At 44.8% G+C, this 71,189-nt stretch overlaps 3 protein-coding genes across 11 annotated transcripts in view; 2 read left to right on the top strand and 1 right to left on the bottom strand.

Moving 5' to 3' along the window:
- The window catches only part of cyp27b1 (cytochrome P450, family 27, subfamily B, polypeptide 1), a 13,463-nt gene extending 6,509 nt beyond the window's left edge, over positions 1-6,954 (top strand). The window contains exons 6-9 of the mRNA XM_078431259.1: positions 433-599; positions 1,960-2,041; positions 5,446-5,643; positions 6,491-6,954. Of these exons, the coding sequence (XP_078287385.1) occupies positions 433-599; positions 1,960-2,041; positions 5,446-5,643; positions 6,491-6,604 (561 nt within the window). The 3' untranslated portion in view covers positions 6,605-6,954. The remainder of the gene's footprint in view (positions 1-432; positions 600-1,959; positions 2,042-5,445; positions 5,644-6,490) is intronic.
- Positions 6,955-14,276: 7,322 nt separating this feature from the next.
- Positions 14,277-24,582, top strand: tsfm (Ts translation elongation factor, mitochondrial). Of its 2 annotated transcripts, none has more exons than XM_078431303.1 (6): positions 14,277-14,414; positions 16,418-16,573; positions 17,672-17,800; positions 18,458-18,580; positions 22,111-22,195; positions 23,937-24,582. In XM_078431303.1, exons 1-6 carry the CDS (start codon positions 14,295-14,297, stop codon positions 24,353-24,355), a joined length of 1,032 nt encoding a protein of 343 aa, XP_078287429.1. In that variant the 5' UTR covers positions 14,277-14,294; the 3' UTR covers positions 24,356-24,582. The 2 variants fall into 2 exon arrangements, with proteins under 2 accessions (XP_078287429.1, XP_078287428.1); XM_078431302.1 differs by having other exon boundaries at positions 16,415-16,573.
- A 2,043-nt stretch (positions 24,583-26,625) lies between these two features.
- Positions 26,626-68,893, bottom strand: avil (advillin). Of its 8 annotated transcripts, none has more exons than XM_078431473.1 (25): positions 68,874-68,893; positions 60,065-60,234; positions 59,751-59,904; positions 58,016-58,202; positions 55,794-55,911; positions 52,080-52,272; positions 50,832-50,930; positions 50,195-50,269; positions 48,724-48,920; positions 47,270-47,378; positions 45,764-45,874; positions 43,516-43,721; positions 43,230-43,308; positions 42,788-42,886; positions 41,323-41,476; positions 40,601-40,701; positions 39,638-39,775; positions 37,709-37,867; positions 35,650-35,829; positions 35,322-35,467; positions 34,331-34,475; positions 31,468-31,656; positions 30,806-30,874; positions 29,758-29,874; positions 26,626-28,222 (listed from the first exon to the last, which is right to left on the bottom strand). In XM_078431473.1, exons 6-25 carry the CDS (start codon positions 52,236-52,238, stop codon positions 28,109-28,111), a joined length of 2,646 nt encoding a protein of 881 aa, XP_078287599.1. In that variant the 5' UTR covers positions 52,239-52,272; positions 55,794-55,911; positions 58,016-58,202; positions 59,751-59,904; positions 60,065-60,234; positions 68,874-68,893; the 3' UTR covers positions 26,626-28,108. The 8 variants fall into 8 exon arrangements, with proteins under 8 accessions (XP_078287599.1, XP_078287597.1, XP_078287594.1 ...); XM_078431471.1 differs by lacking the exon at positions 68,874-68,893 and adding an exon at positions 68,576-68,818 and having other exon boundaries at positions 59,751-59,876; positions 60,061-60,234; XM_078431468.1 differs by lacking the exon at positions 68,874-68,893 and adding an exon at positions 68,576-68,818.
- Positions 68,894-71,189: the final 2,296 nt, after the last annotated feature.

The following is a 71,189-nucleotide window of genomic DNA, read 5'->3' as shown; positions in this document are numbered from 1 at the left end:
TAAATTTTGTCTTCTCTATATTAACTTTATTAACTTTATTTATATGCTGTAACTGTAATTCTTTTTTCTGCACAATCCGCAGGCATTGCCACTTTCATTTCACTGCACATCGTGTATGTGTATGTGACAAATAAACTTGACTTGGCACTCCCTGAAAGTGCGACATACCTCTCTTGGACAGCACACTGCTCCTTTCCCCTTTGACAGTGCAGGGGGAACGTGCAAACTCTTCACAGAGAGCACCAGAGGTTGGAATTGAACCGGGATTGCTGGAACTGGGGGGCAGCAGTGCTATCAGCTGCACCGCTGTGACCCCCCCCTCCAGTTGAAATACTGATAACTAACCTGGGAGCTCAGTGTTATACCAGCTGGCCGACCTTATCTTCAGTGCGAGCCCTGATTTGATCTGTGTTCCCTCTCCCACTTGGATAGATTTCCAGCACACTGTCATGGAGCCTTTACGAGTTGGCCCGGCACCCGGATATCCAAGCAGCCCTGCACCGGGAAATAAGAGAGACAGTCGGCGACAAACCCATCCCTTCAGCTGCTGACGTGGCAAAGATTCCGCTTCTGAAAGCTGTTATGAAGGAAATACTGAGGTGAGGGGGTGAGACTGGGTGTTGCTACCTGGCAGCTGTAGGTGCCTTCTCAACACAGTTGATTTCCTCGCCCGTCACCTCCCAGTCCGTCACCTCCATCCCCACTATCTCCTTGACCGTCACCTTCTTGGCATTTCCTCCTCTGATCTCCCCATGCTCTCAGAGCAGCTCTGAGATTGCAGGAGAGGTGAGCTGGCGGCTCAGTGTTGGGGGATGTGTTGCACCTAGAGTTGCCAACTATCTCACTTCCAAATACGGGACAAGGTGACAACTGATCTCCCGGTGGCCGAGCACTTTAACTCCCCCTCCCATTCCCAGTCTGACCTTTCTGTCATGGGCCTCCTCCAGTGCCATAGTGAGGCCCACCGGAAATTGGAGGAACAGCACCTCATATTTCGCCTGGGCAGCTTGCAGCCCAGCAGTATGAACATCAACTTCTCCAACTTTCGATAGTTCCTCTGTCCCTCTCTTCCCCTCCTCCTTCCCAGATCTCCCACTGTCTTCCTGTCTCCGCCTATATCCTTCCTTTGTCCCGCCCCCCTGACATCCGTCTGAAGAAGGGTCTCGACCCGAAACGTCACCCATTCCTTCTCTCCTGAGATGCTGCCTGACCTGCTGAGTTACTCCAGCATTTTGTGAATAAATACCGTCGATTTGTACCAGCATCTGCAGTTATTTTCTTATATTTCACCACCCCGTGTCCCACGTGACCTCGCTCAACCACAAATGGCGGCTGCCCGGGCCGGGAGGCGGGTTGCCCACGAGCTGCTGTCGGCCGGGACAGTGTAGGCTAACGGAGTGTGTTCGCCTAACGGAGGTTGAGTAGCAACCCGCCTCCCGGGCCTGCGGGCCTAATACGGGACAAGGGCGGTCCCGGACGGGCCAAACCAATTTAGCCCAAAATACGGGATGTCTCGGCTAATACGGGACAGTTGGCAACCCTAGCTGCACCTCTCATTTCGGCAAGGTGGTGCAGCGGTAGAGTTGCTGCCTTACAGTGAATGCAGCGCCGGAGACTCAGGTTCGATCCTGACTATGGGCGCCGTCTGTACGGAGTTTGTACGTTCTCCCCGTGACCTGCGTGGGTTTTCTCCGAGATCTTCGGTTTCCTCCCACACTCCAAAGACGTACAGGTGTGTAGGTTAATTGACTGGGTAAATGTAACAATTGTCCCTAGTGGGTGTAGGATAGTGTTAATGTGCGGGGATCGCTGGGCGGCGCGGACTCGGTGGGCCGAAGGGCCTGTTTCCGCGCTGTATCTCTAAATCTAAATCTAAAATCTAAATCTTTCCCCCCAACCTTTGGTGTCCTGACTGAGAGCTGAAACACACGTGTAATGTACCATTTCTGCACTTTCTAGGCTTTACCCTGTAATACCAGGTAATGCCCGTGTGATTCCAAATAAGGATATCCAAATTGGAGAATACATCATTCCGCAAAATGTAAGTGCCGAGATTCTTCCAAGAATTTTTTCATTAAAAAAAACCCCCCTGCAGTGGCTTTGGAGTGTTTTACTATATGCACTTCTGACTAGTTGATTCAGATCGTACGTTGTAAGAAAACACCAAATTGTCAGAAGCAGAAAATGTGCAGGTAATCTCAACAGTAAACCAGAACAACACCTTGTATTCTGTGAGGGGAACATCCCTCCAGTGTTCACTCACGGGGTAAGAAGGCCTGCTGTCAAGGTACACCCTTGCATCCTGTGACAGGCCCCTGCCCTTAGATTTGTGTCAGTGACAGTCAGATTGGAGTTCGCCTGAAGGCCTGGCTTTGGAAGCCACTTCTAGGAGAGTGGCAGCAGTGACCCATGAGTATTTCTCTTCCCTCAGTTGGGTAATTAAGGCCCGAGTCTGGAAGGGTGAGTCTCTGTGGAGTTGAAGAGCTGTCAGTTGCTACTCGAAAATGAGCAGTAAGTTGGCCCATTACTACCCTGCTGGAACCGGAGAAGGAAACACTGGTGTGAGGGGGAAGATTAGAGAAGGCTGCTCTTCACCTGTGCACATGTTGCTTCTGTGAGCTTCCGAGCCTGCAGTAAACACCCTTTGGGAACAAGGGCGGCATGGTGGCAGAGTTGCTGCCTTACAGCAAATGCAGCGGAGACCCGGGTTCCATCCCGACTACGGGCGCCGTCTGTACGGAGTTTGTACGTTCTCCCCGTGACCTGCGTGGATTTTCTCCGAGATCTTCGGTTTCCTCCCACACTCCAAAGACATACAGGTTTGTAGGTTACTTGGCTTGGTAAATGTAAAAATTAGACAATAGACAATAGACAACAGACAACAGGTGCAGGAGGAGGCCATTCGGCCCTTCGAGCCTGTACGCACCGCCATTCAATGTGATCATGGCTGATCATTCTCAATCAGTACCCCGTTCCTGCCTTCTCCCCATACCCCCTGACTCCGCTATCCTTAAGAGCTCTATCTAGCTCTCTCTTGAATGCATTCAGAGAATTGGCCTCCACTGCCTTCTGAGGCAGAGAATTCCACAGATTCATAACTCTCTGAATGAAAAAGTTTTTCCTCATCTCAGTTCTAAATGGCCGACCCCTTATTCTTAAACTGTGGCCCCTTGTTCTGGACTCCCCCAACATTGGGAACATGTTTCCTGCCTCTAACGTGTCCAACACCTTAATAATCTTATACGTTTCGATAAGATCTCCTCTCATCCTTTTAAATTCCAGTGTATACAAGCCTAGTCGCTCCAGTCTTTCAACATATGACAGTCCCGCCATTCCGGGAATTAACCTAGTAAACCTACGTTGCATGCCCTCAATAGCAAGAATATCCTTCCTCAAATTTGGAGACCAAAACTGCACACAGTACTCCAGGTGCGGTCTCACTAGGGCCCTGTACAACTGCAGAAGGACCTCTTTGCTCCTATACTCAACTCCTCTTGTTATGAAGGCCAACATTCCATTGGCTTTCTTCACTGCCTGCTGTACCTGCATGCTTCCTTTCAGTGACTGATGCACTAGGACACCCAGATCTCGTTGTACGTCCCCTTTTCCTAACTTGACACCATTCAGATAATAAAATTGTCCCTAGTGTGTGTAGGATAGTGTTAATGTGCGGGGATCGCTGGTTGGCGCGGACTTGGTGGGCCGAAAGGGCCTGTTTCCGCGCTGTATCCCTAAACTAAAGTAAACTAAAAGGGTATCTGCCTCCACCACCACCCCTGGCAGTGTGACAAGTGTGACATAATGAACGCTTGTGCATTAATTGATTTGCTGTACACACAAATGCACTCCCTCACACAGACTCCGCTGAGTACACTCCCCCTTGTACCTGCACCTGTAACTGCGTGCGCTCTTCTACACAGGTTCATACTGCTGTCGGATTGCACCCTCGCATGCACCGCACAGAAACAGGCCATTTGGTCCCTCTGCTGTGCTCCAGTGTCTCTGCTTCACACAAACCTCCTCCCACCTCCCTCAGCCCCCCCCCCCCCCCAGCCCCCACACTTTCATTCCCTGCTCCCTCTGTCCAGTTTGGCTCTGCATCGATCTCTAATGTTTGTCTTGAGCTGTCCCACAGAGCAAGCTTCGCATTCCCACCAAACAAGGAAAAGAGGTTTCTCACAAATTCTCCAATTGGATTTATTTATGACCTGTTTACATTGATGGCTCTGATCCTGTTCTGCCCCACATCTGGCAACATCTTTGCATTCATTCTATGAGAGCTCTTCATAGACTTAAATGTAGCTTTTACCATTTCAAATCCCTTTCAGCGTTCTATTATGCATGCAGTTGTACAGGGCCCTAGTGAGACCGCACCTGGAGTACTGTGTGCAGTTTTGGTCTCCAAATTTGAGGAAGGATATTCTTCCTATTGAGGGCGTGCAGCGTAGATTTACTAGGTTAATTCCCGGAATGGCGGGACTGTCATTTGTTGAAAGACTGCAGCGACTAGGCTTGTATACACTGGAATTTAGAAGGATGAGAGGGGATCTTATCGAAACGTATAAGATTATTAAGGGGTTGGACACGTTAGAGGCAGGAAACATGTTCCCAATGTTGGGGGAGTCCAGAACGAGGGGCCACAGTTTAAGAATAAGGGGTAGGCCATTTAGAACTGAGATGAGGAAAAACTTTTTCAGTCAGAGAGTTGTGAATCTGTGGAATTCTCTGCCTCAGAAGGCAGTGGAGGCCAATTCTCTGAATGCATTCAAGAGGGAGCTAGATAGAGCTCTTAAGGATAGCGGAGTCAGGGGGTATGGGGAGAAGGCAGGAACGGGGTACTGATTGTGATTGATCAGCCATGATCACATTGAATGGCGGTGCTGGCTCGAAGGGCCGAATGGCCTACACCTGCACCTATTGTCTATTGAGAAAGCTATATAAAATAGTTGATGAGAAAAGTGATTCTTACATTGAGCAGCAACTTGTCACTCAGACACTCAAAGTTTTCTCCGAGCACCCTTGTTTGGTTGGTTAACCTTGAAGTTATGTCCACTATGTGTAGGGTTGCCAACTGTCCCGTATTAGCCGGGACATCCCGTATTTTGGGTTATATTGGTTTGTCCTGTACGGGACCGCCTTGTCCCGTATTGGGGCCGGGAGGCAGGTTGCGTAGCTGGAACAGTGTAGGCTAACGGAGTGTGTTCGCCTAATGGGGGTAGCTACGCAACCCGCCTCTCGGCCCGGGCGGCCACCATTTGTGGAGCGGGAGCACGTGGCCGCTGGCTGGGTGAGGTCACGTGGAGCGCGGGGCAGTGACGTCATCTTGTCCCGTATTTGGGAGTGAGATAGTTGGCAACCCTAACTATGTGTGAGGTGGGATTCTCCGACTCGGGTCATAGTTCTGATGGTCCTGCTAGTTCTGACGCTCTCCGTCCTTCTGCCCAGACTCTGATCACTCTGTGTCACTACGCAACCTCACGAGACAAAGAGGTCTTCCCCGACCCCGACTCTTTCCAGCCGAAGCGTTGGCTGCACAAGGACGACAATTTCCATCCTTACGCCTCCATCCCCTTTGGCTTCGGGAAGCGAAGCTGCATCGGAAGAAGAATCGCAGAGTTGGAGGTCCACCTGGCGCTGGCAAGGGTGAGTTGGATTTGAACTCTGTGGTGGATGTAAGCTCTGCTCGGCATGAGGGAGGGCAGCGTGATGGTTGAGAAGCAGAAGGTGCGAGTTTAAATCCCACTTTGGAAACTGGGAATTTAAATTCAGTTTCTGAAATAAAACGTCAGTATCAGTGCCAGTGACCATGAGTCCACCAGACTTATTTTGAAACGTAAAAGCAATCATGAGACAGATTTGCTGTACTTGGCTTGTCTGGCATTTATGTGGCTCCAGACCTGTAGTCTGTTACATGGGGATAGGAGGAGGCTATTCAACCACTCCCCCTGGCTTGTTACACCACCCGGTCAGACTGCATCTGATCTCTGCCTCTGAGCCCATTTCCCCCCTGTAATTATACAAAGAAAACCCATCCATCTCAGTCGTGAAGAGGGAGGATTGTCCCAAATCTGTGCGAGGAAAAAGCTCCGGCTCCAATTTTAAGCTTGTGGCCCTTGTTTTGGACTCTTTCCCCAACCAGCGGAATAGTCATTGTAAATGTGTGATGGTGTCTTCATGATCGATGACACTTTATTGCCATATGTACCTGGGTACAGTGAAATGCTCTGGTTTGCATACAACCCAGTAAGATCTTACAGCAGGCCTCACCTCGGCAGCACACATTTCTGGCGCCGACAGAGTTACAAAAGTTCACCAAAGAGTTCTATCTTCTGCCTGCCGCGGCTCCCTGCCATGTCCCCTCCAGCTGGTACTTGCGGATGAACCCTAGAAATGCCGGTACGGCTATGACAAATGCAAGGTCTTGTCGGCTGTGCAGAATCCCCCCTGGATGAACAAACACCGAGCCTGACCGAGCCGTTTTCCTTTTCAGATCCTGACCCACTTTGAGGTGAGACAGGAGATCGAAGGCAGTGTCGTAAAAGCCATGACTAGAACTGTGCTGGTGCCAGAGCAGCAGATCAATCTTCAGTTCATTGACAGATGAACGGTACAGTGAACAAGCTCCAGCACCACGATGAGAGAACCCAAACCCTCTCATCAAGCCAGCTTTAACTCTGCCTGACAAGACTTTATTCTGAGACTTTACCAAGTGCTGTCTGGAAGTCCTTAAAGCAGCAACAGACATTCCCATGGCTGATCACCACTTCAAAAAAAAGCTTTATCAGCTTTATCCAAATCTGAACAGCGTGGTGTTCAGTCAATCACTCCAGGCATGATTGTGGGCCCCAGTAACTTCCCCAACAGTGTATTGGTCTGCAGTTGTCTGCTTTCCCCCTCTCACCTTCCTGAGACAGAGTGGATGCACAATTGTCCAACCTGAAGAAAGGGTTCCCAAATCAAGAGAGTTTGGGAAAATCATAGGTCATTTCCCCATAGGGTGGAAGTGTTGAGGACTAGAGGGTGTAACTTTAAGGTCAGAGGGGCAAAGTTTTTAGGAGATGTGGGGGGGGGGGGGGGGGTGCCTTTTACAGAGGGTGCCTGGAATGTGCTGCCTGGAGTGGTGGTGGAGGAAGATACGATTGCGGTGTTTAAGTGGCTTTTAGATGGGCACATGGATGTGCAGCGAATGGAGGGATATGGATCACATACAGGCAGTGGAGATTTGTTTATCTTGGCATCATGTTTGGTAAATGGGTTAATTAAGATAATGCAGGCATTTTTGTCTGCAAATGCTCCTAAACTCCAGGAACCCGAAATGAAATGGCAGAAGTGGGGATCTCAGAAAAGCAAAGATGGACAAATTACCAGGAGCTAAAGACAAGGTGGTGAATAAATCCACTGAATGTATTGGTACCGACAGTTTTCTTTTTTTTAAAAGCACTTTGTTACACAGTTCAAGCAGTGGTGAAAATTCACCTCAATTAAGAAAGAGAAAGAGATTTGCTTTTCCAAAGCACCTCCATTTCCCTTTCAGGGTGCCCCAATGTGTTTTGCAGTGAGTGCTGTGGCTGGAGTCACTGTTGTGATACAGTTATGTGGTCAGTGCTGAATTCCTGTCAATTTTGTATCTCCTCTTTATTGACGGCCTTCATTTATTTTCTACATTTTTGAGTTCAGCTCTGAGCAACTCATCAAGATTTTATCTATTGGTCTTTGTGGGTAATGATCATTATTTTGAAATTCTGCTCTTTTTTGTTATTTGTATTGGTAGCAGATTAAAATAAATGGTGCCAAATCATTATCTTCTTGCAGTGTGGCTGTACACTAATAACAAAAATGTTTTCTCTGGAGTGGGTGTGATGGGGGATACAGGCAACACTCAGGGCAAGACGGAGGGAATGTTGCATCTTTGGAGGTGTCATCTTTCAGAGAGGTTGTTCACCAATGTCAAAGCTGCCCTCTCAGCTGAATGTGGTGATGCAGGCCAACAACATGACGAGGATTGGGAGCACTCACCACGTCCGCAACTTATCCTTCAATCGGCATCTCGGCACCAGTGGGCAGAAACTGGAGCGTGGATTCAGAAACACGTTCAACTTGAATCCTGGCTGCTGGGAAATTTGAATTCAATAATCTGGGATCAGTCTAAATAGTCGTTTCAGGAACAGGCACCATACGATCCGATATGATGGAACTTTATTTATCCCAGGAGGGAAATTAATCTGCCAACAGTCAGTCATAAGAACACAAAATACATGAAATTAAAGTGACGAGTGGAAAGGATTGGGGATGTGCAGATTGGGGGGGGGGGGGAAGTCAGTCTCAGTCTAGCCCACGACAGAAGGGGGAGGAGTTGTACAGTTTGATAACCACAGGGAAGAAGGATTTCCTGTGGCGTTCTGTCCTGCATCTTGGTGGGACCAGTCTGTTGCTGAAGGTGCTCCTCAGGTTGACCGGTGTGTCACGGAGCTGTAGAGCTACAGGATTGTTGTAAAAGCTCATCTGGGTCACAAATACTCCCCAGGGGATGAAATCAGCACTACCCCATCCTGTCGCATGGCATTCCCTCAGTACTGCCCCTCCCACAGTTTTGGGGGTTTTTTAAATCAAAAATATTCATTCAAATATTAAAATAATATATACAATACAATAAAACCAAAACAGAACCCACCACCAGAATACTATACAAACAAATATACCAATTGAAACTATTATACAATTATATTGCAATCCCCATCCAGGATACATCCAATCCCCCGCGGTGCCCAGCGGTCCCGGAAAGCCCCTCCCACAGTGCTGCTCTCCCTCAGTACTGCCCCTCCCACACTGCGGCACTCCCTCTTCAGCTCCCCTCTCACAGTGCTGTACTCCCTCAGTACTGCCCCTCCCACAGTGTGGCGCTCCCTCAGTACTGCCCCTCCACACTGCAGCGCTCCCTCACTACCACCCCTCTCACAGTGCTGTACTCCCTCAGTACTGCCCCTCCCACAGTGTGGCGCTCCCTCAGTACTGCCCCTCCACACTGCAGCGCTCCCTCACTACCACCCCTCTCACAGTGCTGTACTCCCTCAGTACTGCCCCTCCCACAGTGTGGCGATCCCTCAGCACCTCTCCTCCTTAGTGTGGCACTCCCTATTCACCTCCCCTCCCACAGTGCGGCGCTCCATCAGTACTGCCCCTCCCACAGTGAGGATCTTTTGATCCTGTGCTAACAGTATTGGCCATGTTTCTTCATCCAGAGAGTGGTGAATCTGTGGAATTCTCTGCCACAGAAGGTAGTTGAGGCCAGTTCATTGGCTATATTTAAGAGGGAGTTAGATGTGGCCCTTGTGGCTAAAGGGATCAGGGGGTATGGAGAGAAGGCAGGTACGGGATCCTGAGTTGGAGGATCAGCCATGATCATATTGAATGGCGGTGCGTACAGGCTCGAAGGGCCGAATGGCCTACTCCTGCACCTATTTTCTATGTCTATGTTTTATTGCTCACTGAACTTTTATGGTTCTACTGACTCAGAATATTGTGTCATCAGCACATGCTGCCTGGGCAAAGGACAGGTGGGTTAGAGTGTCCGGACACCTCATGTTCACGTGCTGATCTAACGGAGAGCAGTGTCCTGCTGCGACCTGCCATTTGGCCAGAGGTGCTCTAGTTGTTGCTGTTTGTTTCCCAGCTTCCACGTGGACACTTTTTTTCATGTTGTGTTTTTTTTCTTGTTTTCTCTGGTGGTGAACAGAACTAACTCTGGAGCCAAGGTGTGGAGCCAGCCAACTGGGCTGGAGTCAAAGGTCTCCTTCCAACTGAACAAACACCTCTTCAACGGCAGCGTACCTGCCAGAACCAGCCGCACAGGGAATGCTGATGGTGGCACCAAACCATCGCAATGTTTGTTCCGAGGCGGTCCGAGCTAGTTTTCCTAATCCCTCCCCTCTCCTGCTGTACCATGGTTACCCATCCCCTTCCTAAATCTCTGTCCATCTGTTAGGAGCCTGTGTGCCATGCACTATTTTAACAGAGATCAGATACAAACTTTACAAGCTACAGAGACTGGGGAGTAGTAGTGGAGGAAAATAAGGAGGTGCTTGTGGCTTTTGTCCTGGTGACCAACTAACCTAACTTTCAGGTGTTTAAGACTTGTTCTGGGTGCCTTCGAGGAGAGGCTGATGAATGCTTTCTAACTGCAAAACGACACAAAATGCTTGAGTAGCTCAACACAATTCTCCAGAGATGCTGCCTGCCCCACTGAGTTACTCAACCACTTTGTGTCGTTTAGTACATTAATCAGTATCTGCAGTGCTTTGTTTGTGTTTTTAACTACAGTCTGGATGAGGATAAAAAATCATGCTGGAATTGTGAGATTCAATAGGCAATAGACAATAGGTGCAGGTGTAGGCCATTCGGCCCTTCGAGCCAGCACCGCCATTCAATGTGATCATGGCTGATCATCCACAATCAGTACCCCATTCCTGCCCTCTCCCCATACCCCCTGACTCCGCTATCATTAAGAGCTCTATCTATCTCTCTCTTGAAAGCATCCAGAATTGGCCTCCACTGCCTTCTGAGGCAGAGAATTCCACAGATTTACAACTCTGAGTAAAGATATTTTTCCTCATCTCCGTTCTAAATGGCCTTCCTCTTATTCTTAAACTGTGGCCCCTGGTTCTAGACTCCCCCAACATTGAGAACATGTTTTGTGCCTCTAGCGTGTCCAATCCCTTAATGTTGTTGTGTTGTTGTTGTTGTTCGCCTTCGGGTTCGAAGATGACCATGACTTCACTTTCAGTTGGAAGATTGGTGACTGGGTCCGGAAGTGACTGGTGAGGCCAATCCGGGCCCGGAAGGCACGCCCACACGTAGGGCACAAGTGGATGGGTGCTGCAGTGGAAGTGGAGGTAGCCCGGGCCTTGTGCGCGGTGCGCTTCCTCTGGGCCTCTGCAGTGCGTCTGTTCTCTGCTGCACGGGCTCCTGTGGTGAGCTTGCTACGCCAGGTTGGACAGTCCAGAGCAAGAGACTCCCAAGTGCTGAGGTTGATGTCCAAGTCTTCGAGGGACACTTTGAGGCAGTCCTTAAACCGTTAAAGGGGGTTTAAGGAATCCCTTAATAATCTTATATGTTTCAATAAGATCCCCTCTCATCCTTCTAAATTCCAGTGTATACAAGCCCAGTTGCTCCAGTCTTTCAACATACGTCAGTCCCACCATTCCAGGAATTAACCTCGTGAACCTACGCTGCACTCCCTCACTAGTACGAATGTCCTTCCTCAAATGAGACTATATGGAGACCCAGCATTTTTGTTTTTTAGTCCTGGGATGAACTTGGTTCAAGAGCCATTCAGTAGGCTATCTGGTGCAGGTTTAACGGACTGAATGGCCTCCTTCTACATCGTATAGATATATATATTGAAATCCAGCCTCTTTGTGTTAGGGCAAATTGAATAGTTTTGTTTGAGCAGTGAGGTAGCACTTGGAGAGGGAGTTGGAGGCCGGCTACCTGCCACAGCTGTGTGAACAAGCAGCCAGCTGAATCAATATGTTTGAATGACCTGGAAATTTATTCAGCTTACTCACACAGTCGTGCATCAGTGAAGTCCAATGTAGCTTCCCCCCAAACCAGCACTGGCAGTGCAGCAGAATATTTTTTTAAACCTGTCAACAGTAACTTAAAAAAACGTTTTCCTGTGCTCGGGTGCAAACACGCATTGAGGGACCTATCCATTTGTCTTAGATGCCCTCCAATGTGTCGACCAACCAGATAATCTTAAATGCGTAGGAAGGAACTGCAGATGCTGGCTTACACCAAATATAGACACAAAATGTTGGAGTAACTCAACGGGGACAAGCAGGTTCCCTGGAGAAAAGGAATGGGTGAAGTTTCGGGTCGAGAGCCTTCTGACAATTTTATCATGTAGGCAATTTGAGTCAGGCTGTCTGACCATAGGGGCAATCAGAGCTGAGCTTGAAGCTTGTCAATGACCAGGAGCAGGGTGTAGGAGCCTTTTACGCTTCCCATTTGCCCTGGATCCCCCAGGACAGGGTGAAAGGCCAGCTTTGTTCCATATCCTTGTTTTCCAGAAAAAAACCCATTTATAATCCTGGAGGAAATTTTGTTTGAAGGATTTTTCCTGAACATAAATTGTGCCTTAAATGTATATTTCAAGCAAAAAGTCCCTTTGAATTAACTGTGGCTGCTTCTTTGAACATCTCATGTGTTCTTGGGGCTACCACAATGCTGCATGATTACCTTGCACAGTGTTTCTCTGGATTCAGCTGCTGAGCCATGAGGATGTGTTGCACAGACCATTGAATGAGGGAAATGTCCTCTTGTCATCTACTCACTGGCCCCATAGCAGAAGCGTCCACGTCGCGGGGCTGAAAACTGGAAGTGTCCTGAGCTAATTCTGCTACCATCATCATCTGTCGTGCAAGTGATGGCTCCCACTGATTGTCGCCGGAAGCTTGTGGCCTTTTCAGGACGGACGATGACAGTGATGTAAATTTGAAACATGGATGATGGACACGAAAGAAGAAGAATCTTTGCAGTTGTACAGGGCCCTAGTGAGACCGCACCTGGAGTACTGTGTGCAGTTGTACAGGGCCCTAGTGAGACCGCACCTGGAGTACTGTGTGCAGTTGTACAGGGCCCTAGTGAGACCGCACCTGGAGTACTGTGTGCAGTTGTACAGGGCCCTAGTGAGACTGCACCTGGAGTACTGTGTGCAGTTCTGGTCTCCAAATTTGAGGAAGGATATTCTTGCTATTGAGGGCGTGCAGCGTAGGTTTACTAGGTTAATTCCAGGAATGGCGGGACTGTCATATGTTGAAAGACTGGAGCGACTAGGCTTGTATACACTGGAATTTAGAAGGATGAGAGGAGATCTTATCGAAACGTATAAGATTATTAAGGTGTTGGACACGTTAGAGGCAGGAAACATGTTCCCAATGTTGGGGGAGCCCAGAACGAGGGGCCACAGTTTAAGAATAAGGGGTAGGCCAATTAGAACTGAGATGAGGAAAAACGTTTTCAGTCAGAGAGTTGTGAATCTGTGGAATTCTCTGCCTCAGAAGGCAGTGGGGGCCAATTCTCTGGCTAGATAGAGCTCTTAAGGATAGCGGAGTCAGGGGGTATGGGGAGAAGGCAGGAACGGGGTACTGATTGAGAATGATCAGCCATGATCACATTGAATGGTGGTGCTGGCTCAAAGGGCCGAATGGCCTCCTCCTGCAACTATTGTCTACTGTCTAATCTACTCACTCAACCCATTGCAGAATCTTGTTTGTCTCAATTAGGTAATCTTATATTAAACTTTACAAAGTTTAGGGCAATGTAGCGCAATTAGGCTTGTCTCCAAAGGTTAGAGGAATGAGGAAATAACAGTGATAGCGAGATATGAAGGGATTTGAAACCAAGGAACGATAAATAATTATGGATAAGGAAATAAAATGAATGGTTTGTTAAACTGTGAGATGTTGATGGAGGGGAGAATGCTGGCTCGGACACCAAAAGCATTTGAATAGTCTTGTTCGGTTGTTTTGTATCCAGTTGCACAGAGAGATGGGTTTCTTAGAATCTCCATAGAAAGATGCAGGTGAGATTATGAGGTCAAATTCCACAACATGTTGAATAACTGACAAGAGTGGTGTTTGCCCAGCTTAGCTAAAAAGGAGATTAAAACAAAATATATATGTACACACACATATATATAAAATACACACACACACACATATATATATATATATATACTATGTATACTCACAGAAACATAAAAATGAAATAAATACATTATATATATATATATATATACATGCACACATATATGTATATATATAATATATAGTGTAAGAAAATAACTGTAGATGCTGGTACAAATCGAAGGTATTTACTCAAGTATTTTGTATATAATATATATGTACACACATATACACACACATACATATATACATATATATATATATATATGTGTATGTATATATGTATATATGTATGTGTGTGTATATGTGTGTACATATATATTATATACAAAATACTTGAGTAAATACCTTCGATTTGTACCAGCATCTACAGTTATTTTCTTACACTATATATTATATTACACTATACATGTATATATATGTGATCGACACAAAAAGCTAGAGTAACTCAGCGGGACATATGTGTATGTGTGTACATATGTGTACGTATGTATCAGAGGGAAATGCTTTTTCTGCTTCGATAGTAATGTCGATTTCAACCAGCAGTGGGAGCCACCCGAAATTCAAGCAACATTCAAAATGCGCCCTCGCTTGAGTTCTTTGGACTAAATGTTGCCGAGGTTTGTCCTTGTTGGCTCCCCTTCGTGGTTCGCTTCCGCCGGCTGCTCTTACCCCGGCATCATGCTCGGCCCGTGTGCTCTGCGGACCGCTCGAACCCGCATCTCCAGGGTAAAAAACACCAAACTTTCTACTCGCTATCATTTTAACGATGAGCGGTTGTAATAAAATCCCGGTGGAAAAAAATCCTTTCGAAGGCCGAAGTAAAACTAATGTGCCGAGGGGATGATGGGCAAGTGGTCAGGGGTTGGGCACTCGCCTTTAAAGCAAGCCCAGCACTAAATAAAGATGTGTGATGCAGTTAATTGAAATAAAACAGAAATTGACAGAAGAGACAGAAAGATTTTGGGCAAACGGAATTAAAGAGGAAGATACAATATATTGACGCGTGGTTGTAATCTGTGTGGAAATAGATTGTTTGAAAGAGGATAAAAGGAACCGCAGATGCCAGGTTACAAACAAAGAAAGAAATGTAAAATCAATCTGAAGAAGATACATGGATAGGACAGGTTTGGAGGGATATGGACCAAACGCGGGCAGGTGGGACTAGTGTAGATGGGGCATGTTGGTCGGTGTGGGCGGGTGGGACTAGTGTAGATGGGGCATGTTGGTCGGTGTGGGCAGGTGGGACTAGTGTAGATGGGGCATGTTGGTCGGTGTGGGCAGGTGGGACTAGTGTAGATGGGGCATGTTGGTCGGTGTGGGCAGGTGGGACTAGTGTAGATGGGGCATGTTGGTCGGTGTGGGCAGGTGGGACTAGTGTAGATGGGGCATGTTGGTCGGTGTGGGACTAGTGTAGATGGGGCATGTTGGTCGGTGTGGGACTAGTGTAGATGGGGCATGTTGGTCGGTGTGGGCAGGTGGGACTAGTGTAGATGGGGCATGTTGGTCGGTGTGGGCAGGTGGGACTAGTGTAGATGGGGCATGTTGGTCGGTGTGGGCTGGTGGGACTAGTGTAGATGGGGCATGTTGGTCGGTGTGGGCAGGTGGGACTAGTGTAGATGGGGCATGTTGGCCGGTGTGGGACTAGTGTAGATGGGACATGTTGGTCGGTGTGGGCAGGTGGGACTAGTGTAGATGGGGCATGTTGGTCGGTGTGGGCAGGTGGGACTAGTGTAGATGGGGCATGTTGGTCGGTTTGGGCAGGTGGGACTAGTGTAGATGGGGCATGTTGGCCGGTGTGGGCAGGTGGGACTAGTGTAGATGGGGCATGTTGGTCGGTGTGGGCAGGTGGGACTAGTGTAGATGGGGCGTGTTGGTCGGTGTGGGCAGGTGGGACTAGTGTAGATGGGGCGTGTTGGTCGGTGTGGGCAGGTGGGACTAGTGTAGATGGGGCGTGTTGGTCGGTGTGGGCAGGTGGGACTAGTGTAGATGGGGCGTGTTGGTCGGTGTGGGCAGGTGGGACTAGTGTAGATGGGGCGTGTTGGTCGGTGTGGGCAGGTGGGACTAGTGTAGATGGGGCGTGTTGGTCTGTGTGGGCAGGTGGGACTAGTGTAGATGGGGCGTGTGGGCAGGTGGGACTAGTGTAAATGGGGCGTGTTGGTCGGTGTGGGCAGGTGGGACTAGTTTAGATGGGGCGTGTTGGTCGGTGTGGGCAGGTGGGACTAGTGTAGATGGGGCGTGTTGGTCGGTGTAGGCAGGTGGGACTAGTGTAGATGGGGCATGTTGGCCGGTGAGACTAGTGTAGATGGGGTATGTTGGTCGGTGTGGGCAAGTGGGACTAGTGTAGATGGGGCATGTTGGCCAGTGTGGGCAAGTTGGGCTGAAGGGCCTGTTTCCATGCTGTATCACTGGGTCCTGACCGGAAACATCACGATCCGTGTTCTCCTGAGATGCTGCCTGACCCACTGAGTAATAGAGTCATACAGAGTGGAAACAGGCCCCTTTGCACAGACATCATAATAGCCACCTCCTGTGCCACATATGTCATGATCCTCTTTCTACGATAGTGAGTGGTAACAATCCTGAGAGTGAGTGTTGGTCAGGATCGTGATCTTTGACGGAATGTTAGTAACACTGAGGTAGCATGCACCGTGGGAATGAAGTTAGGCTGCAAATGCGTGGATTAAAAATTGCCTTGGTCATGTTAGAGATTTTGGTCTTATCTTCAGCAGATCTTCTCTACCCAACCCGTCCAGTTTCTCCACTGTTCTGGGACTAGATTGATAGCAACTAATAAAGAGCTTCTCATAAAGCTCCGGAAAAAGACGGGATACTCATTTACAAATTGTAAGAAGGCCTTGGAAAATTTCAACAGTGACCTCCAGCAGGTAGGTAGGTGAAGGCTGAATGGCCTACTCCCCGCCGACATTTCTTACACTGTAAGACCCCATTGTTTCAATGATGCTCATTGAGGGATAAGTACTGGCTCGAATAGCAAGGAGCACTACCCCTTTTTCTCCCTTGCTTGAGAGAATGGACAGGGATTTAATTCAATGTTTCATCAAACTAAATGGACCTGAAATCCTTCTCTTCTGAAACAGTGAAAAGTCAACGACAAAAGGTGGGTGTGAAGTCACACATTGGCTAGTCCAGGTAAGGTTGGCAGATTTCAACCCCTGAAGAACCGATTGGAATTTACAACAACCCTAGTGAATTTATGGTTACTGAACCCAGCTTTTAAAAATTTTACATTTCAGATTTTCTTTAACTACTTGCATTTAAATTCCCCAGCAAACGTGGTAGTTAATATTGCTTGTTAGTCTGAATGCATACTTAGTAACTTAACCGTTCTACTGCTGCACTCCTGATAAATGCTAAAAGACAGTCACTTTCCACAGGCCAGCCTTTGAACCAAGAATTCATGATCTCGTGTATAGAATTGCCAATGAAAAGCAGGAGATGGAATGGTCCGTCTCCTGTAAACAAATCCTCAGTGCTCAGAAAATTCTATCATTGAGTTGTATCTATCCTGTGCCTTTCATGGCACTCGGGCCTTACAAAGAGCAAACTAAATACTTCTGAAGTGTATATTCACTCTTGCCATGTAGGAATAAAGCACAATGTACACCTCTTCCATCATTTGATAGATTAGTTGATCAAATAATCTGGCTTGGTTTCTCAGAGAGGCTAAGGCTATTTTCAACTTTTGGCTTTCAAAAAAGTTATTTTTCCTGGAATGTCAGCTGCTTCAGAATACTTGTTCTCTAGTTATGTGATTTTTAAAAATAGACAAGAAACTTGGTAACAGCAGAATCCATTCCTCAAATCCAGACAGCTTGTAAGCCAGGAAGTGGAGACGGAAGGTGGGTGGCTGGGTGGTGGGAGTCCATTGAGTTAGTGAGGGGCAACTCAACACCATTGTCTTTCCATGGATAAAGTGATGTACTACTGGATAACTGCTTGTCAATGATGGCCTCTTTTCAAAGGCTGAAGCCTGGCTCCATGAGCAAGCCCACAAGGAAGGATGGAGCAAAGCTTCTAAACTACAAGGCCGGAAGACAACGGAGGGTCTGATTGGATTGCTCCAGGATGGGAACTCCGCTGTCCTGGTGGAGGTAAAGACTTACAAAGTTTGGACATTACTCTGTGTAGTAAATAGTGACAAATGTATTAAATCAGAGAGTGCTACAGCACTGAAGGATCCTGCCAGTATGTCCCTTTAAAATAACTCTCCAGTCAGTCTGACCCCTCCTGCTGTCTCCCCACAATCTGCTCATTTTCAGATGTTCATGCAATTCCTTTTGAAGTTCCATTAAATCTCCCTGAATGTGAGTAATTCTGTGTGCCATTACATTAGGTGTGGGAACCTATTAACAGACTATGATGTCTGTTAAAATGGTGGTAGGGAAATTTCATTTGAACTAATTAAAATGGAAGGCAGTAAGATTGGTAACCAGAGCAGACAGACATCAATAAAATTGAAGAACCAGAGGGCAGATGACAGTTTAAAAAAAAAAATTATGATGTTGAACACGTTGCCGTGGTATTGCAGATTCCAATAATAAGTTTTTCAAAGGGAATCTGAAACGTACTTTAAAAGAAATAAAAAAAACTGATAGGCTTTAGGAAAGAGCAGGGAAGTGGCACTCATGGGATTACTGTTGAGAACGGACACTGGTGTGACGGGTTGATTGAACTCCTGTACTGTACAATTTTACTCCCTTGTGGGAATCAATTGGATTGTTTTTTTAAAAATGTCTCTTCCCTTGCAGGTGAATTGTGAGACTGACTTTGTTGCCAGGAATGTAAAGTTCCAGCAGTTAGTGCAGCAGACAGCCACTGTCACACTGGAACACTGTCGCTCCAAGCTGGTGACCACCACTGATTATGCCAAGGTTTGTCAAGTGTTTCTATCTCTCTCTCTCTTTCTTTTCTAATCGTGTCTATGCCAGCAGATACCCCTCAGTGTTTTTTAGGTCTTCAATTGAACAGACTGAGCAGTCCGTACCTGCACGACAGCTTTTGGTCTGATATTGATATCCACATTGAAAGGGTACATTATACTTAAGCCCATAGGTGTACATTAGATCATAAGATATAAGAGCAGAATTAGGCCATTCGGCCCATTGAGTCTAGTCTGCGTTCGATCATAAACATAGCACAAAAAGTAAGGAAATTTGTGTTTGGTAGATTATTTCTTTGTTGTAACAATGCTTCTTGGCAATAAATCTTATACCGTTGGAAAGCCTGTTTATTTCCCTTTTAAATGGTGCCACATTTGTAAGGAACATGCATTTGTGGGATGAGCAGCAGAGCTGAGTATATGGGTTGCCCCCATGAAAAATTTGCCAAATCTTCTCTGCCAATGCCAAACAGCTTATTCTGCTGTTGCTATTGACTCTTGTTTTGAGCTTCTGGTACCCCCAGATGCTGACAATCGGGTGCCTGATTGGCACCTGATTGGCAGCATCTGTGAGCATGGGCCCTGCTACAGTGGTCAGTAGGTGTCTGCTCCAAGAATCGGCATGCCACGTTTGACTGATCTAGATAGGGCCCGTGCGATAGGGCAACTTCAAGCTGGTGTTCCGCAAAACCAAGTTGCGGCATTATTTGGAGTGGGCCTTAGTACCATCTCCAAAGTGAAGGCCAAGTTCCATATAACGGGGGATGTCAGAGACAGGCCGCGAAGTGGGCGTCCCAAGAAGACGACACCTGAAGAAGACCGTTTCCTCACCCTGTCAGCACTTAGGAACCGTAGGCTGTCTTCTACAGATTTGCAGTCAAGGTTTGCAGGACGATATGGCCGACGGCTCTCTGCCCAGACAATTCGGAACAGACTGCGTGCAGCCGATCTCCGGTCTCATAGGGCTGCCAGGAGGCCTGCCATGACTGCCCTTCACTGTCAGACCCGTTTGCGCTGGTGTCGGCAACACGTGCACTGGAACCTGAACATGTGGAGGAACGTTATGTTCAGCGATGAGGCCAGATTCTGCCTACGGCAGTTGGATCATAGGGTCAAAGTGTGGAGAAGACGCGGAGAACGCTATGCTGATTGCTGCACCGATAGAGTAACATCTTTTGGTGGAGGCAGTGTGATGGTGTGGGGCGGCATCTCCCTCACTGGAAAAACGAGGCTTGTCATCATTGGAGGCAATCTGAATGCAGAGAGATATCGAGATGAGATTCATCAACCAGTGGCAATCCCATATCTCCACAGTCTGGGACCAAACTCTATCCTCCAAGATGACAATGCTCGCCCCCACAGAGCAGGGTTTCTCAGAGACTACCTCCAGAATTTGGGAGTGGAGAGGATGGAATGGCCTGCCAGCAGTCCTGACCTCAACCCCATTGAACACTTGTGGGATCAGCTTGGGCGTGCTGTTCGTGCCAGAGTGACCAACACAACCACGTTGGCTGACTTGCGACAAATGCTGGTTGAAGAATGGGATGCCATCCCACAACAGTGTGTGACCAGGCTGGTGACCAGCATGAGGAGGAGGTGCCAGGCTGTTGTGGCTGTGTATGGTTCTTCCACACGCTACTGAGGCTCCTGATTATTAAATGAATAAATTGTTAAATTGCCAATATGTCTTGTTTCTTCAGACTTCAATCATCCAATCCACCAAACAACACCGAACAAGAGTCAATGGCAGAATAACTCTTGGCATTGGCAGAGAAGATTTGGCAGATTTTTCATGGGCGCAACCCACATACTCAGCTCTGCTGCTCATCCCACAAATGCATGTTCCTTACAAATGTGGCACCATTTAAAACGGAAATAAACAGGCTTTCCAACGGTATAAGATTTATTGCCAAGAAGCATTGTTACAACAAAGAAATAATCTACCAAACACAAATTTCCTTACTTTTTGTGCTATGTTTGGAAACATAGAAAATAGGTGCAGGAGTAGGCCATTCGGCCCTTCGACCCTTCAATATGATCATGGCTGATCATCCAACTCAGTATCCTGTATCTGCCTTCTCTCCATACCCTCTGATCCCTTTAGCCACAAGGGCCACATCTAACTCCCTCTTAAATATAGCCAATGAACTGGCCTCAACTACCTTCTGTGGCAGAGAATTCCACAGATTCACCACTCTCTGTGTGGAAAAAAAAACTTTCTCATCTCGGTCCTAAAAGACTTCCCCCTTATCCTTAAACTGTGATCCCTTGTTCTGGACTTCCCCAACATCGGGAACAATCTTCCTGCATCTAGCCTGTCCAACCCCTTAAGAATTTTGTAAGTTTCTATAAATCATGGCTGATTTATTTTTCCCTCTCGACCCCATTCTCCTGCCGTGTCCCCGTAACCTTTGACACCCTTACTAATCAAGAACCTATCAATCTCTGCTTTAAAAATACCCAGTGACTTGGCCTCCACCACCATCTGTGACAATGAATTCACAGATTCACCACCCTCTGACCAAAGAAATTCCTCCTCATCTCCATTCTAAAGATACATCCTTTTATTCTGAGGCTGTGCCCTCTGGTCCGAGACTCTTCCACAGAGGGTGAACATCCTCTTCACATCCACTCTATCTAGGCATTTCATCTGGAGGTAGGTTTCAGAGATCCCTCCTCACCCAGCAAGGACAGGCCTCGAGCCAGGAGATTTAAACTTGAAGGTTTAAGGACCTCCAAAGTGGGATAAAAATGCAGTTTAACCAGCTAAACCCGCGCAACACAACTGCTCAGAGCATTGGGAAACCTCTCCCTGCTGATCCTACCACTGGCTCACATCACACGTGAAATACTAATTCTTTGGTACTCTTGGCAGATGCTGACCAGAGCCAGCATTTTCTGGGAATTTTGTTTCAAATTTCCAGCATCTGCAGTATTTTTTTTTGATGCTGGAGGAAACTCCTACCTTGCCACTCAAGATACAATGCCCTCAGAATTCCTGCAAAGATCGACCCGAAACGTCACCCATTCCTTCTCTCCCGAGATGCTGCCTGACCTGCTGAGTTACTCCAGCATTTTGTGAATAAATACCTTCGATTTGTACCAGCATCTGCAGTTATCTTCTTATAATGCCCCTTGTGAGTTCCCCAAAATGCAATCTGTGGAGAATGGCTACTCTATTGGGGACTGACCACTTTTCCTATCTGTACCTTCATCATCCTTGTATTGAGGCAACTTTAGATTGTTCAGCGTTTCTCTCTACGGAAAATGCCAACGTGCCGGTATCACAAAGCAAAGGCACGAGATTTTGCTCCTAAGATACACCAGTGGAGACCTAGCACTGCCACCTGGAGAGAGCAGGCAGGGAAATGGTGTCACAAGTCATCCTGGGCTGCTCTCAATAAACTCCCTTAATTCTGACCCAGAGACTCCAGCTGAAACTGTTTGCCCAAAGCATGGGTGCTTCCAATTAATATGTGACAACTACAAATATGTATGTATTGAAAATGTTCTTTACTGCAGAGTTCCCTTATGGCTGAAGAAATAAACCAACTGAAGACTCCTGTGGACAGCCGCACTCTTGCTGACCAGCTCGCCCTGGCTATCGGTAAGGTTGGAAGTGCAGACTTCGACCAATTAGTTCTTTTGTCGTTCTCCTTGGGTGACTCAGGCATGGTATTCTTGGTCAATGTAGTTTAGTTTAGAGATACAGCATGGAAACAGGCCCTTTGGCACAGGGAGTCCACGATGACCATCGATCACCCATTCATACTCATTTGATGTTATCCCACTTTCACGTCCACTCCCTCTGCTCTCGGGGCAATTTACAGAGGCCAATTAACCTACAACCCTGCACATCTTTGGGATGTGGGAGGCGGCCCACACGGTTACAGGGAGACGTGCAAACTCCGCATGGACAGCACGTGAGGTCAGGTTCTCCAGTAAATATTTTCGATGTGAATTCTGTGGTCCCGGTGGTTCGGTGCAAATTCTAGATGGAAGGAGAGACTGAGAGCGAGAGAAAGAATTGCATTTCACATCCTTGGCACATTGCATCAAAAGCACAACATTGGTTGTGATATCAGAAACATCACATGGGGAGGCAAAGATTTTGCAGAAGAATATGTGTTGGAATGGGACCAGAGTCTTGGTTTTAGCGTACTCAGGGTGCAGGGTAGAGAGAAAAGTTTGTAGGAGTGATGTTTGTAACATTCACTGAAGACGGAGACATATGTGGTAGTGATGCTGGGGAAGGGGTAAAGGATTGGCCAGATGGTTGGGCTTCTTCCACCTGGTGTTAACATCAGGTGCAAGATGTGTTGAAGTTAGGGTCGCCACCTGTCCCGTATTAGCCGGGACATCCCGTATTTTGGGCTAAATTAGTTTGTCCCGTACGGGACCGCCCTTGTCCCGTATTAGTAAGGTTGCCAACTTCCTCACTCCCAAATAAGGGACAAAGGGTGATGTCACCACCACGAGCGGCTGCCATTGGTGGAGCGGGAGCACGTGGCCGCTGGCTGGGTGAGGTCACGTGGGGCGCGGGGCGGTGACGTCACCCTTTGTCCCTTATTTGGCAGTGAGGAAGTTGGCAACCCTAGTTGAATTACGCATTCCTCCACACTGACCTGTATCTCATATACTTCACCCCTTCATCACTTCCCAACCTCCTCCCATTATCATGTGGTAAAGCTGACCATTCTATTAAAAAACACACTAAATGCTGGAGTAACTCAGTAGGTTAGGCAGCATCTCTGGAGGACATTTCAGGTTAGGACAATTCTTCAGACCCTCTGCTGAATTACTCAAGCACATTGGTTTTTTTCTTCTATAAACCAGCATCTGCTGTTCTTTGTTTCTCCATTGGTTTGTGGTATCGAAACATATAAGATTATTAAGGGGTTGGACACGTTAGAGGCAGGAAACATGTTCCCAATGTTGGTGGAGTCCAGAACAAGGGGCCACAGTTTAAGAATAAGGGGTAGGCCGTTTAGAACTGAGATGAGGAAAAGCTTTTTCAGTCAGAGTTGTGAATCTGTGGAATTCTCTGCCTCAGAAGGCAGTGGAGGCCAATTCTCTGAATGCATTCAAGAGAGAGCTAGATAGAGCTCTTAAGGATAGCGGAGTCAGGGGGTATGGGGAGAAAGCAGGAACGGGGTACTGATTGAGAATGATCAGCCATGATCACATTGAATGGCGGTGCTGGCTCAAAGGGCCTCTTCCTGCACGTATTGTCTATTGTCCTCTTCCTAACCCAGAGATCTGTTTACTTGGCTTTATTTATGAAGATTCATTATGCTTTATACAATGTTTTGACGGGTCCTTTTTTGTAAATCAAATCTGGTTTCAAGGTAACCTTGGTGAGAACATGGCAATCAGAAGAGCAGCCTGGGTGGCTGCACCATCTGACTGGTACATTGGCACATACGTGCATGGACAGCTGCCAGCAGATAGCCCATCCCTCACAAAGATGGTGTTTGGAAAATATGGCGCGTTAGTGATCTACAGGGCCCTGGAGCAGAATTGCAAAGTTAACGTCTCTGAGGTCGGCCGCAGGTTGGGACAGCATATAGTGGGAATGACGCCTCTGACTGTGGGCTCCATCGACGACCCGCCCGGTGATGATTCAGAGACCAAAATGTTGGCTCAGCCTTTCCTGCTGGACCCTGGCACCACAGTGGGGCAGTTCCTGCACACAAATGGAGTGTCGGTATTGGACTTTGTACGGTACGAATGTGGCGAAGTAACCGAGGTGGCAGAGAGTGTATAGGTGGAATATTGCAGATCTGGAAATCAATAACTTCTTCATTGTCTATTTCTCCATGTTCAAATAAAATAACAAGCTCCAGCCCATTTAGTAAGGATTTCTCCATCTTTCTTGATTCTTGCTGTTTCAAATGTTTGTCATATGTACTGAAAACTGAACAATACAATTCTTACTTGTGGCAGCATGCCAGGTCTGTAAATACAGTACTCAGATAACTTAATAAACATAACAAACAGTTCAATAAATTAAAATAAACTAATATTTGTACAAAAAAAGCCCAAAGTCCTTCATGCTACCAAGACAGTTTGTAGATGATTTCCTTGAGTTAGGTTTTTCAGGCTGGGGTAGTTCTAGGGCGGCACAGTGGCGCAACGGTAGAGTTGCTGCCTTACAACGAATGCAGCGCCAGAGACTCGGGTTCGATCCTGACTACGGGCGCCGTCTGTATGGAGTTTGTACGTTCTCCCCGTGACCTGCGTGGGTTTTCTCCAAGATCTTCGGTTTCCTCCCACACTCCAAAGACCTACAGGTATGTAGGTTAATTGGCTGGGCAAATGTAAAAAAAATTGTCCCTAGTGCGTGTAGGATAGTGTTAATGTGCGGGGATCACTGGGCGGCGCGGACCCGGTGGGCCGAAGGGCCTGTTTCCGCGCTGTATCTCTAAATCTAATGCAAGGTACTGTTCTTCATTGTGAGTCTGGCTAGGCTTTTGAGTTGTCTGTGGGGCGGATCCACATCACTCACGTCAAATACAACATCCACATCTGTGAACTATCAAGAAGTGGTCACTGGTGAGTTTTCAGCATCAGGAAGTGTTCCCTGACTTCAGCTGAGGGGCAAGGTAATCATGAGTGCCCTCGCCAGCAGCCAGATTGAAATCAACTAGCTCAGCCAGAATCAGTGTTTAAAAGGAACGCAAAAAGTATTTATTCAACAGTTGTTTTTAAACAACACATCCCACGATACCTACCAGTCCAATGGTACTGTACTTCCTATTGTAGTGTAAGAAACACAACAGTTAAATTGTGCATTGCAAGCACTTACACTCACCAATGAGTGAATGACCACATTGTTTTAATGGTGGTTGAGAGATTTGAATATTGGTTCCAGGACCCAGGAGCAACCTCCTCACACTGCACTGTGGTGAAACAGCACCACAGGATCCTTAACATCCACCTGGAAAGGCAGATTGGACCTCCATTTTGAATGTGATGTTCAATACGCATCTACAAAAGTACAGTGCCTAGCTGGCTTGTTCTATTCTCTCCTTGAGTGGGGGTTGAACTTACAACCCGAGTCAGGTGAGAGTACTACCACTGAGTCACGCTGGAAGCTGCAATCTTCTTGGATTGTATTATTGACTTCCACACGAGCTCATGAACTGATCAAACAAAATATAGCTAACTACTATTGTCTGTTTCATTTGAACAGTGCACAAATATTAACATTCACACTGTCAATGCAGTAGCAGGATATGCAGCTGTCTCAAGTGCATGGCATTAACAGCTTGTTACCTCATGGGACAACAAAGGTGAGCTCAGCTTCCCAGGCAAATAATAAGCTAAATAGAGTCTGTCAACAGGTGCACGCTTCAGACCTGCCGTGGTTGGTGTGTGTTAACTGTTCAAGCTAGCCGCAAAAAGAGAGAATTAGTGTGGGTTCTTGCCTGGGAAATGAAGGCCATGGGAGGCAAATCCTCAACTCTGACCCCATCATGTTTGGAACTGGCACTAGGTGCAAAAACAATGAAGGGTCTCAACCCGAAACATCACCCGTTCCTTCTCTCCAGAGATGCCAGTCCCGCTGAGTTACTCCAGCATTTTGTGTCTATCTTATACTTATTTTCCAATTAAGATTCCCTGCTCTAATGAACAAGTCCGTTTTCTCTTATTCCCCTTTCCAGTCATAGCAACAGCTGCCCCATGGTTACACACCATTTCTTTGTTAATTATCAATATCTGACCATTGACAATTCAGCGGGTCATTCAGGCACAGGACAGCCACACCGTTAACCAAGTTGGTGACTAACCCGTCAGAGATACTGAGGGCATTGTATTCCTGCCATGCAGCTACCCTCCCTCCCACTTTAGTGAACGATACATGTAATAGGAATGTTACCACTTGCCCAAGAAATAAAAATGTGACGTGTTCCATTAAGTAGCATAATATTAACATGTAGAACCTGTGACCAAAGTCTCGCAGGTAGACATCTGTACAATAAAAAGCTACATGTTTACATTACAGTGAAGTAAGCACAGACAAATTGATGGCTTTGAAACGATTTTATTTACCACTGTTACCGAGTGAAGACTCAATGGAAGCAGTTTCTGAAATCCCATGCCCAATGGGTTGCGGCAGAAGCTGTGCACGGCCGGACTAATTTCTAATAGCAAGAAATGAGATGCTTAGCTTTTCATTCTACTGCAGATTCAAATTCAGTCAGTTGGTGCAGCTTTTGCTAATTTAAATTTGACTAACTCACCCATTGCACTCAATGCAGAACCAAACAAAACATTCAGCACAAAAACAAGAGGCTAAATTATGTAGGATAAAGGAAAGAGTATAAATTAGGAGAGATTCAACTGTTGCAGCACATGGTTTTAGTTAGATTTCAGCTGGAATAATAATGGGAGGCGTTCATGATGAACATTGGATGCGAACTAATTGCAAGCTGGCTGCAGATTAGTTGAGAGTTGGTGGTCTGTCTGTGAGCTGGCTGGCTGTCTACATGCAAACCGCTTGCGGACAATTTGCGAGCTGCCTGCCTGATGCGAGCTGGTGCAAATTAGTTGCGAGTTGGTGTACTGCATGCAAACCGCTTGCGGACAATTTGCGAGCTGCCTGCCTGCATGCGAGCAAGCCGCGGACTAGTTGCGAGGTGGCTGCGGACTATTTGCGAACTGCCTGCCTGCATGCGAGCTAGCCGCGGACTAGTTGCGAGGTGGCTGCGGACTATTTGCGAACTGCCTGCCTGCATGCGAGCTAGCCGCGGACTAGTTGCAAGGTGGCTGCGGACTATTTGCGAGCTGGCTGCCTGCATGCAAGCTGGTTGCAACAAAGTACAATTGATTTATCAATAAGACAATTTTGGATCCAAGTGCACATTTTATATGTATATTTGTTTATAATATTTGAAAAGTGGTACTGTAAAACATTATTTTAGATGCGTGGAACTACATGTATAAATTAGGGCTTTGAACTGAAATGTTAGTCTTAAATTAGGAATTTCAAGAATGACACATGTATTTATTTGACATCAGTGATATTTTGTTGTAATCCCCTGCTCCTGAAAATGGATGGGTGCTGTTGTTATTTGACAGAGGGTTTAAACTGACAAGTTGCAATAATAACTCATCCCTCAATTTATTATCTTAAAGATTTCTTAAAGAGAATCAGGGCAGTTAAAAGACCTCTTCATTCCTTGAAGTGAATTTCTGCAGAAGGCTGTGGAGATTTGGAAGAAAGGAGTCACAGACATAGCGCTCAGTGGATCTGCTGTGATAGTCTATGGTTCTCCTTTATTGCCATTTAGTCTTTGTGATGCATAAAATAATCTGGGCAAGTAGACGATCACTTTTAAATATTTGTAAGTGGAGGTAAAGTTTTTAGTGAATGGTTTATAGAATAGATGGTGTTTGTCTGTTTTGCTTTTCTGGGTGGTTTGGAGATATTTCCCAAGCTAAAGCGTCAGGCTGCAGTTTGCAGATGCCCTACTGGCAGAAGTGGCAAAGCAACTGTCATCCAGTTCGCCATCTTTTAGAACATTCCTTTTGACTTCTTCAAGTTGATCTGTTTCCAGCTGGGCATCGCGGCAAACATCTCTCTTGACAGGCTAAAAACCAGTTTGAAATCTTGGTCTGTCAGGGAGTTCTGTGAAGGAAGTTTATGGGTTCAGTTTGAATTCTGTCCAGCCGTCAGTAACTTTCTCACCCTGTTGCACTGGGCACCACATTGAAAGTTCTCTGATCTTTTAGGGGTTCTTTAATAACACAGGTTTGACAATAGACAATAGGTGCAGGAGGAGGCCATTCGGCCCTTCGAGCCAGTACCGCCATTCAATGTGATCATGGCTGATCATTCTCAATCAGTACCCCGTTCCTGCCTTCTCCCCATACCCCCTGACCCTGCTATCCTTAAGAGCTCTATCTTGCTCTCTCTTGAATGCATTCAGAGAATTGGCCTCCACTGCCTTCTGAGGCAGAGAATTCCACAGATTCACAACTCTCTGATTGAAAAAGTTTTTCCTCATCTCAGTTCTAAATGGCCTACCCCTTATTCTTAAACTGTGGCCCCTGGTTCTGGACTCCCCCAACATTGGGAGCATGTTTCCTGCCTCTAACGTGTCCAACCCCTTAATAATCTTATACGTTTCGATAAGATCTCCTCTCGTCCTTCAAAATTCCAGTGTATACAAGCCTAGTCGCTCCAGTCTTTCAACATATGACAGTCCCGCCATTCTGGGAATTAACCTAGTAAACCTACGCTGCACGCCCTCAATAGCAAGAATATCCTTCCTCAAATTTGGAGACCAAAACTGCACACAGTACTCCAGGTGCGGTCTCACTAGGGCCCTGTACAACTGCAGAAGGACCTCTTTGCTCCTATACTCAACTCCTCTTGTTATGAAGGCCAACATTCCATTGGCTTTCTTCACTGTGCTGTGTCATTGACAGGTTCCTCCCCACAAGGAACGACATTTTCTTTCCATCAACCTCGTGGCCTTTGCCTCTCTCATCCCCACAACGACCCACTCGGAACCCGAGTGCAGGTTCCTGCAGGATGTTCCTTACCCGACCCTTCCATTGGAGATGGACACTTAGTTGTTTAGTTCAGTTCTATGTCGAGTTGGCTGATGCAAGAGGGCGGCAAATGGCCTGGATTCCTACCTCTGACCCTCAACAAATAGTAGTTTAAACCCACCCCCGGTGAAAATAAGAATGTGTAGTTGCTGGGTGTGTGGACCTGATCCATCATTTGTGTAACGTGTAGATGATCAGCTGTACGAAATGCATAGCACAAGAGGTTTACAGCACCAGTGCCCAAGGCCGCCGGCACACGCAGCGAATACCACTTTGCTATTATTATCCTCAACAGAAGTGGTTCCCAAAAGAACATCACGTGGTATAGAGCAAGTATCCCACCACTTAATGTTGGGTTCAATGCGATTACCTGTGTTAAGAGTTGTTGGCCCAGTGAGAGAACGTTTTTCTATCCTCGCTTCAAGATCACCCATCCCCTCCAGCTTTCTCTCAAGCCCCTTGGTCTCCATGGCTTAGTTAAGAAATGCACTTTGTGCCCAACACACTGGAGGCAACTAACAAAAGCAGATCCCAACTTCTGTCATGCCATGTGCTTTCAGTCTCTTACACTCCCAAGTGTCCATCTCTGTTATCAGCAGGACTAACCTCTTTGCTGGTTGGGTCGACTCCTTCAGGCAATTCATGTCTTTGTTTGTTAATCAGTGCCTCTGGTGGGTAGTGCTTGTGGGTAGCTGCACAGTCTAAATCCACCTCAGCTAAATCCTGCAATAAATAAGATTTATTAATGGATTTGTAACTTTTTGATCCTGTAAAATTGTTCTGGTGATGAATCAAATTTACATTCCCTCTTCATCCCCATATTTCTTGATGCATCCATGTTATTGATCTTGGCCTCGCAGAATTACAAAGCTTTGCAACCCTCTGCATATTAATAGATTGAAGAGCAACTGGGTGGAAAATGAAGGGAGAGATTTGGTGCAAAGCCAGGAGAATGAATAAGATTGATCCATAAAGTATTTGCCTCTAATTATCTTTTTTGATGCTAAAAGTTTATATGCAACTTTGGTTTGGCCTGTGGCATTTTATAGTATACAAATCATGAAAGAGAATAGTCATATGGGGGAATAAAACCACAGCAGATTACATTACATTTTATAGTCTGTTACTTGCAGACTTTGGCATGTCTACAACTTGCCGAGGGTAGAACAACACGGAGGATGAAAAGACTGAGAAGTGAAACCACCAAGCAGATGATTGAAACTTGTTTTAGAAGCCAAGTGATGGCAAAACTAAGGGAAATTAAGTTGGTGGGGTACAGGGAATGGATGATTTACACAGCAAGAATATTGCAGATTTAGGTAAGGTAGGATAGTGGTTATATCACTGAGCAAGTAACCCAGAGCCAGTACTAATGAACTCAAGATAAGAGTTCACGGGGAGTTTGAATTCAGTTAATTAGATTTTTTTAAAATGGAATAAAAATGTAATCAGTCACATTGACTATAAAACAATGTCCTTCAGGGAAGGAGATCTCCCTTTATCCAGTCTAGCCCATTTCTGACTGCAAACCCACAGCATTGTGGATGACTCGGCAAGGAACAACTGGGAATGGGCAATAAATGGCAACTGCTACATCCCATGAATGGATTAAAAAAATCCAAGACTTTGAGATGGTGAACCGACGGATACTTACAGTTGTGATCTGGACAATTGCTGCAGTGTCTCCAAGCTCTTTTTTCAATTGTTCATAGGTTTTACCACCCTGGAAAAGACATCAGAACACAGGTATTATGAGCTGGACTAGCTCGACTCCGAATTAGAGGGATAAGCCTACTTGGTTGAAATGAGCACTTCTAGTTCATATTTCTTTCCTATCCATTTAAAATTGAACAACAACTGGGCAATTATATAGCGTTATGTACTAAATCAGTAACAACAGTTTAGGGAGGCCTTGTTTTAAAGTTAGGCTTGGTGTCACCTCTAGATATTGCTAACTGTTATAGAGTAATACAGCACCGAAACAGGCCAGTCTGCTTTTGCATTCCAGCACAATATTACTCCCAGGTCAATTCTCAAGCATCCACGTACTAATACAATCCAATTCATACTTGTATCTCAACTTGAGGCGACTAACAGAGTATAAAAAAATTAATCAGGATATTTCGGAAAACTTTTACAACCTCCGGTGTCATTAATGCTTTCTCTACAAATGAGTGCTAAAGTCTCTGGTATATTGTATGCATCTAGCTTAGAATCCTGCTCTGCTATTCTAAGCCCTGGTGGCGATGCACAGAAAGTTGTTCTCCTGTCACTGAAAGTCTACGACAGAACAGTCATGGTCCTGAAGTTCCTTACACTCCATTTGCTGATGTCCCATCCCACAAACCAGCCAGTGAACGTTGGTGGTTCAAAGCCCTGCTTGATGATGAATATAGGGGTGTCCATGTCCCGGCCGCTCGGGTGCGTCTTCAGGTACTCCTGTGCGGTTGTCAACGATTGCTCCCTTTCCGTTTCATTTGCACTTTTGCCGATCCACAGGAAAATCTGCAGAACAGTGAGGGGCAGGAATCCAAGCACGATTTTAAAAAAAAGTCAGACTTAGAGTAATAGAGTCATAGTGATACAGTGTGGAAACAGGCCCTTCAGCCCAACTTGTCCACACAGGCCAACAATGTCCCAGCTACACGAGTCCCACTTGCCTGCATGTGGTCCATCTCCTTCCAAACCTGTCCTATCCATGTACCTGTCTGTTTCTTAAACGATGGGATAGTCCCAGCCTCAACTACCTCCTCTGGCAGCTTGTACCATACACCCACCACCATCTGTGTTATCCCTCAAGTCAAGTCAAGTCAAGTTTATTTGTCACATACACATAAATGTGCAGTGAAATGAAAGATTACCCACAGTCCAACAATAAGAGCAATAAAAATAAGCAATAACACACAATCAAACAAAAAGAAACATCCATCACAGTGAATCTCCTCCAGTCACCCCCTCACTGTGATGGAAGGCCAGAATGTCATTTCTCTTCCCCTGCCGTCTTCTCCCGCGGTCAGGCTGTTGTAGTTGCCACGTTCCAGGCCGCGCCGAACGGTGAAAGGTCCGCAGCGGGCCGACCCAAGCCCCGCGATCCGGGGCGGGCAAAGACGCCGCCGCTGCCGCTGCACGTCGGGGCGGTCGTGGCTCCCGACATTGAAGCCCCCGCCGAGCAGAGAAAATCCCGCGGCCTATTTCAGGCCGTGCCGGACGGTGAAAGGTCCGCTGCGGGCCAACCCAAGCCCCGCGATTCGGGGCGGGCAAAGACGCTGCCACTGCCAGAGCTCCCGATGTCGGCCCCCACCCAGGGGGCTGCGAGCTTCCAACGTCCACGCGGCCAGAGCCTCCACAGGCGAGTCCCAGTTGGAGGCCGCCAGCTCCAGGTGCATGCCCGGTGGTAGGCCGCAGCGGGAACGGAGACACCACCCAGAACAAAAAGTCGCGTCTCCGTTCAGAAGAGACAATTTTACATTTACAGTTCCCGCCGCCCCCCCCCCCCCCCCCCAAGTACACAACCCCAAAAAACGACATCATATTTACACTAGAATCAAGACAAAAAAACAACAAAAAACACAAAGACAGACAGACTGCAGGTACGCCGCAGCTGCTAGGGCAGCGCAGGCGCAGATGATTCCTATCAAATCTTTTTTCCTTCAACTTGACCCTATGTCCTCTGGACCTCAATTCCCCAACTCTGGGCAAAAGACTGTGCATTTACCCGATCTATTCCTCTCATGATTTTGTACACCTCTTTCAGATCTCCCCTCATCCTCCTGCGCTCCATGGAATAAAGACCCAGCCTACTCAACCTCTCCCTCCAGCTCACACCCTCTAATCCTGGCAACATCCTTGTAAATCTTTTCTGAACCATTTCAAGCTTGACAATATCTTACCCAGAACTGAACACAATATTCTAAATGCAGTCTCACCATGTCTTATACAACTGCAACATGACCTCCCAACTTCTATACTCAATACTCTGACTGATGAAGGCCAAAGTACCAGAAGCCTTTTTGACCACCCTATCTACCTGCGACTCGACCTTCAAGGAACCATGCACCTGTACTCCTAGATCCCTCTGCTCTACAACACTCCCCAGAGACCTACCATTTACTGTGTCGGTCTTGCCCTTGTTCGACGTCCCAAAATGCAACACCTCACACTTCTCTGTATTAAATTCCATCAACCATTCCTCCACCCACCTGGCCAATCGATCCAGATCCTGCTGCAATCGTTCACAACCATCTTCACTGTCTGCAAAACCACTAAGTTTTGTATCATCAGTAAACTTGCCAATCTTGCCCTGTATGTTCTCATCCAAATCATTGATGTAGATGACAAACAGTAACAGGCCCAGCACCAAACCCCGAGGCACACCACCAGTCACAGGCCTCCAGTCTGAGAAGCAACCTTCCACCATCTACTTCCTTCCATGGAGCCAATTTGCTATCCATCCAGCTATCTCTCCTTGGATCCCATGCGATCTAACCTTCCAGAGCAGCCTACCATGTGGAACCTTGTCAGACGCCTTACTGAAGTCCATGTACACAACATCTACAGCTCTGCCCTCATGAACCTTTTTGGTCATATCTTTTTAAAAAATCCCACGTACAAAACCATGCTGACTGTCCCTAATCAGCCCTTGCCCATCCAAATGCCTGTATATCCTATCCCTCAGAATACTTTCCAGTAACTTACCAATTACAGTTGTTAAGCTCAGACTTAAGCTTTCAAATTCCCACAGGGTCTTTCAGCTCCCAGTTCTTTAGCTCCAAGTAAACCCCTCCTCCCCCAGACCAAGCAAAGATGGCAGATTTCCTGCACCTGAAGGACATTGTGAAACAAGTGGCTTTTTTGACAACATTACTGTCGGTTTTAAAGAGATGAGCTCCAATCTCAGATTGATCATATTTTAAAAATTTTAATTTTCCCATCTACTGTGGTCTGAGTTTACCTTGTGTCAATGGTCCCAGACTCTTGTCTACTTATCCATTAATTCATTCCCTCCCGAGGCTGAAGAGAGACACACTCAGGATAAAGACCTTTGCTTCAGTGGGATAGATTGGCCCTTCATCCTAGTCAATCACAGACTGGCTGGGCACAGAAAGGGGAGAGAAAGCCAGTAATCTCACTATCAGGTCACCGCTTGACAACTGCATTTCCACTGGTCAGTTCCATTTACCTGATCCCATGTATCCAAGAGCATGACATCATCTTCACTCAGGTCTTCCTGAGTGAAATTTGTGATCTCTTCTGCGATGAATCTCCCCGTTTTGTTGGAACATTCAAACAGGCGGGATTGATAATCCACATTTTCCTCTTGTAGTCTGCACAGGAATAAAAGTATTGTTCACAATGGACAGAGACAATTTACAGAACAAGAGCACAGTCCCATTTCCTGTCATGAAGGGTCAGCATACCCTCAACTCGCTTGGAGGGTGAGGAGGAGGAGGAGGAGGAGGAGGGGGGGGGGGGGAAAGGGTCTCCTGGGCCTGGCTGCTGTTGATTCCTGGAATCGTATTAACCAGGTGTTCCAAAGCACTGGTGAATCAAATTAAAAAGAGCTTCTGTCATTAACATCATGAAGCAGTGGAAATGAGAACGATTGGAAATAGTTGCCCTCCAAAGCTTGGAGACAACACTGTTGCCACTGCTCTCCCGAGCCAAAGCCCTGGCTCCACCTTCTCCAAAAGGAGTTCAGTAACCAAGAGGCAGGGATTTTAAATAACTGGGCAAGTGGTTAGAAGGCCAATGAAAATCGCTTGCTTTCAGAGGCTGGAGGGGGGCTAGAATTCACTGCCTGAAAGGGTGGCAAGGCAGAAACCCCTCCCCACACAAGCAGGACTTGGATGTGGGCTTGAAGGATTCTGGCCTGCAGGACAAGACCCAGACTGAGTGGCTGTTATCAATTGGCATGGACACACAAGACTGAATGGCTTCATTCGAGTCAAAGCCCCAATTGCTCCCAGTGGCCTGCAGGGGGTCATGAGAGAGTAATAGTCAGAGACAGGGTAGGACTTCTCAATGATGCCCATTCCCTGGATGGGTCGCCCACTTCCACTTCCTGTCTGAGTGCTGAAAGGACACATAACCAAAGTAGAAACCCAAGGAACTTTAGCTCAGCTTTGAGAGAGGACACTATGAAAACAATGGTTGGAAGATTCTCCTTTTACCGTTTGTCATTTGCATAAGGTGCCTTTCCACCAAGTGCTTCCCAAAATTCCAATGGTTCTTGGCCCTCAGCAACAGTGGCCTCGTTTCCATTGGAAATAACGGCAGCTAATTCCTTTGCCATTTCACGTTCGTCCCCACTGGAGCCCTACAAATACAAAGAGAAAAATCAGAACTAAAACCTTAAACTTCCAGCAGTATTATTTCCTGCTTGGAGCAGCTCTCACTATAGATTAAGGATTGAACCAATACATTACACCATGCCAAAAGGGGTTGCCCTTATCCCAAGTTTGGTTGATATTGTGTCACTTGTAGTTTTAAGTATTTTACCTTCCCAAACCACAGGTAGCAAATTGTTTTGGTAGTTAGAAGAAAAACATCATTTGAGTTGAGGGATGAAGCGTAGGGCAGGACCTCCAATGCTTTGCTGCTAGACTTATCGAAGCTGTGGATCTGAAAGAGTCTGATGGGCGGCTCTTCTTGTTGGCCGCTCTTCCTCGAAGTGCCCCCCTAATAAATGTTCAAAAGACACACTTTGTAAACGAGCACGGTAGTTATCTTATTTAAAATAGCAGTTCCTCCATTCATAAATTGGTTGACAAATATTTGATGATATAACAACGCAGTTCAACAGCAAAGATTGAGGAAAAAGTGTGGGATCCATTTGAAAAAAATAATGAGATTGAACTCATGCTGTGTGTCGGCTAAAAAAAAAATCACACTGAGACCAACTCTCAAACCGAATAATGACCACACAGAAGGCAAACGGGCTATTGTATTTGTGCCAACTTATTGCTCGGGCAAAACAAATGTAATCCTATCTTACATGCACATGCAGGACTATGGGAAGTGGGCATTCTAACCCCACAAAAGGATCCCATCTCCTTCCTTTAATGTCAACAACATGCCATCCAAATATCACATCAAATGTTAGTTTAAAGTGAAAAGTTTAAAAATCAATCGCTTGCATTAGTTCGTGTACAGACCTCCCAACATTTGATTTTACAAATTCAGAATTTATGTCCAGAATTCAGAATTTTACATCAAAATTCATAATATGGCGCGTAATGCAACTTTTCACCAAAAAAAGTATGCACGCCAAATGCACGTACGCGTTGCGTTACATTCATGTGTGAAAAAGGACTATTATTTCCAACAGTCTGTAGTTCTTGGGCGGCACGGTAGCGCAGCAGTAGAGTTGCTGCTCTACAGCGAATGCAGCGCCGGAGACTCAGGTTCGATCCTGACTACGGGTGCTGCACTGTAAGGAGTTTGTACGTTCTCCCCGTGACCTGCGTGGGTTTTCTCCGAGATCTTCGGTTTCCTCCCACACTCCAAAGACGTACAGGTATGTAGGTTAATTGGCTGGGTAAATGTTAAAAAAAATTAAAATTGTCCCTAGTGGGTGTAGGATAGTGTTAATGTACGGGGATCGCTGGGCGGCACAGACTTGGTGGGCCGAAAAGGCCTGTTTCCGGCTGTATATATATGATATGATATGATGATACATGTACAATGTCAGGCCTATCATGAGTATATTCTGGTATTTATAGAAAGGTTATTGAACAGAAATACTTTTTACAACAAAGAAAATTTTGTTTTGTTTTCTCTATTTTGCTTTTTCCTTACACAAAATGTACGACTAAGTTATGAAGTTATGAAGAATGCACATACCTAATTTCATTGAAGACATACTTGCTCCATTAGTCTTCAACAGCAAATCACAACAGTCCATGTCTCCCCCCCCACCCCCTCCCCCCACTCCCACTCTACACCCACTTCCGCCTACCCCTCCTCTCCCCTTTCCCCCACACCCGCCCTTCTCTCCCCACCTTTTCCCCCCACCTCCACTCCTCCCCCTCCTATCCTCCCCCACCCCCACTCCCTTCCCCTCTTGGCTGAGGTTTTGTTTTTCACACAGGAACAAAATGACGGCTCACCTCTATAGCCCAAGGTCGGTGATATAGACAGACTTGCATTTATATTCTGCATGACTTCTCTCAGATGCAGCCTTTACGAACAGGGAATTATTCTGAAATGAAGACTATTTTTCACTGGCAATCTACAAACCAAAAAGGCCTATCAAGCAGCTAGAAGAATGGCTGTTTTTAGTGGTGTTGGTTGAGAGAAGAACCATGGAAGGGGTCTCAGCCCATTGTGCTGTGGGACCTTTAACAACTAAACAGAGCACCATATAAATTATTCAAGACCTTGGTTAAATATCTAACAACGTGGCATTGCCTTGATTCAGGTCACTTGTGACGACCTAAATAAAGAGAACCAATTTAATGCAATTTAGGATCAAATCTGGAAAAACATTATATTCAGTTCTGTGCCACTGTTAACCCTGATTTTAATCCCATATGTCCATATTAAACCAGAGACTTACTGCAAAGATGATCAGTTTGCCCTTGAAGATGGTCATGAAGTGCCGTGGCTCCTTCCCCATGGTGACCCGAACCTGCACTGGTTTATTACCGAACCTCTGGTCAATCTGGACCGCCTGATATGCTGAGGCAGTCAATTCATCTGTTGTAGCATGACGACCCTAGGAATGCAGTCACTAACTTGGTTAAAGATACTCATAACTCGAGATTTTGCTCACCAGTGCCTGGAAATTGGACCACCCCAATCAACGGTAAGCCAAATGGGTGCTGCATGAAGCAATGGTGCACAACTGAATGGCCCCCAAACAATTGGAAAACTGAAGAAAACTACCATTTAAAAACCACAATCTCTGGGGGTGGTTTTCACCCAAAATCTTGCAGAACCTTACATGTGCAGTTCCCAACAGCAGCTAGCCGTACAGCTCACTGCTACTGTGTCAACGCCACACAGACTGCTGCGATGTCAGTCAGCTCTTAAATGTACGACAAGAGCAGAAAGCGTGACAGTGGAAGAGAGGGAAATTGGCCTGAGGAAGAGGGGGCTTCAGGGGGAAAACGAAATACACCCCAAGGCCAAGCCATTGCTACTAAAGGGTTCAAAGCGCCAGTAATCACAGCATTTTACTACACATTATAGAATGTGTAGTATATTATAGAACCACTGGTGATTATTGTATGTGCTGCCTGTGGATAAAAGTGGAGCACAGACAAATCTCAGCAGAGGCTGTGGGCAAAACATCGCTGCCCCAGTGGGAACTCCAATTAGTTTCTCTTTGTCAACTTACTACGGGGAATTGCTCTTTATTTTACTGAGAAAGCAAAGAAGGTTGTCAAAGGATACAGCCGAACGTACATCAGTTGGTAATTGGGACAGAGAAATGGTAGACAGAGTTTATTCTGCACAAATGTGAGGGAGTGCATTAGAGAGGTTGAATGCAAGAAGTACAAAGTAAGTAAAATCTTTGATGGACAGAGCTATCTTGGGGCACAAGACCATAGCTCCCCAAAATTGGCAGCAGAAGTGGATAGGGTGATAAAGTAGGTGTATGGAATACTTGCCTTCATTGGTCTTAGCATTTACTATAAAAGTCACGAAGACTTGTTGCAGTCATATAAAACTGTAGTTAGCCAGTGTTTGGAATGTTTTGTGCAGTTCTGGTCACTACACTATAGGAAGAATGTGGAGGATTTGGATGAAGTAAAGGTTCACCACGTTATTGTCAGAATGGGAGTGCATTATTGAAAGTTGGATTCCTTTCTCTGGAGCACAAGAGGCAGAGGGGCGACCTGATAGAATTATGAGAGGCATAGATTGGGTAGATAGTAAAGCCTAGCCCCATCCCACCCCAGATAGAAACATTAAATAGAGGGGACAAATGTAAAAGGTAAGATGGGGAAGTTTAAAAGGAGAAAAGTGAGGCAAGATTATTTTAAAGAAAAGTGTAAGTGGCTAGAACATGATGTTTTAGTAATGCTTAGATAATGATGACCACAAAACTACGAGATTATTTAAAAAAACATCTGGTTTGCTAATGTCTGCTGATCTTGCTTCGTATGGTTGTCTCAATGCCTTGTGAAATGGCCCAGCAAGCACTCAGTTATACCAGTACCATACTGGTTGATCAGCCATGATCACATTGAATGGCGGTGCTGGCTCGAAGGGCCGAATGGCCTTCTCCTGCACCTATTTTCTATTATAATTAACAGAAACACATCCTAGCTATTATTTCTATTTCATTCCTCAGGAATTAGGCAAATCATGGATGCTTCAAGATAAGAGTGCAAATGCCTGGCATCTTGAAAATGTGTGGGTTGCAAAAATGAAATGAGTCAGCAAACTAGACACGAAGCACAACTTAAAAGTCTCAACTGGAAGTCTCCTGTATGTTGGTTTATGATGTGTTCTTGTGCAATGTTTCAAATAACCATACCTGCCAAATGTAGAGGATAAAATGCTCCTTCCTATTCACTAGATAAGTGTACAAGATCAGATAGCAGTCGCCGCCGTAGAAAAATCCGTATGTTTTTGGGTCCACGGGAACCAGGTTAAGATTCTCTATTCTCCAAACCTACAATCAAAAGAGCAAGTCAGAATTCATTAGCTTCGTGGCCAGAGGAAGCAGAAGGTGTCTGTTTAGAAGAATGAGAGGTGACCACATTGAAACAAAATTCTTACAGGGTTTAACGGGGTGGGATATGGAGGATAAACACAAAGTGCTGGAGTAACAGTAGGTCAGGCAACATCTCTGGAGAAAAAGGATGGGTGACGTTTCGGGTCAGGACCCCTCTTCAGACATGGATTATGGAAGAGATATTTCTGCTGGTGGGGTAGTTTAAAAATCAGGGTCACGACCTCAAAATAAAAGGCAGGTTACTTCGGACTGAAATAAGGAGAAATTTCCTCTCTTGGGTGATGGCGAATCTGTGAATCTTTGGAAGTTATTCCAAGGAGGATTGTGGAAGCTCAATCAATGTTTCTACTTAGAACTCAGATCAATAGATATTAGATGACTGAATGAAGGGATATGTGAAAAGGTAGGAATATTGAAGATTACCTTGTTGAAAAGTAGAACTGGTTTGAGGGGCTAGAGGCATGTACCTATTCTGAAGAAGGGTCTCGACCCGAAACGTCACCCATTCCTTCTCTCCTGAGATGCTGCCTGACCTGCTGAGTTACTCCAACATTTTGTGAATAAATACCTTCGATTGTACCAGCATCTGCAGTTATTTTCTTGTATGTACCTATTCTAATATCTTACATCCATTGGTTTTTACATCATACATCTATCTTTTCACTGTTTCCATTCATTCATCTGCCAAACAATGTCTTCATTGGTTCCACCATCTATATCCTTCATGACTCTCAATGCAAATCTTTAGTGATAATACTGTACCTCAGTTTTCCCTGTACCATCATCAACCATCCTCCCTTGAGCTGCCATCCCTGGAATGGCATGCATTCGGGTAGCATCAAATTTCTGTTGGCTAATCTTGGCTGGAAAGGGAACAGATGGAGCGAAAGATTAGCAATATTATGAACTCTGAAAGAGTAACACAGGCCTAGGTCCCGGCCATTCAGCCCATTTTACCACGGCTAATCTACATCTTAACTCTGTCCATTCCTCTTAGTTCTATATCTACATCGGACTTTTTCCAGGGCCATATATCTTTTCTGGATCATGGTACTCCACATGGTCAAACCAGGCCTCTTATGGATGTAGTAAACTATTTTTCTATTAGAATCTAGATTTCTAGTTCAATTGTGCACCATTCTATGGGAAGGGCCGGATTGTCAATGCAAGGTACTTCTGAGAACCTTGCATCACTCACACAAAGGTGGCAGTCCCATATTTCCTGAGAAGTCCCTGTCATGCTCATTGTGACCCATTCCAAGTCATACCCCTGCTGAAATTTGCTGTTACACTTAAAGACCAAGAAACTATGATTTGTACATGACAGCTACATTTTAGTGACTTGTGTGAACAGACCTCAATCTCTCTGGATCTCCACTTGGATTATAAAAGAACATCTCTATCATTTGAAAAGATGTCACAGCTAATCCATTCAGCACACATTCCCTCCCAACATCTGAATAGTTCATACTGGACATACTCACCAACATTACCGACTGTGTATGTCTTCCCTAAACCCACTGTCTGGCCCTTCACAGTCCATTTCTTGAAGAGCTGTTTGAACATGGCCGACTCTGCTCCGTCATTGACGATCTCGATGTTAGTCGTGTTTGGGTAGCCCTTCAACTTTATAAACTCCTGTGCGAGATAAAAGAACCCATCAATTGAGAGATAGAGAGATTTTTTTTAAATTGTTTGGGAATAAAAACTGAAGTTGCTGTATAAAATGATGAAGGACTATTACCTTCAGCTGAAAAGATCCAAAACCAGCACTATACATTTAAACTAATAGGTAAAAGGATTAAGGATAAAACGAAGGAACATTTTTTCCACTCAGTATTGGTGTGGTTTCTTATTTTCTCATCTCAGTCTGAGGGGGAAAATGGAGGCCGAAACCTTCATTGCATTTAAAAAATGTCTGGATGTACTGCAGCTTTATGGACCCAGAGCAGGTAAGTGGATTTAGACTGGGTTGCACTGACTAGCATGGACACGACAGGCCAAATGGCCTCTTTTGTCATTGTCGTCGTCCCCCCCCCCCCCCCCCCCCAATTCTATTCAGTCTGGTTCTATTCGTAAATTCCATCCAGGGAAAGACAAACTTCAAGTAGCTCGGGCGATGGAACCAGAAGTTGGGACATTATGTTACAGTTGTACAAGGCATTGGTGAAGCTACACTTGGAGTACTGTGTTCAGTTTTCAAATCATACTGCTCTAGGAAGGGATACCATTAAGCTGGAAAGAGTGCAGAGAAGATTCACAAGGATGTTGCCAGGACTCTTTTTCAGTCAGAGTTGTGAATCTGTGGAATTCTCTGCCTCAGAAGGCAGTGGAGGCCAATTCTCTGAATGCATTCAAGAGAGAGCTAGATAGAGCTCTTAAGGATAGCGGAGTCAGGGGGTATGGGGAGAAGGCAGGAACGGGGTTACTGATTGAGAGTGATCAGCCATGATCACATTGAATGGCGGTGCTGGCTCGAAGGGCCGAATGGCCTCCTCCTGCACCTATTGTCTATTGACTCGAAATACCAAGTTTATAGCGAGAGGCTGAGAGATAGAGAAAATAGTTGAGAATTCCCACAACACTAAGCCACATCATCTGTGTATCTTTAAGAAACGAGTGTTGAAAAAATAAATTATCTTCCCCCCCCATCAAAATTCTGCAAGAGCAATTTTTATTCCATATCTATGACTATCTCAAAACTTTGGGTCGCGATCTGCAAATTCTGCTGGGGTAAAATTCTCTTCCCCAAACAGCTGCAACACACGCTGCACAAACCCAGTTTACCTCAGGCTAACACTGGACTGCACATTCACCTGCACAAGCCATACTGAAAAAGTGAGAAGTCAGTCACCAAATTATCTGGACGTTTGCAAATTTAAAATGAGAGTACAATGGGAGCTGGAAGGATCACCATCTAAACACTGTAGGCAATTCTATTGTACTTACCAGGGCTCCAGACATTCCAGCCCGTTTTTCCATCTTTGTAGCTCGTTTCCCTTTCCAGACATAAATCTTGGTTCCACCTTGGTCTAGAATGAAGCAATCCTGGAAGATATTGAACAGGTTCATATTTTTAAATGAAAGAACCCTATTGGAAGTAATATATATGACCACTGTACATAGGATGCAAGTTTCATTGGAAGTCCAACATAAACAAGGTCTGAAGAGAAAACTCAATGAAAATGTCCACATATTTCCCCCGTTACATACCATCCCTGCAGGTAGCAGTCTGATAACAGTTGCAAGACTGGCAGTGTTAAATCTTGGCTAAAGAACTAGGGCTTGTGACATGTAGTTCAATGAGTTCAATAAAGAGAAGTGTGGAAAGAGAAGAGCCATATCGTGTACGGCTAATGTTCAGTGCCAGTAGGCTGTGCTGGGTACTCACATTGTGATCTAGCATGTCCTGGACGAGAGGCCTTGTGGCAACTTCTGTGACCTTCATTTGTCCATCAGCATCTGAAACACTGAGTTATCAAGTTTTCAAATTTTTTGGTGCTTGCAGTTATCATTTAGTTTGAAAGCTATACAGATCATACAAAATAATGCAGCAATGCTCTAATCCAGTTCACCATACAGTAATAGATACATACTCCATAAATCTACTGTCCACTAGATAAGACATGCTCTATGCTATATTTACAATTTTATACATAACCCACACCCAATCTTACTGGTAGAGGCTAAGGTTGGCCTTCTGCTGCTGATCTGCTTTCTCATCAAGTGTTGATGGGTTAATTTTCTTGGTCCTTTCCCCAAGAAACTTTGCCAAAACCTTCATCAGCTCAGGGGAATTCGGTTCCTGGTCACCTTCAATTACTCCGATGCCTGCACGCCCACCTCGCTCCCGATCTCGAATATCCTTCGCGAGTTGCATGCCCTATGTCAAGAACAAACGGGAGTTCAAAAGAACCATTAACTAGTGTAATTTTTGTGAGGAAGTCTGTGTTTATGGTCTCTGGACATCCCAAAGCCCTTTGCAATCAACATATTTTTCCAAATGTTTGTAATGTAGGAAGCACACAGCAATGTGATAATAGCTAGAGCATCAGTGTATCTTTTATATCCACTTGATGGGGTTAAGGGAGATTTGGTTTGATATCTGATCTCAAAGACAGTGAGCACACCTGCAATTCTGCAAGGAGTGTCAAATTGTGTTCAAGGTGACTGGAGTGGAGCCAAAACCTACCACCTTCTGGCTCAGAGATGAGGGTGACACCCACTGAACTATGATTGACAAATAAACATGCCAGAGTTAAGTAGCAGGGGATCTCACTGTGCAAAGAACAAGCACAGGCACAGACCCATTTCATATCATCTTGAAAATTGAAGCAGGGATTTTGTTCACGAGTCACCGTTATGACTCCGATGCAAATTCTGTGCTGGGGTGCATGTGATGAGTGTAATTTCCTGTGCAATGTCCTTTTGGAGTATTACGAGAGAACATGGATGCCATGGTCCTGAGGACTTCCATTGTACAACGTGGTCTTACTCCTGCAGTGTTAACCTGGGAGGCCCTCAAGACTTGGCAAAACCCTTGCATTCTCCCTACATTAAATGAAACCCACAACACTCCCAGATGTCCAGGAGGGACTAACTGGGTCCTCATTCACCACCACCCCAAGCCATTGCCGTCCCAACGCAATTTGCGACTGGCAGATCTCCTGACCTCTAGTCACCGCACTACCACCCCTCCTCCCCAGGGCTAGTGTGATCTCTCCTTCACCCACACGATTCAAACTCAACTACAGAGAGGTTATTTAAGGCAAAAAATGTACAACAGTTGGTTTGTATTAACCAGGATAGAAGTAATTCCCACGCCCCCACGCAGAATGGCAGGCAGTAACTAGTGGGGTACCGCAAGGCTCGGTGCTGGGACCGCAGCTATTTACAATATACATTAATGACTTGGATGAAGGGATTAAAAGTACCATTAGCAAATTTGCAGATGATACAAAGCTGGGTGGTAGTGTGAACTGTGAGGAAGATGCTATGAGGTTGCAGGGTGACTTGGACAGGTTGTGTGAGTGGGCGGATGCATGGCAGATGCAGTTTAATGTGGATAAGTGTGAGGTTATCCACTTTGGTGGTAAGAATAGGAAGGCAGAGTATTATGTGAATGGTGTCAAGTTAGGAACAGGGGACGTACAACGAGATCTGGGTGTCCTAGTGCATCAGTCACTGAAAGGAAGCATGCAGGTACAGCAGGCAGTGAAGAAAGCCAATGGAATGTTGGCCTTCATAACAAGAGGAGTTGAGTATAGGAGCAAAGAGGTCCTTCTGCAGTTGTACAGGGCCCTAGTGAGACCGCACCTGGAGTACTGTGTGCAGTTTTGGTCTCCAAATTTGAGGAAGGATATTCTTGCTATTGAGGGCGTGCAGCATAGGTTTACTAGGTTAATTCCCGGAATGGCGGGACTATCATATGTTGAAAGACTGGAGCGACTAGGCTTGTATACACTGGAATTTAGAAGGATGAGAGGAGATCTTATCGAAACATATAAGATTATTAAGGGGTTGGACACGTTAGAGGCAGGAAACATGTTCCCAATGTTGGGGGAGTCCAGAACAAGGGGCCACAGTTTAAGAATCAGGGGTAGGCCATTTAGAACTGAGATGAGGAAAAACCTTTTCAGTCAGTGAGTTGTGAATCTGTGGAATTCTCTGCCTCAGAAGGCAGTGGAGGCCAATTCTCTGAATGCATTCAAGAGAGAGCTAGATAAAGCCCTTAAGGATAGCGGAGTCAGGGAGTATGGGGTACGGATTGAGAATGATCAGCCATGATCACATTGAATGGCGGTGCTGGCTCGAAGGGCCGAATGGCCTCCTCCTGCACCTATTGTCTATTGTCTATTGCCCCAATGCAACTACACCATTCTAAGATATATTTTAGGGTGCACCAGTACTTCAAAGCAGTGGTACCTTCAACCGTTCCATTCTGTTACTCTCTGGCCCATTCCACTGAATGATGACTTTGCCGACATCCAAAAGAAATACATCACCCAAGCTGAAACTCTCCCAACTCATTTCAACCTGAAAACACACAGCACACATTAGAGCAATTGGTGTTCATTGCAAGCTCCATTATAGGTCATCTGCAATAGGCTGGGTAGATCAGTCAGCTAAGATTTGTAGTCAAGACCAGAAGGCGTTTTCATCTTTTTGGGGCATTTATAACAAGCACCATAGAGTGTGTGGTGAAATGGGAGATCCTCTGAATGCATGATACTGGGAAAGAACACCACTGTCAATGCACAATTTGCACCCAGTGAAGATCTCTCTTGCAACCAATCTTCCCTAGCAATGTCCCATGGTTGGGTGCAGAGAGTGCTGATGAATGGATTTCTATCTGTATGCCTTTGTGTTTTTCTGCATGGATTGCTTCTCAATATGGAGAACGTACAGTACAGCAAGGTGTAATGTTGGTTCCATTCAGATTGATCGCAACAGGTAGATGTCTTCACCACCCCACCACTGTGGAGAAATATTCTGAACAACAGCCATTCTTCTAGTCCTTGACTGCACAGATCCCTAGCCTTAGAAGAGCAAAGACTGTGTACATTTGGTTTGTTTTACCATGGATTTAGAATGTTGAACATTGATTGGAAGGTTGAGCACAGGAACAGGCCCTTCAGCCCAAGATGTATGTGCTGACAATGATGCCAAATTAAATGAACCCCATCTACCAGCACATGATCCATATCCCTCCATGTTTATGTGCCCGTTTAGATGCCTCTTCAACCTCACAATGGTATCTGCTTCGACCATCTCCCCCACCCCAGACAGTGCACCTACCACTGTGTAAAAAAGGAAAGACTTGCCCTGCACATCTCCTTTAAACTTTCCCCTTCTCACCTCAAAGCAACGCTCCCTAGTATTTGATATTTGCACCCTGGAAAAACAGTTCTGCTTGTATGCCTCTCATCATTTTATAAACTTCAATCAGGTTTCTCCTCTATCTCCAAAGAAAACAATCCAAGTTTGTGCAATCTTTCCATGTAGCCAACATGCTCTAATCCAGGCAGCATCTTGGTAAACCTCCTCTGCGCCATCTCAAAAGCCTCCATATTCTTCCTGTAAAGTGGCGACCAGAATTGCACGCAATACTCCAAATGCAGTCTAACCACAGTCTTATAAAGTTGCAGCACGATTTCCTGACTTATATTCAATGCTCTGAATAATGAAAGCAGGCATTCCATACACCACCTCTACTTGGTTTGCCACTTTAAGGCACCTATGGACTTCAAGACCCCTTTGTATATTGATGCTGTTAAAGGTCTTGCAGTTAATTGTATACTTTTCCCTTACATTTGGCTTCTCAAAGTTAAAATACATAGCCCAGAGAGGTTCCCATGCCTAAACTATGGTCTTGATACAGTGAACATTTACCCCACTTGGCTGCCAGCAGTACTGGAGTTCTAACGTTACCTCAGTGGCTGCGACATTCTTTTTTCCTTTCACACGGAGGAGACGCTCCACATCGTAAATGTTGGTTTCTATGTGTTTCATCCCAGAGGCTACTCCTCCTTTCTTGTAGCTACAAGGAACAGACACATTGTCATGGAAAGGGTCTCGACCCGAAACGTCACCAATACCTTCTCTTCAGAGAGAAGGGTCTCGACTCGAAACATCACCCAGTCCTTCTCTCCAGAGATGCTGCCTGTCCCGCTGAGTTACTCAGTGTCTATTTTCGGTTTAAACCAGCATCTGCAGTTCCTTCTTATACAAGTTTCATTGACCTGTTAGCTCACTAAATACCTAGTGCTTATCCCATGGTGTTAACCAAGCGCAGTAGGTTGGTGTAGGTGATGTTGTAAATAACCAACATAGGAAGTGGGAAAGAAACATTTGCCAAGATGTTCTGCTCAAGTCCCCTCCAGCAAATCACATGCCTTGGGAACAATGAATACAATTGGATCAGTTCAAGTTTTAGATTTTTTAGATTTAGAGATACAGCGCGGAAACAGGCCCTTCGGCCCACCGAGTCCGCGCCGCCCAGCGATCCAGCATATTAACACTATCCTACACCCACTAGGGACAATTTTTTACATTTACCCAGTCAATTAACCTACATACCTGTACGTCTTTGGAGTGTGGGAGGAAACCGAAGATCTTGGAGAAAACCCACGCAGATCACGGGGAGAACGTACAAACTCCGTACAGACGGCGCCTGTAGTCAGGATCGAACCCAAGTCTCAGGCGCTGCAATCACTGTAAGGCAGCAACTCTACCGCTGCGCCACCGTGCCGCCCCTCATTGTACCCAACCCATGAGTGAATCATCCCTCACTTCCCATTATGAAAGCTCACGTGAGACTCTCTGGTAAGGTGGGCGAAGTACGTGTGGTCACAGTGCCAGAGATACTGTGGGTCAACAAGGAATGCTTTTGGTGGCGAGTACAGAATAGTGAGAAATGTACAGGCAATAGCAGGGGGGAAGGAAATAACCAGATAGCTCTTTCAAATAACTGGCATAATTAATGAAGAATCTCCTTCTCGGGTTTGATATTCTATGATTAAAAGTGGCTCGAAGTTATTTCTGGCTATCAGTTGTGACCTATACTAAACAATAAAACATTCCTTGTGGAAGTTTTAGAAGGAGCCTCAAATACTCAGCCTCAGACTCTTCTTCAAATATTGATCGTCATATTAAAAAATTTCCTTCAAAATGCTGCAAATATAAAAAGTGTTATATTTACTCTACAAGTCAGGTAGCATCCTTGGAAAAAGTAAAAGACCACTGTTCCTATTTCCACAGATGATGCTTGGTCTGCCAAGTGTTTACAGATCTTTCCCTTTTTACTGAGTATGGTACTCTCTATTCCACGGACTATTAAGCCTCATGTTCTCGGTCCACCGTTCACAGCATGAGAAAGGACTCACATTATACCACTTTTGAAGTAACCCTTGAAGGTCTCAGACTCATGCCCCTGCACTTCTCGATGCTGCACTGGACTTCCATCGAGGTAGTCGTCCAACTGCATGGTGCTGATTGCAGCTGCGCCTTGCTCATCCTGCGATGACTCCAACCCAATCCAGTAATGGATGTCACGCTTGAAACCACTGGCAGCATTCTGGGTCTACATGATGGACGAGAAGATTAGATTTCCAACTCTAACAACCAGTTAGATTTCCAACATGTACTGACCTCCCCACCATTGAAGGGATCCATCGGAGCTGCCGCCTCGAAAGAGCAGTCAGCATCATCAAAGACCCACCCACACCACACTCTCATTGCCATTGCTGCCATCCAGAGGGTGATATAGAAGCCTGATAACCATGACATGCAGGTTCAGGAACAGCTTCTTCCCAAACGATCATCAAGCTATAGAACACTACAAACACTAACTAGAAATTTCAAACTATAAACTGTCTTGGTTGCACGAGGGACTTTGAGCTTTTGTTTTGTTTTGAGTTATATTGTTTTTTTTAAATTTAACTCTTTTTTTTGGTTTATTATGTTATCTGCTGCAAGTACGAATCTCATGGTCATATGCACCAAAACTGAGCAATGAAACACGACTCTTGACTTGACTAAAGTGTTTCTTCAGGACCACAAAAGTTAAAAATGATATAAAGCTACGCAAGGAGATACGAGGGTGTATGACTGATCAGGTTAGTCAAAGAGGCAGGTTTGAGGAACATCTTTTGGGAAAAAGAAAGGAGAGAGAGAAGGTGAAGGAGAGAATTTTAGAGCCTAGGTCATTAAAACTTGGGAGGCATAGGCCCCAGTGTTGCAGTGATTGAATTCAGGCATGCCAGAAAATGTGGAGTTGCAGAGATTTCCGAACTATAGGAGCTGGAGGAGATGATAGAGATTGAGAGGTGTAAGGCAATGGAGAGATTTGATAATAAGGATGGAAATACAACTGTCACATAGGTCACATACAGAGTGCTGTGAAACCAATGCAGTACTTAGTCAGGGACTGTTTGATGGGACAATACAGACATAACTTTATTGTGTCGCCATCTTTTTTCAAATTTTTATTTTAAAAATATTTTGTTGGGATCTGGGTACAATATTTATGCAGAGCAGGGAGAAATTTACTGTGTCTCATCTATGCTATCCATGCTCTGGGAGTTTTAACTGGGCCCTGAAGAGGGAGCTTTACTTTGCATCCAACCCATGTTTTAATTTCCCACCATTTGCCTTTAATGCACAAGTTCTAAGTAGTATTCCAAGCTTTACAGCTGTATAATTTTTTCCACTGAAATAAAAGGAAATATTTTTATTTCTCAAATACATTTTTCATTCTCTATCACTGACTTTTATTGCATTAATAGGCATACAAAGCCAACACTAAAACAGGTCTATTAGGTTAATTCCATTTGAGAAACCAGATCTTCAACTTACCGCCAGAAGGATGTAACAATCACCATTAAAAAAGTTGCCATGAACCTTCTGAGGGACAGGCACCAATTCCAGTTTCTGATAAAATTAAATAGGTCACTATTAACAGAGAAAAGGTAATCATGAAATACAAGACTGCAATAAAAAAGATGCTCAATGCCAGTATTTTATGAAGCTTGAAAGAAATAAGGGTGCAGTTGGTTTTACATGTGTAGATCAACTATTGGTCAAAAAAGCTTAAAATTTGTATTACGGTGTCGTGATCCCTAAACCAGCCTCCGCACATATTTGTTCCCCATGGCGTGCCATGTACCAGCAGATGCATTTTAAACCACCCTCCTGAAATTTGACACCATTGATCTCATGTTCCCTGTTGCATGCACGAAGACCAAGTATCACGAGAATTCAGCAAATCATTTTTCAGCAAAACCCAATTTACAGTTTGATTCTGGCACAAATCCTATTTACATTCATCTGAAAATGTTATTACATTTATACTAGACTTACAAATGCTGACTGAAGTTGTGGTGCTTGGAGAGTTGGAGGGGGCGGGGGGGGGGGGGGGGGAAGGAAAGCATAATGGGGAGGTCAACTCCCTTCATTTGTTTACAGACCTCTTCGACTCAATGTGCCAACTCACCTCAATTCTCCAGATCAGGATTCCATGAGTGTCAGTGATAACTTTGAAAACAGTTTCCAATGACATGATGGATCGGATTCTGCAAATCAACAGTTTTTCCTACAGAAAGAAACAATGCAGGCTGAGCAGGATTGCTAACCCTGGATGAAAGCATTTCCGGAGGTTTGATGACGTGTCCCACTGCCCCATCTCTGATCACCTGTGTATCAATCCACACCATGCACCGATCAGAAAAATTTGTCATTATCTAACTGCACGATTCATCACTCTCGGCCAAACTATCTTTTCTCCACTTTCAATATTTTTATATCTAAAAGTTTAAAGAAAATTCAAAGCTGTTATATTTTTTTGTCCTCATGAATTTTCACCTAGATTGCTCACAGGAATATCCCAGAGATCGATATTAAATTCCTAGAGCACGATAGGAACCTGATAAAGAACTGAAACAGTTAAATGAAGCACAAAAAAACGGCAAAGTACTGGAGAAAGGCAACAGGTCAGACAGCATCTCAGGATAACATGGGTAGGTGACATTTCAGGTCGGAACCCCTCTGGAGAGTGTCCTAATCCGAAACATCATCTACCCATGTTCTCCAGAGATGCTGCCTCACCCACTGAGGTACTCCAGTACTTTGTATCTTTTTTTGGTAAACCAGCACCTGCAGTTCCTTGTGTCTTAAATAAAGCACAAGGAGGGCTCAGCAAATTCAGACTTCAGAGATTGCTGCGTACCTGTTCTTCCTGGAAATTGTGACCAAAGCATCTGTACAAGATCTATATGGCTTCTTTTTGAAGAGTGGATGTTCCCTTACCCCTACCCACAACATCCCCGTTTCCCTCGGGGAGTATTTTAACAATTATATTGGATATATTACATAGCATTTAAACTTCATCAGATATTCATTTGGCACATGCAGGAGAATTTTTTTCTCTCCAACGATTGATTATTAGATGAAGCAGGCAAGGGGGAGAAAAAAAACAGGCGAGAAATTGCAGTGAAAGGTCCTGGTGAAAATAGAGCTTGACTGATCAATTTCTCAGGACTTCACCGCACGACTCTACATTACTGAGCTTGCACAAGGATGAGAAAAATACATTTGGCATTGTTCATTCCACAAATGATTAGCTGCCCTGCTTTGCACTCTTCTGAAACAATTGCCAGCAAATCTCAGTTGTTTTCCTCATCTACCCAATGCACTTCCCAGTAGAAATGAAAACTGAAAAGGTTATTATAAAAACTTGCGTTACCTCAATGATTTGCTGTAGTTCACAGGTCAAAACTCGGCTGCAGGCTGGAATGAGAGGATAGCAGAAGGAAGAGACAGACACAGATATACTTGCAGGCAGCTGCAATCCAACATCAAATGTAATTGATCCAGCAGTTCTTGCTGTTCTGGGCGTTGCCATGTATTTGCATGGCACAGGATTTCATCTGTTGGATCTATAAGGTGGGAACAAAAGAATCTACTAATTCAAATACACGGAAGTCTGACCAACTGCAAGGCCATTTATTTCTCCTGCTCATTGACCTCCCACAGGATTACTTGCAGGTAATCAGGTGGTTGGTTGCAGCCTGTCCTTTGAAGGCCACCACTCCAGTTGTCAAAGAACAAACTGCTGGTGGTGGGGGGGGGGGAGAGGAATTGTCAGTGCTTTGGGTTAACACCCAGCATTGACAGAGAGAGAGAGAGAGAGGGAAGATATAGACGGTATAAAGAGGAGAGGCAGGGGCTGATAAGTGTATGTGGACGAAGGGATGGGCAGATGGAGCAAGGTGGGGGAGGGAAGGAATTGAAAGAGAGACAGGAGGCAAACAATGAAAACAAAGGGAAAAAAGGTCACTGAAGGTTTCTTTTAAGGGGGGGGAGACACAAAATGGAAGGGGAAGTTGAAGCTGGAGACGGCTCTAGATAAGCAGGGGTACAAAGGCTACCAGTGCTGATAAGCAAGGAAGGCAAAAATGGGAACCATTAGGGGAGGGTAAAAAAAGGCAGATGGAACCAGAGAAGGGGGGGGGGGGGGGAAAGAGGGTTTTTTGTATGTGAAATGTATGGATTTTAGTTTATATTCCCTCCCCTCTCATTTCTTTATGCTGCCATCTTCCCTCCACACTACGAGTCCTGATGCAGGGTCTCAACCAGAAACTTGACCAGGACATATCCAAGTGCTCATTATGCCTCCTGCCATCTGCAGATCAATGGCTGCAGTACAATGTTCTGTGGTATACCTGGCCAGTTTAAACACGTTTAAGAATCTAGTAGCAAACTTTCAGCAGACATATTAACCATAAGAGTGGCACCGTGGCACAGCTGGTAGAACTGCTGCCCCGCAGCTCCAGAGATCTGGATTTGATCATGACTTCGGGGGGTGTCAATGTGGTTTTGCATGTTCTCCCCATGACCATGCACGTTTCCTCCGGATGCTCCGGTTTCCTCCCACATCCCAAAGAGGTACAGGTTCCTAGGTTAATTGGCCTCAGTAAAATTGCCCCTTGTGTGTAGGGAGTGGATGATAAGTGGGAGAACATAGAACAAGTGTGAACGGGTGATCGATGGTCAGTGTGGCCTTAGTAGGCCGAAGGGCCTGTTTCGATGCTGCATTTTCAAAACCAAATGAACAAAGCAAATTTATAGAAACAAGGAACCGCAGATGCAAGTTTACAAAGAAAGACAAAATGCTGGAGTATCTCGGTGGGTCAGGCAACATCAATGGAGAACATGGGTGGGTGATATTTTGGGTTGGGACCCTTCCTCAGAATGATTGTAGCGGGGAGGGGGGGGGGGGGGGGCGAGGAATAGAAAAGAAAACTGGGAGGGACAGGACAAAGTCTGGTGAGAGGGAGTTTTGATTGGCAGATGGTTAGATAAAGGCCAGAGATTTAAAATAAAACAGAAGGTGGTGTGAGACAAAAGGATTGAAGAGTTGCGAATTATGTAGTTAGTGGAAGGAATGCAAGTGGAAGGGCGAATTATGAAGCTAGAGAAGCAAATTTATATTTACATTCCGTACTTAGGTTGTTATAGTGGCTTCATTATCACACCCACATGCATCTGCACAATGGCTGTGTCAAAAGTAATTTACATCATGATTTGTTTATGACTCCAAAGCCTTATTAGTCTTAGCGTTAGACCACAAGACACAGGATCGGAATTAGGCCATTTGAGTAGTCTGCCATTCAATCATGGCTCATCTATTTTTCCCTCTCCACTTCATTCTCCTGCCTTCTCAAAGTGACCTTTGACGCACTTACTGATCAAGAATCCATCAATCTCTGCTTTAAAAATACCCAATGTCTTGGGCTCCACAGCCACTGGTGGCAACAAATCCCACAGATTCACCACCCTCTGGCGAAAGAAATTCCTCCTCATCTCCATTCTAAAAGGTATGTCCTTTTTTACTCAATGGTTTCTTTATTATCATATGTACCAGGGTACAGTAAAATACTTTTTTGCATATAGGTCAGCAAGGCTGTGCCCTCTGGTTCCAGACTCTCCCATTACTGGAAACATCCTTTCCACATCCACTCTATCTAGGCCTTTCATTATCCAGTAGGTCTCAATGAGATCCCCCCCCCCCCTCCCCTCATAAGACCACAAGGCATAGCATTCAACCCATTGAATTCACTTCAACATTCAAGCATGACTGATCTATTTTTCCTTCTCAACCCCATTCTCCTGCCTTCTCCTTGTAACCTTTGACACCCTTCTTAATCAAGAACCTAGCAATCTCTGCCTTAAAAATACCCAATATCTTGGCATCCATAGCCATCGGTGGCAATTTCCACAGATTCACCACCCTCTGGTTAAAGAAATTCTCCATTTAAGGTGCGTTCTTTTAGTCTGATTTCCTTCATACTTCTAATCTCCAGCAAGTACAGGCCCAGAGTAATCAAACACCCCTCTTACGAGACCCGAAACGTCACCCATTCCTTCCCTCCTGAGATGCTGCCTGACCTGCTGAGTTACTCCAGCATTTTGTGAATAAATACCTTCGATTTGTACCAGCATCTGCTGTTATTTTCTTACACTTCTTACGTTAATGCAATCATCCCCGTGATTAATCTTGTAAACTTCCCCTGGACCCTCTCCCACACCAGCACATCCTTCCTCAGAAACTGGGCCCTAAATCCGTTCACATATTCCCAGATGTGGCCTCACCAGCACCTTCTAAATTCTCAGCATTACATCCTTGCTTTTATATTCTAGTCCCCTCGAAATGAATACTAGCATTGCACACACGCACTTCCTCCTTTTGCTGGGGCAAAATCCAGTGGACTTTTATCAGCACTATGTAAAAAAAAGACCAGTCGTTCATTCATGGTCTGCACTACTTCCAAAAAAAAAAGTGCCCACCACCACCCTTGCAACGGGCAAGCCAGCACAGGAAATAAATGTCATCAACATTTACAACTGGGTCGTGAAGTGAAAGTTAAACATGTCATTCTAAATTGCATTTTGCAAACACCAAATGCAAAGGTGCTCGTTTTCATTTTATAGTATCGCTCATTTATGCAAATTTTTTCCCAGCAGCTTGCCATTTATTTTGACAGGCAAATACACCATTTTTTAACCTACCACCCATTCCAAGCAAACTTGAACCATGAATTAAAACAAATGTAGATAGACACAAAATGCTGGAATAACCCAGCAAAAGGAGGAAGTGCGTGCGTGCAATGCTAGCATTCATTTTGAGGGGACTAGAATATAAAAGCAAGGATGTAATGCTGAGGATTTAGAAGGTGCTGGTGAGGCCACATCTGAGCATCTCTGGAGAGAAGGAATGGGTGACGTTTCAGGTTGGAACCCAAAACATCACCCATTCCTTCTCTCCAGAGATGCTGCCTGTCCCGCAGAGTTACTACAGTATTTTGTGTCTATCTTTTGTGCAAACCAGCAGCTGCAGTTCCTTCAATTAAAACAATTGATCCAGCCAGGTACCCAGGAGCTGAAACCCCAGACATACCTGGTCTTTGAAGAATTTTGGAACATCCATCAGACCTTTTCAGAGTACGGTTGTGTTGGTTTGATTTTCAGTCGTGCTCATTTCCAAAACAGAGCTCACCAATGTTCAATTTTGGTTTCTATAGAACAATGCACCATAGGTACAGGATAAAATGCAAGAAACGGAGCACAAAAAGGACGATTTGCACTACTTCTCAATGACAAAAGCCGACACACCAAGCATATTGAGGAAGTGCTGCAATGAGTTAATGGGATATTAAAGCAAAGCTTAGACTGCCCTCTCAGGTGATCTCTAATAATTCTATGCCACTATTTTGAAAAATGGAGGAATTATCGTCAGTATCCTGGCCAATATTGATCTCTAAATCAAAAAAAAATTGCTTGGTGGGAGCATGCTATGCTTAAAACTGGCATTTCCCACATTTAGAGAAAATTGGCAAGAGCCGACTGGGAAGTACAACGTTGTAAAAGATTCTTATAAATGTTGGGTTTTTTGAGCAGTAGAATTCATTACCACAGTTAATCGTTGAAAAAAGTTATCTCTGTTACATTGGATAGTCAAGTTAAGTCAAGTCAAGTCAATTTTATTTGTATAGCACATTTAAAAACAACCCACGTTGACCAAAGTGCTGTACATCTGATTAGGTACTAAGGAAAAAAAATGAAACATACAGTAGCACGCAAACAGTTCACAGCGCCTCCTCAATGAGCCTCAAACGCTAGGGAGTAGAAATAGGTTTTGAGCCTGGACTTAAAGGAGTCGATGAAGGGGGCAGTTCTGATAGGGAGAGGGATGCTGTTCCACAGTCTAGGAGCTGCAACCGCAAAAGCGCGGTCACCCCTGAGCTTAAGCCTAGACCGCGGGATAGTGAGTAGCCCCAAGTCGGCCGACCTGAGGGACCTGGAGTTAGAAAGGGGGGTTAGAAGATTTTTGATGTAGGGGGGGGAATGTCCATTTAGGGCTTTATACGTGAATAGGAGGAGCTTGAAGTTGATTCTGTACCGTACAGGGAGCCAGTGGAGAGAGGCCAGAATCGGGGTGATGTGGTCCCTTTTACGGGTACCCGTCAGGAGTCTCGCTGCGGCGTTTTGGACCAGTTGCAGGCGGGACAGGGAAGATTGGCTGATCCCAGTGTATAGGGAGTTGCAGTAGTCTAGGCGGGAGGAAATGAAAGCGTGAATGATTATTTCTGTGTCGTCGAATTGGAGGAAAGGTTTGATTTTAGCTATGGTTCGAAGTTGGAAGAAGCTGGCTTTTACCACAGCGTTGACTTGCTTATCAAATTTTAATGCAGAGTCAAATATCATGCCGAGGTTTTTGACATGCGGTTTGACTAGGCAGGATAGACTTCCAAGACTGCCTGTTATCGATTTGATGGAGTCGGGGGGGGGGGGCCGAATAGGATGACCTCAGACTTGCTCTCATTTAATTGGAGGAAGTTCTGTGCCATCCAACATTTTACGTCCTCAAGGCAGTGTAAGAGGCTGTTTAAATTTGACTGGTTGTTGGGTTTCAGGGGGAGGTAAAGCTGAGTGTCATCGGCATAGCAGTGGAAAGAAATGCCGTGCCTTTGAATGATTTGGCCAAGGGGGAGCATGTATAGAGAGAAGAGAATGGGGCCTAGGATGGAGCCTTGTGGAACTCCGCAGGAGAGGCTAGCTGGAGCAGAGGAATAACTGCCTATGTTGATGGCGAAACTCCTATCTTTGAGGTACGAAGCGAACCAGCTCAGGGCAGTGCCATCAATGCCAACCGCGTACCGGAGACGGTCAATAAGGATGGTGTGGTCCACTGTATCGAACGCTGCGCTGAGGTCGAGAAGGAGCAGGATTGCACAGTCGCCGGTGTCGATGGCGAGAAGCAGGTCGTTGTGTACCTTCAACAAGGCAGACTCTGTGCTGTGGTGGGCTCTGAAACCTGACTGGAAACTTTCCAGGATGGTGTATTGGTGCATGTAGGGCACTAATTGGTTTAGAATTGCCTTTTCAAGGACTTTTGACAGGAATGGCAGTTTGGAAATGGGTCTGTAGTTGCTAGGCAAGGTGGGGTCTAGGTTAGGTTTTTTCAGTAGGGGCTGGACCACCGCGTGCTTGAAACTGGTTGGAACAGTGCCAGTGGCCAGAGAACTGTTGATAATAGAGAGGATGCTGGGACCGGCTATTGCAATGGATAGGTGGATGACAGTGATGATGATGGGGAAAAATAGCAGCAATTATAACTACCTGTTTGGACACGGGTAAATGCCAAGACAGTAGTTGCTTTGAATGGAAGAGAAACACAAGAAGCTGGAGTAACTCAGCAGGTCAGGCAGCATCTCTGGATAAAAGGAATAGGTAACGTTTCGGGTCGAGACCCTTCTTCAGATTGAGTCATCACGTATTCTCTGGCTGCCGAGGGACGGAAGAGGAACTGAAAATATATCAAACCAAGGAGTCAAACTCAGTTTCATTCTTTCCTTACCCATCTTGCTGGAGTCTAGTTCCACAGGCAACATTTGACTTCAGTGGTTGGCCTTCGTGGGAACTTGAAATATGCTGGCATGCTATTCAATTGGAATATCACCACACCCAAGCCAACACGAAACTCCCTCAACCATATACATTTTCCAGGTGTGATTCAAATAGGGTTCAGGCCGATTCCCCAAAAGGGCTTGCAGTTAAATGTCATGGCTCATGAAATAAGAGTTTTGGATAGAGCAGGAACCAAGCTTTGGATATTCCTGGTCTTTATAGTTCAGCAGCTAATGCACACGTTAACTTTGGGTCAATTGGTAGCGTTTGTTTTTCCATGAAGGCAGTGGGTTCAAGCCTCATTCCGTATAGCGATACAGTGTCGGGTGTCATTTGACTATATTTGAAGGAGTGGTGCACTGAGTGATCTAGCGATCTAGCGAAATGCTTCCATAATCTAGGACTGGCAACACACTACTTGATTGTCCATTTATTTGAAAAGCAAAGATCCACGGAGGCTTTTGCAATCCTATCTTTCAGGAGATTAAATATTGTGTCAAAAAGCATCCAGTTACTTTGCTACACTGAAGTATTTGTTGAGAACAAGAACACACACACACAGAACAGTGCTCTTCCCCAGCTCCCATCCCAGTGCCCATTCAAATATTTTCAAAGTCATTTTCTGCAAGATCTTCCACTATTGGTTCTTCTTGGTTCTTGGTCCTCCAAAATATTCCAAATGGAATTTAAACTGGAGGCTAGTTACAGATTTGATGGTACAGTCAAGGTGAACTTGGGCAAGCACCATTACACTACATGTCAGATACTCTTCTTGCAGGACAGAACCATGGAAAATCCAAAATGGTAGAATACACAACCAACTTTGGAGATGCAATAAAGACCATCTCCTGACACAAGTCATCGAGAATAGACCAAGTTAAACTAACAGCCTATCCTGGATTACTTGAATCAGGCAATAGCCAGATCCCAATTCCAAAATAATCCAGCTCATCACTGGTTGAAAATTAATGCTGTAAATTAATTTTTAAAAAGGACTCCTGGAGTAAAACAGTCCAGCCATTCCCTCAAAGACAGAAGCAAAATAGTATTTTGATGCCTACTTTAGAACATTTTCCAATGAAATTTGAAACAATTTTTTGAAATGAGTTAAGCTTCCCTAAATTCTGAGATTCAAATCAAGTGACTTGGAGTTCACCTATGTGGTCTGAGCCTGAGGGTGCAGCTATCTGGGATATTTTTGGCAGGAATCAGTAGTTTTAACATCTATTGTAAATTTCCCCGGTGTGGGACGAATAAAGGAATATATTAAATGCCCATTGTTTGGAGGTCTGTATGGAGATGAATTTGCCAACTGCTTCAGGGCTGCATCTTCTACTGGGTGGGAACATAGCATTTCCCTATTCGCCCCACCCAATCCACGAGAGCCCCAACAATCGGGGCAGGTTCAAGCCAGGCAGAGCTGGGAGCGCAAAGCAGACTCACTTACCGAGCTAATCTTGCTTGCTCGCACTCCCATCATGGCTGTTTCTGTGATCCTCTCTCACATACCATTCTCGTTCATTTTCAAGTTACAAACAGTTGTCAGGAAAGGAACCCTTTCGTAATCTAGGGACTGCCTGTGTTGTGAAGAGAGACCTCTCCTGGGGGGAGACAGATGGATTCTGCTTCAAAATGTTACAATTCCTTTTAGTGATAGTTTAACTTGCTACTTGGGCAAAGTACCAGTCTTCAGAAGCTGGTCAATGCCATCAGAGCAGGAAACAAAAATGAAGATGGGGAGAAAGAGAAAGGTGTACTTGCCCAAAGAAGTGCCACTTTCATTTGGGTCGTCAGAACCTTGCAGCAACCGGCTGACATTCCAAGTGCAGCAGCAACAGAAAAGAGCACCAAAGGTATTCATGCCATGAGATTTGGTCGCCAACAGGTTGCATTTGGAGTCTGCACATCACCACAACGAAGCTTGAAAAATCCTGCATTAAAGAAAAAAAGTCAAGTACCTTCCATGTCTTTGAAGAAAAACACATACAGATTATGGACCATCAACACATACAAATAAATCCGAATTGGCTATGAAGTTACATAAAAAAAGAAATTTCTTCTTACAATATGCTTATGGGACAGAGGACAACAGCCAGCTCCCAAGAGTCCCATCTGTCAAATTAACAACCAGTTAAGAATCTCCTGAAAACCCACAGGTCTAACCATCCCACCCCCACCCATCCCACCCCCCCCTTTGACCGGCTCGTCTTTTATCCCAGTGAAGATTTTTTTTTAATCCACACTTTGTATTTACGCCATCCTGAAATACTGACTCATCCCTTTGTAACAGTCCTTCTTCCTGCTGCCCCCCACTTACATTGACAAGTGCTCCAGTTCTATAATCTCAATCAGTTGCTGTTACAGCTAGAGTCCACCAGAGGGTGCATTAGATAGAGGACCCTAGTTTTGTTTACACACAGAACTGAAGCCAGAAAGAATTGCAGCTGCTTACAATCTCATGGTCTGATTACATCAAATACAGCTTTTCTGCTTCAAGAATCCTATTTCACCACTTAAAATGTATTCAAGCAAAGCCCAGAGATTCTAATGGAAATAAACTGTGTGATCAAAACCAGTTGTTAATCCAATGTGATGTTACACTTCAAGAGAAGTGCTCCAGATTGCAACCAAGAAGAAAATTCATGTTTATTTTCTAAGGGCGATTCCTCTGGCATCTGACTCGAGTGCCATTTTGGTTTAAAAAAAAAAAAATCCCAAGTAGATTTATAAAAGATTGCAGAGAACATTTCTCCAGTTTTGGGAATAGAAATAACCAATTTCTATTGGTTAGAATAGCCAAACTTTTTTAATTACATCCAGTAGCAATCTTGGAAACACTTCAGGGTGAAGCTCCAAAATAAAATTGTTGTGGGCACAGGATTGTAAATTTCAGAAGTCTAAACATTTCTGCAACTCATGTTAAGAAAACTGTGCACTCTTAAAATACCGTGGCCCTATCAAACAAGTTGTTCGAGAAAGCCAACCTACCAGTCTGAAGAAGGATCTCGACCCGAAACGTCACCTATTCCTTTTCTCTAGAGATGCTGTCTGATCTGCTGAGTTACTCCAGCTTTTTGTGTCTATCTTTAGCAATTTGATGAATGTTCATCTCTTCCTAGGAATTGTGCTCAAACAAATTCATCCACTCTCAGCTCTCAAATCCCAAAATGTAGCATGAAATTAAATTTAGCGACCAATTTGGGATGGTTGCAACAGGCTCATACATTGGCACACATTAGATTTGCCAATGATCAAATTTGGTATTTCCCCTATTTACCCACTGGAGTCATCATGATGTTACACAGAGACTTTGAAACATGCACTGAAGAATGTCAGGTGTTGAAAACATCCCTAGTCATCTATACTACAAACCAACCAAACAGTTGGGCAATATGAGGATACGGTAATCATCCATGGAGTGGATGCCAATTAATGACAGATTTCAATTGTTAAAGTTGATGACAGTCAATAATAAACACCCAAAACTATAAACAGTAAATTGAGGACCTAGTTTATAAATTTCCACCGAATAAGGCACACTGTACTCACTTAATCCAGTCTTGGCTTGCTTCCATTTTGAAAAGCTTTTCAGAAACAGAAATTTATAATAGTGGCTGCAAATCCAGCCTGTTCATAAACCCGAATCAAACATTCATCCAAAAGTATCATTCATCCAAATGACTTTGCTCATCCCTGGCTCCCTTGCTGCCAGACAACAGACTGACAATCCACGGTAAATGAAGCAATGTTTCTGCTGGCCGGGCTCATCGGTTAAACTGGGACTGATGGACTTTGGCTCTATGAAGAAGTGTTTATGCCAGAACTCCGCTGCCAGTATCATTTACCTAGCAAATATTATTCCAGGGTTGACTTTGGATAAAAGCTTGATTATCAAGGAAGGAAGGCCTATATTAATGAGTATTCATCGCCAGGTTCAGATGGATCTTGATTGGGGCTGTTTCAATCTCAAACAGTTACTAGGATTGGAGAATTACAGTGTTATGCGGATCTTTTGACAAAAGATAGTTGTCTTGCCACTCATTGATAATATTTCTAGCTCTCTGTTACAACTGCAACCCAATCCTCACCTCTCAATCAAGTAGTGTAAGAAAATAACTGCAGATGCTGGTACAAATCGAAGGTATTTATTTCACAAAATGCTGGAGTAACTCAGCAGGTCAGGCAGCATCTCAGGAGAGAAGGAATGGGTGACGTTTCGGGTCGATACCCTTCTTCAAACTGATGTCAGGGGGGCGGGACAAAGCAAGGATATAGGTGGAGACAGGAAGATAGAGGGAGAACTGGGAAGGGGGCGGGGAAGAGAGGGACAGAGGAACTATCTAAAGTTGGAGAAGTCAATGTTCATACCGCTGGGCTGCAAGCTGCCCAAGCAAAATATGAAGTGCTGTTCCTCCAATTTCCGGTGGGCCTCACTGTGGCACTGGAGGAGGCCCATTACAGAAAGGTCAGACTGGGAGTTGAAGTGCTCAGCCACCGGGAGATCAGGTTGGTTAAGGCGGACTGAGCGAAGGTGTTGAGCGAAACGATCGCCAAGCCTGCGTTTGGTTTCGCCGATGTAGAGAAGTTGTCATCTAGAGCAGCGGTTACAATAGATGAGGTTGGAGGAGGTGCAGGTGAACCTCTGTCTCACCTGGAAAGACTGTTTGGGTCCTTAGATGGAGTTGAGGGGGGGAGGTAAAGGGACAGGTATTGCATCGTCTGCGGTTGCAGGGGAAAGTGCCCGGGGATGGGGTGGTTTGGGTAGGAAAGGACGAGTGGACCAGGGAGTTACGGAGGGAGCGGTCTCTGTGGAACACAGAAAGGGGAGGGGAAGATGTGGCCAGTAGTGGGGTCCTGTTGTAGATGACTCTCTTCCCAGACCCACCTCTCAATCAATATTGATTCAGCTATTCATTCAATCTTAAAACACCTCTTTTTAAAAAAATCCCTTTATGGCTTCAATAGAGTATTTGTAAGCTCCCCAAATCGCTCCAATTTTCTAAGAACTGTACAAAATAAAAAATGCAACAACTGCTCAGGTCGGGCCACATCTGTGAAGAGAGAGAGAAAAAAGTGATCTTTTAGATCATGACTTCATTAACCAAAAACATTAATTATTTCTCTCTTCATAGATACTGCCTGGACTGCTGGGTATTTTCAGCATTCAGTTTTTTAATTACAGATTTCCAACGGCTACAATTTTTTTTGTTTCCAATAACCTATTTTGGTTCTCTATACCTCTTGCCCAACGCTGTGGCTGTGCCTTCAGCTGCCTACAAACAGAACCAAAATACTGGTGCAGAACATAACGAAAATTTAGACCTAGCGTAATCTGGGTATCAAACCTGGGACGTTATTAGCCCTACAAATCAATACCATAGATGAAAGTGTTTTTAGTGAACAAGCCATTCAGCTGGCAAACCATCAATAACATTGGACCCCCAAAGTCAATATCTACTTTGTAGTCATCCACTGTATCGAATTACAAACCACTTCCTATTCACTCCCAATGCTGTTTCTAACAAGGATTTTCCTAGAATACCTTTTCATTCTAATCATTATTTTGCACAAACCAATCCATATCCCAACTCTAATAATTATACAACTGCAATTTAAGAATAAAATATTAGTAAAAAACAAATTATTTAGACATAAAATGATGTGTGGTACAGAAATGCATTGTGATTTGCTTTCTAATTTCTTGAAGTTTAGATCCCAGGTGCAACATTTCTTGTCAAAGTATTTTGTACAGATTACAGCGCTGAGATACACGATACAAAGTGCATACATCAATACCCCAGTGAAAGGACTCTTTGTCCTGGCGATGTTACTAATTAGGCTCCCATACAAAGCTCACTCAATTACTAGAGCATGCATGCACAGCTTTCAAAAGGAGAGGGAAAAAACTGCCTTCAACGAGGAGGAACTGTCTCTTAGCCATTAGCACTGACATCACACCGAAGTTACTTTGTCAACAGGCTCTTCGACAGCAGAGTTGGTTCCTATCCAAAGCCAGGCTCTGAAGTAACTGGAGTCATCAATTACGCAGAGTAGTTTGCCTCTCTGACACTTATTTCATAGTGCCGACTGATGGCGGATACGTCCCCTCCATCTGCCTCAGCCGTCATCTGCCAGCTTGGCACAGAGCAGGCATCACGTTGTGGTTCCACTCACAAACTGTGGAACTTAAAGACCACCCAGTAACAGCTGTAGCGGCGATCCACCTACCCCCCTATTATTAACACTTCAAAAAGGACACACAAAATCTCATGCGAAGATGCTGGTTGCCAATAATTGCAAGGATGCATTTGTTGGAGAGTATAATTTCTAGGTGGGCTGCACAACTTGCCTCCCAAACGTTTGCCTTATTTTCCCTCCAAAGAGCGTCGTTTCCCTCACCGGGCGACGGCGCCGCGGCTCGGCCATCATGAGCAGGCGCGAGGAAGCCTCCTCCACCGCGTGGCCGCCCGCCCTTCGCCCCTGAGCGCGCGCAGGAGAGCGAGCCCAACCCTCCACGGCCCCACGAGGCCAAGTTGTTCGACCGCTTGGCTGCAGAGCGGCAAAGGCGCGCAGCATCGCAAGTCACCTCAGAAAGTTTTTTTTTTTAAACTTACACTGCTGAGAAAGTTTATGATGCAAACCATTTCCTAAAGATGACCTTTGATGGGGGTCAACTTTCTTAAGTTACCTCACGCCTGCTCTTGTTTTAAATGGAGCGGAAATACTCTTCAGCGCGACCTTCCATTTGAAGTGAACTTGCTTTATGGCATTAAAAAGGCAAAACTCGAAAGGAGCATTGCCACTTCTCAACGTGCGTGAGCTGTGCTGATCCGTCGACCCTTGACAGTCTCGCAGTTGGGACTTTAATGGCAACAACTAGCATTTGTACACCGCCTTTAACGTAGTAAAATGTCATCAGATCAATTTGACACGGACCAAATAGAGGGAGGCATTGGGTCAAGCATCATCATCCAAGGTAGGTTTAAGGGATGTCTTGGAACCATGCAACACGGAAACAGGCCCTTCGGCCCGACTCTTCCATGCCGACCAAGATGCCCAATCTAATCCTGTCCTATTTGCCCGCTTTTAGCCCATATTCCTCTAACCCTTTCCTATCCACGCCCATGTCCAAATGTATTTTAAATGTTGTCATACTACCTGCTCTGGCAGCTCGTTCCATATACCCACCACCCTCAGTGGAAAAAGTTGCCCCTCAGCTTCCTATTAAATCTCTCTCCTCACCTTAAACATATGTCCTCTCATTCTTGATTTCCCTACTCCGAGTAAAAGACTGCATTCACCCATCTATTTTGACGTTTTTAGACATCACCATAAGATCACTCCTAAACCTGCGCTCCAAAGAATAAAGTTCTAGCGTGCCTGATCTCTCCCTCTATAGTCCAGGCAACATCATCATAAGTCTTCTCTGCACCCTTTCCAGCTTGATGACATATTTCCCATAGTCGGGTGACCAAAACTGAGCACAATACTCCAAGTGCAGTCTTATAAAAAGTGGTGGTGGGACGATGGAAAATGGATGGTGTTGCTATTAATATGACCATTTAATCAAAATCCAGTAAAATAAAGAAAGCTGCCAATTAAAATTAGGTTTTGTGTGAACCAGACACCCAATGCCCCACAGTGCCACCAATTGCCTGTGCGCTTCAGTCATTTTCTATTTCATTGTGCATCCCAAGCTGGATCATAACCCACACTAATTGCAGGGGAAGGAGCCACTTACAGAACTGCACAGAAGATGAACGCACATAAGCTCAAGCTGGTGATCTGGTCTCCAAATACCAAAAATAATTATAGTTAGAAACCATTGGAGTATAAAATCACTCAAACCCCTCACAAATCACTTATTTGTAATGTTCCATATACCTACAATGTCACTTTTAGATCTTAACATATAAAAAGGAAGGAGGGACAAAAGTTTCTTCCTTTAGCAAATTTATTTCCTTCAAGACTGCTGAGTGCACATGTCTGCAAACACAGCGTGTGCAGAAAAGCCAAAATGGTGTTTACCAAAAGACCAAATCAGTGGCACAAGGTAGCCCTGAAAAGCACCACAAACCGCTTGGTGGAAAGAACCGTACACATTTTATGTTACTACACAAATTATATACGTTACTACAGGCACACCTCCCAGAACATTACCCAAAGTGAGGTACAGGATAAAATATATGATCTGAACAAAAGGGGCATTATCAACAAGTGTGATAGCAAGACTTTTAAAGAAATGTGCTGTACTGTATGGATTGATAGAGGGAAAGATTAGCTATACTGGATTGAGGTGTTTAATCTCACATGGATTCTTTATCTCATTCATATAACAAGCTTCACAATCTCATTTCTTCTTTTAAAAAACATTTCATTTCAAAAAGTTCTGTCATATTCCTTAATGGAATTGGAATTCAGTTCCATGGGAAACCACAGCCCCCCATTCCTCACTAAATTGACCATACTTCTTCTGCAAGAAGAACATGATTATTAATGATCAGAAAGTGCATTGTAGATAGAAAATGACTGTACTCCCTCAACATACTGCACTGTCCAGCACACCTCACAAGTTTGTAGTATTTGAGGCCAATTGCAGTATCCCCAATACCAAAACTCCAACTAACAATCTCAATTCAAGTCAGAACTACATAGGTTAAAGCTCCATTTGGAAAGAATTTTAAGTATATTGCTTCAATAGTGGTGGGCTTCATGTTCCAAGTATCATATTTTTGGCAAGACAAACAGAGGGCCTATCCACCATCTCACAGAACAGATCCCACAGCATTATTTTGCAAAAGTCTTATCCTTTTATCACCATTACTAAAACAGAATGACTAGTCACTAATCTCATTGTTATTCTTGGGAGTTTGCCATGCACAAAGTATTGTCCAGTTTATTGCATCAGGAACTGTACTTAAGAAAAAAAAGTACTTCATTCACTGCAAAGCACTTTGGGACACCCAAAGCTATGAAAAGGACTATTGAAACACAAATCTCTCTTCCTTTTAACCTGTCAAAATTAGTCAAGAAACCAGAAACAAACTTGTGATTTCCTTTACCCTGCTTTGTCTGACACTGAACATTTGACGCCGATTTTTCATAAGTATGGAGCATATTCAAAGCAGCAACAACTTATTAACCCCCAATTCACAGGTGCTTAAGTCTTTGTCTGGCTAAGAAGCCATTGGCTGCATGCATAAACTGACCCAAGGGTTAGGAAAACATCCATGCCCATCCTTTGGCATGACTAGATCCCTCTATACGCATGTAATATTATGAAGGGAAAGAGTAACATTATTTGTCAGAAACTAAAATGTCCTTCGCCTTCCAGGCTTTCCATGGAGTATTTGGGAAACCCTGCTGGTCCCAACCATAGAGGGGAAATTCCAATTGTGGTAAACATTTTTTGTTTTATTTGTATAAAAACAGTACTTTGTTACCAGATACATAAATGATAAACATTAAAATTTATTTTTCCTCTCTCCTCCCCATATCTTATTCCACTCCATTTACAATTGAAACACTTGAATGTCCCTCACAGTGAGCAACAGGGTTCCCTTTAGCTAATAATTCTGCATCTCCCCATAAAGGAGCCTCAAGCTTGATCTACATATAATTTCTTATAGCGCCAGAAAGAGACCAGTTTATGTTTAAAACAACATTAAAAAAACCGACTTTGCCGAGTGCATTCACTGCCAAAAAAATGCTTCAATTTTTTTTTAATGGGGAAATTGTGGATTAAAAAAAATTGGGTCAAAGAAAATGAAGTTTGGAATTACGAGGGCAGAGGAAATAGCAAGATGGTAATCGAACACCCAGGTAAACGTTAAAAAGTGAAGGGAACATTTACGTTAAAACAATGACAGTTATTCAGTATCCTGTAATTCAGGAGCAATGTTCATGTGGAAATGATTTTCATTTTAATAAGATTTGGAGAATTATTCACCAGTGAGAGAGAAATGCTTGCAAAACAGAGGGTAGGTTTAGTAGAATTTGATAACGTTCACCATAGACAAGGAAAACAAAAATAACATGTTAAATAGAGCCCTAAATCTCTGGGCTTAATACTGATGTTCGACAACTATAAGAACATCCTAACCTTGATTCTTAAATTTAAAATATATATATTTTGCTGCAAATCTCTTCGTTATCTGTTACACTCAAATGATTGAAACACACGTGGATGCACCAACAAAAAACGAAGTAGTGGATGTACTGCACTTTTTTGAAAATAAGGGGAGGAGACGACATACAAAGTTCCTTCCTCACCTGCATTCCATCGCAGAGGTGAGAGATGCGCCTCGTCACGACTTGCTAGTCTTAAACTCTCTTTTCCATTGAATAAAATCACATAATTTCCCCACCGGCGCAGTCCGATCCCAAATATCTCCAGCTCCAACAAAATTACAGTTATACCTCCTCCAGTACCCTCCAAGCCCAACAACAGGGGCAGAAAAAGGAAACGAAAACAAACCGAACAAATGAGTCCGTAACAGTTTCAAGGCGCCCGAGTTTCTAGTAAACAACCTCCCACACGGTCAGGGTTCCATCTCTGCTCCGGACGTACCAACCGCAAAGCTTGTCTCCCTCAGAGTACAGGCACATAAAGGTCTGCTTCTTGTTCATTTGCACTACGCCATACCTGAAAGAATGCTTTTATTTATTGACAGTTTTAAAAAGAGACAGCTCAGTGCTTGGGATGGCTTGAAACTGCCGTGAACCTTTTGATTGGATAATTGGGAAAGCTGGTATCTTAAAGGGAAAGATAGGTTATTTTGCCACATTTCATGAAAATGTTTCCAAACATGATTCTCGAGGATTGTTTGCGGTTCATTGCGAATGTGTAATTCTCTTTTAGAGAAAGACGCGTAGTTAGCCATAAAAATAAATTACTGGAGGAACTCAGCGGGTACAGCAGCATATGTGAAGGCAAATAAACATAGCACAAAAAGTAAGGAAATTTGTGTTTGGTAGATTATTTCTTTGTTGTAACAATGCTTCTTGGCAATAAATCTTATACCGTTGGAAAGCCTGTTTATTTCCCTTTTAAATGGTGCCACATTTGTAAGGAACATGCATTTGTGGGATGAGCAGCAGAGCTGAGTATGTGGGTTGCGCCCATGAAAAATCTGCCAAATCTTCTCTGCCAATGCCAAACAGCTTATTCTGCCATTGACTCTTGTTCGGTGTTGTTTGGTGGATTGGATGATTGAAGTCTGAAGAAACAAGACATATTGGCAATTTAACAATTTATTCATTTAATAAACAGGAGCCACAGTAGCGTGTGGAAGAACCATACACAGCCATAACAGCCTGGCACCTCCTCCTCATGCTGGTCACCAGCCTGGTCACACACTGTTGTGGGATGGCATCCCATTCTTGTCAGCACCTGGGGTTACCAGAAGCTCAAAACAAGAGTCAATAGCAACAGCAGAATAAGCTGTTTGGCATTGGCAGAGAAGATTTGGCAAATTTTTCATGGGCGCAACCCATATACTCAGCTCTGCTGCTCATCCCACAAATGCATGTTCCTTACAAATGTGGCACCATTTAAAAGGGAAATAAACAGGCTTTCCAACGCTACAAGATTTATTGCCAAGAAGCATTGTTACAACAAAGAAATAATCTACCAAACACAAATTTCCTTACTTTTTGTGCTATGTTTAGATCGCTGACATTTCGGGTAGAGACCCGCATCAGGATCGATAGTGTAGTCCAGTCCATTGGAGTGAGAGGGAAGGGTGAGACAGAGATAGGTTATAGGTGTGAGCAACGTTGTTGGGACCCTTGCTGTTCTTGATCTACATCAACGATCTGCCTGACAACCTGTCTTCGAGAGTGAGACTCTTAGCAGACGACTGTATTGTGTATGAGAGATCAAAGCTGCTGAAGATGCCAAGGTTCTTCAAAATGACATAAAACAATCTTTGCAATTGGGAAACCATTTGGCAAATGAGTTTCAATTACATCAAATGCTTTTCCATGAGAGTTACTCATAGAGTCAAGCCGATCATAAACCGGTACAAGATGGGAGACAACCTGCTTAAAGAAGTTGATCACCACCCATACATCTGCCCTAGCCTGGAACAGACACATAAACCAGATTGCCACAAAAGCAAACAGAACTTTGGGCCTTCTCCAGAGAAATTTATCTGGCTGTGATAAACCAACATAGCGTACGAAACACTTGTCCGCTCACTGTTGGAATATTGCCAGACAATATGGGACCCTCACCAGAAAAATAACATTGACACCCTTGACAAGGTTCAGAGGCGTGCAGCACACAGTTTGTTTGTGACGACTACTCAAGACAGTCAAGAGTCTTCGATATGTTAAATTGCCTTGGCTGGGAGTCGCTGGAGTCAAGACGCACCAAAGCCCGCTTATGTACTTTTTACAAAGAGACTCATGGCATCATCCCCAGTAACATATCTCACTTTATTCAATCCAATACCCAGAAATTTACAAGACACTTCTCAGGTCACTGTACTAGAATTAGAGCAATCAAAATTAGCTACCTACAGTCACATATATCCATGGACTATCCTAGAGTGGAACATCCTTCCCGACACCACCAGATGTGCACCAATCTTGTCATTCTTCAAGTCATGGCTCGATAACTTGGACATGGATCATCTCATCAAACTTGCCCACATAAAAATCTAAATAACCTTTTTGCAACCAGTCCCCATGCGAGCAAAACCTGCACGAGATAGCCCAGCTGTTGGCGGTTGGAAGTTACTAGAATGCTGTCAGTCTGAAGAAGGGTCTCGACCCGAAACGTCACCCATTCCTTCTCTCCAAGATGCTGCCCGACCTGCTGAGTTACTCCAGCATTTTGTGATACCTTCGATTTGTACCAGCATCTGCAGTTATTTTCCTA

This window comes from Rhinoraja longicauda, chromosome 42 (assembly GCF_053455715.1).
Source record: "Rhinoraja longicauda isolate Sanriku21f chromosome 42, sRhiLon1.1, whole genome shotgun sequence".
NCBI classification, from domain to species: Eukaryota; Metazoa; Chordata; class Chondrichthyes; order Rajiformes; family Arhynchobatidae; genus Rhinoraja; species Rhinoraja longicauda.
Note: the sequence above shows the minus strand (reverse complement) of the source record. Positions and strands in the feature narration are given on the sequence as shown.

What these genes read in the sequence shown, in the direction of transcription:
- tsfm (XM_078431302.1), top strand. Translation starts at nt 14,295, where the DNA reads ATGTTGCCGAGGTTTGTCCTTGTTGGCTCCCCTTCGTGGTTCGCTTCC. An exon ending in TCAACAGTGACCTCCAGCAG is followed by an intron (nt 16,574 to 17,671) that starts GTAGGTAGGTGA and finishes CTCTTTTCAAAG; the next exon opens with GCTGAAGCCTGGCTCCATGA. An exon ending in CCAGCTCGCCCTGGCTATCG is followed by an intron (nt 22,196 to 23,936) that starts GTAAGGTTGGAA and finishes TCTGGTTTCAAG; the next exon opens with GTAACCTTGGTGAGAACATG.
- avil (XM_078431473.1), bottom strand. Translation starts at nt 52,238, where the DNA reads ATGGCAACGCCCAGAACAGCAAGAACTGCTGGATCAATTACATTTGAT. An exon ending in AACTACAGCAAATCATTGAG is followed by an intron (nt 50,931 to 52,079) that starts GTAACGCAAGTT and finishes TTCTTTCTGTAG; the next exon opens with GAAAAACTGTTGATTTGCAG. An exon ending in GCAAACTGATCATCTTTGCA is followed by an intron (nt 35,830 to 37,708) that starts GTAAGTCTCTGG and finishes AACATTTATTAG; the next exon opens with GGGGGCACTTCGAGGAAGAG.